This window comes from Lycium barbarum, chromosome 9 (genome assembly GCF_019175385.1).
Source record: "Lycium barbarum isolate Lr01 chromosome 9, ASM1917538v2, whole genome shotgun sequence".
In the NCBI taxonomy this organism is placed as follows: domain Eukaryota; kingdom Viridiplantae; phylum Streptophyta; class Magnoliopsida; order Solanales; family Solanaceae; genus Lycium; species Lycium barbarum.
The window spans coordinates 106,824,203-106,896,291 of NC_083345.1; the positions used below are offsets into that span (position 1 = coordinate 106,824,203).

At 37.0% G+C, this 72,089-nt stretch overlaps 2 protein-coding genes and 1 non-coding gene across 5 annotated transcripts; 1 reads left to right on the plus strand and 2 right to left on the minus strand.

Annotated features, from left to right (window-relative positions):
• Positions 1–186: 186 nt before the first annotated feature.
• LOC132612125 (uncharacterized protein At2g29880-like) lies at positions 187–1,365 on the minus strand. Its single transcript, XM_060326460.1, has 4 exons — positions 1,361–1,365; positions 849–1,167; positions 546–789; positions 187–488 (listed from the first exon to the last, which is right to left on the minus strand). Exons 1-4 carry the CDS (start codon positions 1,363–1,365, stop codon positions 187–189), a joined length of 870 nt encoding a protein of 289 aa, XP_060182443.1.
• A 30,404-nt stretch (positions 1,366–31,769) lies between these two features.
• LOC132609286 (uncharacterized) lies at positions 31,770–59,396 on the plus strand. 3 transcript variants are annotated; one of them, XM_060323178.1, is made up of 18 exons: positions 31,770–31,944; positions 34,463–34,616; positions 38,471–38,710; positions 39,911–40,057; positions 42,507–42,585; positions 46,230–46,413; positions 47,882–47,947; positions 52,200–52,430; positions 53,264–53,470; positions 53,612–53,915; positions 54,553–54,712; positions 54,821–54,929; positions 55,583–55,718; positions 56,196–56,251; positions 56,330–56,629; positions 56,719–56,841; positions 57,100–57,789; positions 58,865–59,396. In XM_060323178.1, exons 2-18 carry the CDS (start codon positions 34,487–34,489, stop codon positions 59,036–59,038), a joined length of 3,336 nt encoding a protein of 1,111 aa, XP_060179161.1. In that variant the 5' UTR covers positions 31,770–31,944; positions 34,463–34,486; the 3' UTR covers positions 59,039–59,396. The 3 variants fall into 3 exon arrangements, with proteins under 3 accessions (XP_060179161.1, XP_060179162.1, XP_060179163.1); XM_060323179.1 differs by lacking the exon at positions 31,770–31,944 and adding an exon at positions 32,543–32,693; XM_060323180.1 differs by lacking the exons at positions 31,770–31,944; positions 34,463–34,616 and having other exon boundaries at positions 38,530–38,710; positions 39,928–40,057.
• Positions 59,397–71,433: 12,037 nt separating this feature from the next.
• On the minus strand, positions 71,434–71,539 carry LOC132612475 (small nucleolar RNA R71). The gene has a single exon (XR_009571833.1). It is a non-coding gene; the product is annotated as a small nucleolar RNA R71 (small nucleolar RNA).
• Between the last annotated feature and the right edge of the window lie 550 nt (positions 71,540–72,089).

A 72,089-nucleotide genomic window follows, 5' to 3' on the forward strand; every position in this document is an offset into this window, starting at 1 on the left:
ATGTCAACTTGAAACAAAATGTAGCATAAATTCAAAACAAAAAAGAGATAACATAATATTTTCATGTCAAACTTCAACAAAACATATGATAAGTTTCCAGCAAAACTCTAGGAATATATAATCTAAAAGAGAACAAGATACTAGCCCATAACATCACTCAAACAACAAAACATGCTTTTAACGACATCACTCAAATAAAACAAGTTTGCTCATAGCCCATTTCTTCCGAAGTTCTGGAGCCATAGCACCAAAAAATTCAGCATTTCTCTCATTTGTTAGGAGGTCAATAATTTGTATATTCCATTCATCACACAAGCCTAGTTCCAATATCAAAGGCATTAATTTCTCCGCAGACGTGTTTTTTGGTTCATGTTGTAGCCTTATTTGTTCCTCAGCTATTGATGTCCATCTATCAACAGATTTAGCCAAGCTGCTTCCAATATAGTTTCTAATTCTTTTTGGACGTGATGTCAAAGTTGGTTGCTCAGCTAAACGTCATTTTCCTGCTCTCTTATCTTGACTAGATGATTGAGTTACTTCATTACTCGTAAAGTTTATATTCTGATCAAAACATCCATGGTCATTGTCCACAAATTGCACATCTTCAGAAGCAGGTGTAGTAACTTTTTCAGTAGTTATATCATCATCGGAAAACTCATTTTGAAAATCCTCAACATCATTAATTTCACACCCACTCCTACCATCAGCGACGGTATGTCCAAAAATCAAAGCCAAAGTACTATAATCTGGCAACTTTTTCGTTCTATATTGAGCATCTTTTGGGTGAGCCTATTATATAATCAATAGTCTTAAATCATAAAAATGAATAACTTAAATTCAAACTCTACCCAGACATCATCTTCAGCATCAACTTTTCGAGTTTCTTCATTCCACCCAAATCCACTATGTTGTATCATTCTCTTCATAGTAGCACGTGTTTTCTTCAATGTCCTCATCCTATTTTTCATTTTAGTCTTATCTAACTTGTCCCCGTATAGCTTATTCATTTCTCTTTCTACACCATCCCATCCTTCGGTCGTTAATCCTCCTTGTTGCGTTCTTCCTAACTTAACTTGTTCAGCAATAAAATAAATGAAATGTTCGTCTTGAACTTCACTCCATTTGGCGTATGGTTTTCCAACCTTAGGTGGTTGTCTAATTGTCATCCTACATAAATGAAATTATAAAGGAAAGTTACCTAATTTATTTGTTACCCATTGCACAAATACAGACAATATTTAAACAAGTTCCCCTTTGCACTCTAGCTTAACTAACCTATTTGACATTTGCACCATCAAGACTCACTGTTTAGAAGCTAATAATTTAAAATACAAAGAATGCCATTCAACCAAAAGCTCACCTCATTGTAGTCAATTAAAACTGAATCAAGTTTTCCCCTAATATCATCCAACGTCATATAGCATCGTAAAAACCGTGAGGATCTTGCTAATTTTAGAGCTAAAGAATGTTTGTAGAGCATACCTATGCTAAAAGAAAAAAAAAAGAAAAAAAGAATGTACATAGGTCGTACTGAGATATCTCATCAACATATTTTTTATCAAATAATAATCTACCTGAGACTAGGCCTAGGTAAATAAATTTTAATATTTCAAAAAAAATATTTCTTATATTTTTTTTTTTTTTGAGAAGGTAACATGTATTTCTTATATTATTATCAGAAATTAGAGAATATATTAGTTCTTGTATTCTATTCTTCAGGAAGATGTAGGAGAAAATACAAAGATTAGATACATAAATTAGCTACCAAGAAATCAAACATATGAAATAAAAAAGGGGAAAGAAAAGATCTTACCTCGGGGTTGAAGTGAAGAGCACCGTTGCTGCTTGTTGGAAAGAAATGATATGTCCTTCTGTTTTCCAGATGATTTGACCAAAAAAAGATAGAATCTGAAAAGTTAGGCATGTAATTACAGGGTGTAATTACACCCAATTCTCAACCCCCCCCCCCCCCCCCCTCCCCCCGAGAATTGGAGAGTGTAATTACACCCTTCCAATTACACCCAATTCCCTTCTAAAATTGGGTTAGGACAATGAGCGTAAAAAATACATTCGACCAAAAGGGTCAACAAAGCAAATGAATGGCCAAGAAGTATTCCACCAACAGGGTCATACAAAGAATGAACTACAAAGACCTATCTGACCACAAGGGCCACACAAAGAACGAATGAGCATGAAGACATATTCGGCCAAAAGGGTTACGACAAAAATGAAAGGGCATGTCCAACCATGAGGGTCACAGCCCACGCTACGAACGAAAGAAAGATTATCCAACCAAAAGGGCCATATTTTTCACTCCATCACATTTTTACTTTCCTGTTGCCGAGAGGGCCATTGCAGGTTTACTTTCCTGCTACCGAGAGGGTCATTCATGCATACTGCCAAGAGGGCCATTGCACGTTTACTTTCCTGTTGCCGAGAGGGCCATTCATACAAACTTCCAAGAGGGCCATTCCACATTTACTTTCCTGCTGCCGAGAGGGCCATTCATACATACTGCCGAGAGGTCCATTCATTCATAAATATTGTCGAGAGGGTCATTCATTTATACATACTGCCAAGAGGGTCATTCATTCATACAAACTGCCAAAAAGGCCATTCATTCATATAAACTGACGAGAGGGCCATTCAAGCAAATATCATAAAGACATCTGCAATATTGGCGAATTTCAAAAGCAGGTGCACAACCTCCAAAAAAGAGCCAGCTTGCTGAACCAGATCCGGTCGAATTGCGAAGCAAACGTGGAACTTTTCTTACTCAACCGGTCAAGATAGGGTGCCCATGAGAGTCAAACTCTCCGGCCAGGACTTGGAAGCTATCCGATAGCAGACTCAGCCACAATCTGCCTATTTTACAAACAAACAAACAAAAAAGCAACCGATCGGATACACACCGGTAAAATTCAAAATTATTCCCGAAAAAAAGAGGGATACTCTTCTCCAGCAAGTTGAACTACATATGGACTAATTCCCAGAGGCCAAGGATATGTAGGTGGACTCAAAACCCGAGAGTCGACCATACTCTAACCGCCGTCTAGGGAAACCCCCATCACAACACTGAGGGCCGCAAGACTTTCCTGCTAAATCACTTAAAGTCTCTATTCGAGTCGAACTACAGGTGGCCTGAATTCTCATACATCCCAAGATATGTAGGAAACCCGGAAGCTAGGGTCCGACCACATATTTGAATTGCTTGAAATTGAAGGACAAGATGATTTGGGTCCATCAAAAATTAGGGTTAGTCAAATTTCGTTGCTCAGGGATGGTCCCGCCATCCCCGAACACCGAAGGGGCAATTGTTAACACCTAATTTTTGACCTCCCGTAATTTATTTTAAGTACTCGGAGTCCTTGGACAATAAGTAAAATCAACTGCGCACCCTAAAAGGTCTGAATAATTTCTATGAAAATTATTTGGGATAATGTTTCACCCCTTTAAATTGATAATGAGATTTTTCAGGATATTTTGAATTGTGTGGAAATTAATTGGGGGTTTATGACATTTAGGGAATGTCTTATTGAAATTAATCAAAGGAAAAATAATTTTTAATAATTATTTATTTAATTGATTAAATCAAGGAAAATCAGATTGATGGGTGATTTATTCTATTTATTGTCCAAGGTAATTTGAGTAATTAAAAGAATTAACCATTTTGCCCGTCAAACTTTAAATTCATTGTGTTTGCATAGTTGTTTAATTAATAAGTTATCTTGATAATTAATTGGGTAAATTATTGGGACCATTGTCTGCAAATTAATTTTTAATAAATCATGTTTTAAAATTAATTAAGTCCTTATAGGCTAATAATCATTTTTTTTATTTTTGAATATTTATCGTCGACCCTCCATACATATATATACACACCATGTATATACAACTATACATTGTGTATATATATATATGTATATTATATACAAGGCCCATCGATTTTTTAAAAGAAAAAGGACCAGGCCCAGTCCATAATGGACCAGAACCGGCCCACTAACGATTAAAGAGGGGGAATAATATACTCCTCCCCCCCCCCCCCCTCCATTTTATTTCAAACCCTAGGGGTCTCTTATGCAAAGAGGAAAAGAAGGAGGCGGCTAAGGGTATAACCCTAGCGCCGCCCCACTACCATGCTCCCCCCCTCCCCCCTCCCCCCCCCCCCCCCCCCGATTTTTGGTCATGTCCCATCGCGTATTTGAATGTATAACGTGGGAGAGGATGAAGCATTAATGTCTTCGTCCTTCTCTGCACGAAATCTGGCCAAACAGCCCCCTAAAGGTACAATTCCCTCTTTTCCTTACAATTCCCGCCGATTGTAGTACTGTTGAAGTGATTTGAGCCATTGATTTCATTTTTACTTTAAATCTGGGTCGTGTATTGAAGTTTTCAAGTGAAGACTTGTGTAAATCCACAAGTCCCACATCGGGGTTTTGAGTCCTAAGATGAGTTCTGAGGTTCTATAAATAGAACCCCATTTTTCAAAAAAAAAAAGGAAGTTGGAACAGAAAAAGGCTTGAAACTACAATTTTTTCAAAGTTTAAAGTTCCATCAGTCATTTTTAAACTTTAGCCAAAAGGTTTAAGTTTTCTTTAGTTCTAAAAAAAATTATATTTTTATTTGGTTGTGGTTTTTGGTGGCTGAGTCTGGCGTTGGAACCATAGAAAGCATCCAAGTCCATTGCTTTCCTCGGTTGCACTCGCAAAAGGTAAATACTTATTATTTTATCGCTTTCCATTTATATTTCTGTCTATATTAGTGTAGTTTAATGTGATTAAGTGTCTTATGTGTGGTTTAGAATGTAGTTCAAACTAATATGCTTGTTTGATGTGTGCGTAATGAGTATTGTGTTTTGAATTATGATTAAGGGGTCTATTATGTATAATTCTTGGCTTAATCCTGTGTGTTCCATGTAACAGTGCTTGGTTTAGAGGTTGGCTTAAGGTTATAGGGTCATTAAGTGATGTATTTGGCTTAAATTCTAGTCTATTCTATTTAGAAATGCGTTTGGCTCAAAGGCTAATCCAAGGTTTAAAGGTATGTTAAGTAAGGTGTTTGGTTGGAGTTCTGAGTGTTCTATTTGGTAACGCACTTGGCTTAGAGATTGTTCAAAAAAATAGAAGGCTTGTTAGATGTTGTGCTTGACCTGACTCTGCTTGTTTCACTTAGGTAATAGGTTTGGTACAGTTCTTGGTTGCTCTATTTAGTAGTATGCTTTGTTTCAAAGATTGGTCCAAAGGCTGAAGATTTGTTAGGTGTATGGACTCGGTATGATTCTACTTGTCCTACTTAATAGTATGTTCGTGTTTGAAGGTTGAGGATTTGTTGTGTGCTCTGTCTGATTCTGCTTGTCCTACTTGATAATATGTTTGGCTTTAAGGGTGTTTAGTGGCTATAGGTGGGTTAAGTAAGATGTTGGCCTGATTTTTGTTTGTTCCATTTAATAATATATTTGGTTGAAAGATTGGTCTGAAGGTTTAAAACTTGGTATTTTATTTCACATTAGTAATATGTTGAGATAGAGGCTTTAAATAATGGTTCTGGAGGAAGGGGTTTGAACTTGATCAAAAAAGTATTCACTTAGCTTGCATTTATCTAATTGCTTTTGCTTGTAGCAAGCATTGGAACTTGTTGAATCAACCTCTGAGTAGAGTCTGTAGAATATGTATGTGCTTAGGATGATTTAAAAGGTCTTTGACACTGCTATAATAAACTGAATTCAGGGCAGCCTTGAGATGGTCTTTGCTTGGTCCAAAATGGCCAATCAATTAGTTAAATAGGTTTGTTAAGGAGATAATTGTCATGCTTTTCTTTAACCTAGTAATGAGATGTATTTATTCTGAAAATGGCATCAAAAAGAAAATAGCTTTAAGGGTTGGTAGCTGGGCAGGAAATATGTTTGTATGTGTAAGTCTGTTTTGGTCCATTATGTGTAGAAATGTCCATGAATGTGTTGTGTGTAGAAAAATCTTATAAGACTGATCACCTAATTTATGATAACTATAAAGATAAGAGACAAAACGGGGGAGGGGCAATGGGAAACCTTGATACAAGTCTGCCCATCTTGTCTTTGTGAAGCTGTCTTGGATCCTCTTCTTTCTTCTTTGTTTTTTGTCTTGCTCCTTTTCTTTCTCTCTAAATGTTGTGGATTGAGCACTTTAAAGGAATAAGTAACTAAGGCTAAGAAAGGGTTAAGGATAATGTCTCAAAATTTGGCTAAGGCTGGAGTAATGGTGATTTGAGTCTGTTTCTGCTTCTCTCAGTATGAATTGGTGCCAATAGAAGGAAAATGTGTTTTTCTTTTGAGATATAAATGTGGTATTAAGAGCAAAGGTCCTTTCATAATTATAATCTTGGTATGAAGTTTCTTATGAACATTAGCCTGTTATTATTGTTAAAATGTTTATGGTGGGTTTGTTCCTAGTGCTCATGTTTGAAACTTGGCAACAAAAGTCTTTAAAAGGTTGGACATATTTTTATGAGTCAATTATGGAAGTTGTGATAGAGTAGGGTTGTTTTGAACCTGCCTATGGCCTTTAGTGTTGTCACTGGAAAATTAGGACGAGGCCATAGGATGGGGGAAGAGTCTTAGGAGAGGAAAAGGTGAGCCTGGACATGAATTGGAGGTAGTGACCAGTGGAGCCCAAGATCCCTTTTTGCTGAAAAGAGACTCAGGAAAAGGAGATGGGGAGGTGATGACCCTACCCTGTCCTGTTTCCCTTTCAGGAGCCTGAGACTATTTTCTCATCCTTTTGACCTTCTCCTCATGATCTTGGGACACACAAGGGTCTCAGGGGGATCAGAAAAACGTAACTATATCAAAGAAAAAGGGGGATACACCAAGAGCTAAATGAACTGCTGTCAACATTTGGAAAGTCTAAGTGTTGTATGATTTTCACCATGTCTCCTGAAAGCTTGTTTTCCTTTTCATCTGGGTTTGGCCTGTTTGAGTCCTTATTGTTTGAACTGGTTTTATGTAGAGAGGTGGGACTGATAAGTGTATTGTACTGGTCTGAGTCCATATCATAAGAAACTAAGTGGCAACTTTATTGCTTACCATTTGTGACCATGTGTCTTTTATCTACCTTTCCTTAGCTTGTTCATCCATGAATTATATCTAGGAATATGCCCCTTTGGTTTTTTGTTGTAAAATATGTATTCGTTTTAGAAATCAGAATGATTTTATAAAATGTGCAGATAATATTTTACCCTTATTATTTGGCAAAATAATTTCTAGAATAAACCATTTGGAAATTAATTTACAACAATTATGATGCATTTTACTAAATTCAATCAAGGAAATAGTTTAAAATAACTATTTATTTAATTGTTCCAATTATCAGAAATTAGCAAATATTTTACTCCATTTAATTTAAGGAAATTGATTAATTAGAATAAATGGCCATTTTTACCCCTCAACTTTAATTTCTGTATAATCAAATATTATTTTATAATTTTCAAATTAATCATAATTGATTTAAATAGTTAATTATGGCTATATATGTAAATTTGCAAAATTGACCGTGTCTTAAATTAATTGTCTAATTCATTTTAATTTGGTTACAATTTAATTGCTTTAATTGACCCTTTCAATCTCTCCCAATTTGCAAATTTTATCCATTTTATATATATATATATATATATATATATATATATATATATATATATATATATATATATATATATATATATATATATATATATATATATATATATATATATATATATATATATATATATATACGAAAATGGGCTTCTTTTAAAAAAAAGAATGGACTGAGTCGGCCCAAATGGCCCGACCCGGCCCAAGTCATCTTCTAAAGGGGCAACTCCCCACTTCTCTTTTCGGTTTGGAACCAAACAACCCTTAAGAGATGAGAAAGGGTTCCCTTGAGGGAAACCCTAGCCGTGGGACCACCATCTCTCTCTTATCATCATCTCGCCATTTTTGGCAAAGATTCAAAGGTGTAAGGCCTTAACAGGCCTGGTAGGAATGATTTAGGGCAATGCATTTATTGTCTCCTCCAATTTTCACCAAACTTTGTCCAAACAGGGTGTTATCTCGTCCCTTTTACCATTTTTTTCTTTATTTTTCTGAGTCTCAAACGGTAATACTCTGCTATCCCTTAATTATTTTTGGTTGTTTGTGGATTTGAATCAATGAATCTCATTGGTTCATGAAGAACCAAACGGATCGACTCGTTAAGGGTGAAATCTGACCCTTTGTTCGTTTTTGCATTTAATCCTAACCCTACAACATGGATGTGAGGAGGAAACCCCTAAAATGGGGAGTTATCCCACATCGACTAAAGGAGGGTTTGGTGGTTTTGAGGTTTTCTATTTAAGGGACCCTATTTCTTTTTGTAAAACAAGTTTTAAAAAAGATTGAAATTCAGCATATTCAAAAACTCGAAATACTCAAGTTCTTTTAGGCATTTTGCTTTTGAAACTTTAATCATTTAAGTTAAGTTAAAAAATTTAAAATTATTTTCTGTTCTTGTGTGGGTTCTGTGTGATTCTGAGCATTTGGGGGAACAACTAAGTCTCCAAGTTCAAATCTTTTCGCGGCTACACATAAGTAAGGTAATCCCTTTTTCTTTTCTTCTTTCCTGCATTTTCCTTTATTATGTCTTAGTTTAGTTTTTTGTTTTGTATAATTTGGCATGTTTCTGTGTTAGTTCAGTTAATTAAATGATGTTCTTGTCTTATTTTAGTGAATAGTTAAATTTGTTTGGTGTGCTTAGATTAGTTTTAGCTTAGTTTAGTGGATTATTATTGAATCGTGTTTATCTTAGATAAGTTCAGAATATGATTATGATGTTTTGACAGCCTAATGTGATATTTTCACAGCCTTATTATATGGATAAATCTCTGCTTAGGCTTGTTTAGATTAGTTTGGCTAGGTCTAGGTTAAGATGATTGTTGTGCTTATAATCAATGTATTCTTCAGTCAAACTCATGTTAGTTCAACTTATGTGGCTTGACATCTATGTTTATATGTGTTAACTGCTTTGTAGCCAACCTACCTATGTTTAGATTACCTGAGCTCCCTGTTACCTGACCTACCTTGACATCTATGTTTATATGTGTTAACTGCTTTGTATCCAACCTACCTATGTTTAGATTACCTGAGCTCCCTGTTAGCAATATGAAATGAAGTATGAGGAAGAATACACATGTTGTATAGACTTACCTGATTATGGTTAGTCTGTACCCTTGCCTATTTGAATCTGTGTAAGCTAATGTCCCTGCAAGTTTGATAATCTGAGCCTATGTGATCACTCCACATGTTTAACTCTTAATAAAAGTCTAAAATGACAAGAAATTGGTTTATACGGATGTTGTTTACCTTGAATGGATTCTATGTTCAGTTGGTATTCTCATTTGCAAATAATAGAATGCTAATAGGTTGTATCCTGCCATATGATCAGTTGTGTGTTCAGTACAGATAGAAAAGCTTGTTAATCATATTTGTATGCCTACACTAACTTATGATATGCCTACTTGAGCTTAGATCACCTAAAGTCTATTAACAATATGGAATTTGAAGATCTAAAACTATGTGGTTGCTCTATATATTTGGTTCTGACCCTAATCAATTGGGGTATGTGGTCTCTTTATACCCAAATGATATAACTAAGGCTTCTATGTTAATGTCTAGCTGTTGTGGCTATTACCAAACCTAATATATGTTTTTCTACTAAATAATCTTGTTGTTAGACAAATGATTGGTTAAAAAAAGGGCTATCATGTGGTTAAGTATGGATCTGTGGTCTGTGTCTAAAAAGAATTATTTTATTTAGTCACTCATATGTCTTACCCTAATCAGTCTCATCTTAAGCTGGGTCTGTTTCTTTCAATATGACCTTCTATATGTCTCATATTGTTTATTCCCATATCCGTGTTGCCTATTTATCAAATTGCTTTGCTGGTCTAAGTCAATGATGTGTTTCACAATATGCTATTAATAGTGTTAGGATTTTTGTGCCTACTATGTTTAGACTATGCCTAGCTAAGGCTCATGAGGTGGTCAATCCTACTTAACATATTGTTTGCTCTTGTTTCAAAGGTCACTGCATCAGGTCTTTATTTCATCAGTGTCAAAATATGCATGTGTGTCCTAAGCTACATAGTTATCATGAGGTCTCTCTTGTTTATCTTTTACTCAAAGTTGGAACCTCTTGCTGCTAAACCTGCAAAATTGCAATATGGTCTAACATGAGTCTCACAGTGTATGTTCTTATTTGTGTTTTCCCTAAATATCATGTTCTTTTTTTCCTTTTTGTGAAAAGTAGCCTGCATGTTTTTTTAGAGATAAGGGTATAGCAGGATATTTGAATTTGAGACTTGCTTGTTTGTATGGTCTCTTTAATGTTTTATGTCTAAATATAGGATGATATACTCAGATATACCTGAAGTATACAGCCCTGGTAGTGCCCACCTTGGGTACACTGGGACCTACCTATATATCCAAGGTATACTTGAGGTATGCCATTTCTAGGATGCCTTCCAGATTGTCTCTATGCTCCTCTTAGATATCTTGTGTCTCTGTTGAATCTTTTTGTGAACTTACATAATGATCTGACTGAGTATAAGTAGTGTGTATGGAAAGGGTACCTAGAATATACTAAGTAAATTCAGAAACTCTACATACCTTAGGTGTATACAAGTTTGTATGTTGGGTAGATATGAGGTATATCCCCCTTTTTTTTTACTGACCTATGGCCCATATTTGTTTAAGTGCTAAACATGAATATGTATCTTTATTGGACCTAGATGTTTTGGACTTGTCACTTGTATTCCTTGCCTGCTCCCCTTTCTTAATGCCATTAGGCTTTTGCTTCTTTTTATTTCTTTCGACTGGGCCCATTTGGACCATTTGTGTTCTGGACCAGACCTTTGTGCTATATTAGTTTAATCAATTAAGTACGGGATGGATAATCATAGCTAGTTTCTTATTGTTAGTCTAGCATACAAATCTTGAACACTCTCTCTCCTATATACTATGAGTTTAGCACATAAATAGAGAGGCAAAATAACACTTGGGGATTAAGATTAAGCCCTCCTTGGTGTCTGCCATGCCTGGGGTTCCTGGAAACCCCTTGGATCTTGTGCGGCATCAGGAACAAGAGGGTGAAAGTTTTCCTTTTTGGGTTGTTTTAGTATCTCTATGGGTGTATATATAAATGATATATTGGTTGATAGTTGTGTATATTTGTTTGTGTGGCATTGCCTATTTTGTTTAAGAAAATGATCTTGTGGGTTTTTTTTTCCTTTTTCTTTATTTCGATGTTGGGCCTATTTCTGTGATGTTTAATTTATGTAGGCTTTAAAAGTTATAAGCCTACAGTTATTGACATTCTGGGCCTGTTTCTTTGCTGTTTTCAGTCTATATGAGTGTGTATGTCTAGTCGAGTTCCTATTTCATGGAATGATGTATATTTTAGAATTACATGACTTAAATATATTTATTACGCAAAGTTTTTTTTTAATTAAGTCTCGGATTAGACATGTCCTAATCCATATCTCCTTTCCTTTTTGTTTGCATGAAACATCATTTTTCGGTCGTTTCCATTGCATAAACCCATTGGGCCAAGAGCCCAATCACCCCTCTTGATCAAGTCCGTTGGAAAAAATGGAAAGGGAAGCTAATATTGTCTTGAAGGCCCAGCTATGGGTAAAAATAGCAAAATGGTGGGCTTAGGTAGGCCCACCAGTCTAAATTCTTCCTTTTATATTCATATTCATGTGAAAATGTATTTGTGAATACTTGATAATTATTGAAACCCATGTGAATTTTAGAATTTAGGAAACGCATAGTATTTTAGAGAAGTCACCTCCAACATCTTTAAACTCGATTCTTCTTTTTCTTATGAGACTTGAATCACTTATTTTAAAATGGTTAAGTTTTAAACTAGTTTGATGATAGAGTTAAAAGATCTTCAAAAGGAATTGATTGAGTAATAAATTTTGGCCTTTCGCCCTTTTATTGAAATTTGATAAAAACTCTATTTTTTGGGCCTTAATCCCGTGATTAAACGGAACTGCCCAAATCAGTCTTCAAAAACTGAGCCCTAGTTAGCACACAAAATGATTTCAAAATGCATTGTAAAAACGATGGGAGATGATTTTAAGATCTGGATCAATCAAGCTTTGGACCTAATTGGGTTTTGATAGCCTAACAAGTTGGACTTGGAATATGATTTTGAAAAAAAGGAAAGTCGTTTGGGGCTGGAAGCCCAACACTAAACTTGGACCGAAAAATTGACTTATTGGACCAAACTTGAGGTATGATTGACTTTGGACTCAGAATACTGTTGACCTTATGGGCTTCAAAATGATACAATTTGGACTTAAATAAAACTCTCTTTTTCTTACATATACATATGTATAGGAGAATACTCCATATTTTCTTACATAAAAAGTAAAAACCTGTAAGAATTGAACTCATCTTATTAGGACTAGAATAGTAGCGACTCTATTCGGAAGAAATCCCGGATGTATCCTAGTCCGGCAATAAAGTGAGTTGAACACTTGTGTGGATTTTCAAACCTAAAAACCCCTTTCATAAGGGGATTTTTTGCCAAATTTTTTAAATTATGATATGAACAAAAAATGACATTTTGCGGAAAGTTAAACACTTTTAAAAAAATAAATACAGTTAAATTACACATTAAAACTCGTAGGTCAACCGCATTCTATGGATCTTTAATAGTAGGGTGTGTAAAACCTTCCCTAGGGGATCACCAGAACTCTCTCGAACTTTGGTCCAAAAAGATTTTTACTTATTTTGAAAAAAAAATTAAACCCCCTTTTCCTAGTTTTTCATAATAAATTAGGTGGCGATTCTAAAAAATACTAAAATCCAATTAGAGCACCAACAACCTCATAGTAACTTTTATGTCTTAACCCGCGTAAAAGCGAACCGTAACAGTAGGCATTTTAATAGGAAAAGTTCAACACCTCTTATCAGCATGTACTTATTTATACCAAGTGTTTACCCTCAATAAATAATTTTAATTTTAGTAACCAAAACTTAAGGTAAAAATACATATCACATAATCATGATTGAATGATAAATTTGTGAATGAAAGACACGTGTCTTGCATTCATTGGTAGGGTAAACACCGAACAAGTTTTTTTTTTTTTTTTACCAAATATATCAATAACTTATTTTCAACTTTAGCGCTTCTTTCTAAATACTTGCTGCTTATTTATAAAAAAAGCTAATGCACATACATTTTAAGAAAAAAAAAAAACCAAAATTGATCATTATCTTTGGACTTTTGCTCAAAATGATCCTATTTCTTTCACAAGAAGCACAAATAATCCACATTCTTTAATAAAATGTGGCTCGAAGTGATCGTTCAGTGGGTGTTGCATCTATGAGTTTCGTCCTCTTCCTCTTATTTTGTTCGTTAAATAACTATGAGATGCCATGTCAAGGAACTAGAGTTTAACTGTAAAAATCCTTAATTTTTTTTAATCAAGAATTCCATTGATGTATATTATACAATATAGCCCTTTACGACCTTAATTAATTCTGTGTCATGATTATATACACTACTCCCTCTAGTTCAAAATAAGTATCTGCTTAGCTTTTAGCACACCAAAATATCAACTCCTCCAAAAAAATAGATATTTTAATTAAACTAGTCTTAATTAAAATTTGGATATTACTATTAACTTGACACATTAGGATCTGCTCACTTAGCACTAAATAAGGACAAATCTGAAAAAATAAAATTAATTTCGTTTTAATTATGTAAGTGGACACTTATTTCGAAAATAAAAAAATTAAGTAAACACTTATTATGAACCGGAGTGAGTATAGCAAATCTTGGAGATGGTTGTCACAAATTATCCATTAATGTACTATCATATCCCTTCCCCTTCTTGTGACACCTACTAGAAAGTTGTAACTTGTAAGTTGGAAGTACTATCCTGTCAAGTTTATATTTTAGTGGATATTTTGTTTGTGGTCCTTCTTAGAAATTTTCTTCTTATTTATCATCTTCAAAAGATAACAAGAATCGGATAATAATGACATACTTATTGGATCCATTTCCAAACATCAAATAAGATAAGTGACAAGAAGTCAAGAAGATTTATCGGTTATGTTGAACAGATAGTTAATATCAACCATCTGATATTAGCAAAAGGTTTGATTGGGTTATTTTTTCTACTATTTAGAAGAGTGAGTTTTACTCACTCTTCGTCGTCGGTCGTGGCCCTCCATAAATAGAAATAAAAATTGCCCCCCCCCCCCCCCCTTGCAATAAATTAAAAAAAAAAAATTGGAACCCCCCCCCCCAATATTAAACAGGCCCACAAAAATAAAAAATAAAATTGTAAAAAAAATAAAAAATTTGGGCCCCCCATAAGAAGTGGAACCCATCACATCCAAATTCACGAGAAAAAAAGTGGATCTCATATTAACAAAATCAAGCAATATTAAAAAAAAAGTGAATCTCGTATTAAAAAAATAAACAATGTTAAAAAAAATTGTGGGCCCCATATTAAACACCATGCGTATCCGTAACAAACACTAATATAATAAAGTTTTAAATACGGAGCAAAAACTACAATGTTATATTAATCGTGTTTTGAACATAGTATCTCATATTGACAAAATCAAGCAATATATAAAAAAAAAAAAGTTAATCCCATATTAAAAAAATAAACAATGTCAAAAAAAAAAAATCAGACTTTGTATTCTTAGCAAACACTAATATAATAAAGTTTTAGATACGGAGTACAAATTACAATGTTATATCAATCGTGTTTTGAACATATATATATATATATATATATATATATATATATATATATATAGATAGATAGATAGATATATTATGCATAAAAATAGTGCAAACTAATAATGTTCAAAAGAGTGGGCCACATACTAAAGAACACCAAGCAATATAAAAAATAAAAATAAAAAAAAAGAATAAACTATATAAAGCATGGGTTTAGACCCATGTTTCATATCGTCTTTTGTCCCTTCAAAAAAAAAAAGGGTGGGCTCCATACTAAATAACACCGAGCAATAAAAAAAAAAAGTAGAACTCACCACATCCAAACTCACGGGAAAAAAAAAAGTGGACTCCATATTAATAGAATCTAGCAATATTAAAAAAAAATGGGGGGGAATCCAATAATAAAAAAAAAACTATATAAAGCATGGGTTTAGACCCATGCTTCATCGTCCGTTGTCCCTTCAAAAAAAAGGGTGGGCCCCATACTAAATAACATCGAGCAATAAAAAAAAGGAAGAAAATAAAGTGGAACTCACCACATCCAAACTCACGGGAAAAAAAAGTGGACCCCATATTAATAGAATCAAGCAATATTAAAAAAAAAAAAGTGAATCCCATATTAATAAAACAAACAATGTTAAAAAAACAAATGCTTAGAAAATCAAACAATTAAATCAATAATGATGGACTCATTGCCACATGCGTATCAACCCATTAGTTGAAGCAAATGAAATTATTGTACAGCAATATACTTAAAATACTTATATATTAAAATAAGATAGAATTTAATTACTTTTTCATTTTTTCCTTACTCTAATAAATGTGAAAAGAGATTAATGTCATAAAAGAAAAAATAATATTAAATGGAGATCAAATTTTAATAAGCTAAATTAGTGAAATTATAAAACTAATTGACGTTTCCTTAAAAACCGTGTAAAAAACAACATGACAAGTAAAATGAGTTAAACAAAAAATATTTACTAAAAATTAAAAAATAGAAGTTCTTCATGGCCCCATATTAAACACCAACCAGTATTAAAAAAATAAAAAATAAAAAGTGGAACCCACCACATCCAAACTCTTGGGAAAAAATGTGGGCCCCATATATATTAAACAACAACTAATATTAAAAAAAATGAATCGCATATTAAAAAAACAAACAATGTTAAAAAAAAGTGCTTAGAAAATCAAACAATTAAATCAATAATGATGGATTCATTGCCACATACGTATCAACCCATTAGTGCGAGCACATGAAATTATTGTACAGCAACATACTTAAAATACTTATATATTAAAATAAGATAAAATTTAATTACTTTTTCTTTTTTTCCTTACTCTAATAAATGTGAAAAGAGATTAATGTCATAAAAGAAAAAATAATAGTAAATAGAGATCAAATAATTAATCAGGTAAATTAGTGAAATTATAATTCTAATTGACGTTTCCTTAAAAAACATGTAAAAAACAACATGACAAGTAAAATGAGTTAAACAAAAAATATTTACTAAAAATTAAAAAATAGAAGTTCTTCATTTAAATAGAAAATCAAATTTCTATTTCGTTTCATCTTAAACATATAAAATTAGTATAATAATTTGAATTAGAATTATCCAAATCAAATTTTGACAAAAAAAAATTATATGTATTACTTTACTATTACTACTATATAGAAGAGTCAGTTTATAGAGGCAACATCGTCGTCCATGTTCGGTCCTATTTTTTTATTTAAAAGTAAAAAAATCCTTTGTGGTCCCACCCACTTTTTTATTTAAGGCAAAAAAAATGACGTTTTATACTTTATATTACTAACTTTTCTAAAAAGTAGATAGAAATACTTTATTATATTTCTATTTTTCTACTATATAGAAGCATCGGTTTACCCATGCTTCGTCGACATTCACTCTTAAAAAAAAAAAAAAAAAAAAACTGGACCCCACCCTCCCCAAACTCATGTAAAAAAAATGGATCCCATCCTCTTCAAACTCACGAAAAAAAATGGACCCCATATTTAAAAAAAAAAAAAGGCAACGTTAAAAAAAAAAAAAAGTACATCCCATATACTAAAAAATCAAACAATATTCATATAATTCTCAAAGTATCCCCATCAAGTCAATAATAGTGGATTCATTGCCACATGCATATTAACCCATTAGTGAGAACAAATGAAATTATTGCACAGCAAAAAACATGGACCTCATATTATTACTTTTCTTCAAAATATTTAATTGCTGTATTTTCTATTCCGCCATGTCATTTATTTATTATGTTTACTAAAATAAGTATACTTAAAATATATATATTTAAAAAATAACATACAATTTAATTACTTTTTTATTTTTATTCTTACTCTAATAAATGTGAAAAGAGATTAATATCAAATGAAGATCAAATAATGAATAAGATAAATTAGTCAAATTATAATTTTAATTCGCGTTTCCTTAAAAAATCATGCAAAAGACAACATGACAAGTAAAATGAGTTAAACCGAGAATATTTACCACAAATTAAAAATTAGCATTTCTTCGTTTAAATAGAAAATTAATTTCTACTTTGTTTCGTTTTAAACATGTAAAATTAATTTAATAATTTGAATTAGAATTATCCAAATCAAAATTTGATAAAAAATAATAAGTATTTTACACTTTTAAATTAATCGAATTAAAATTGAAAGTATCAACTAATGTTTAAATATTGCTATTATTTTATCTCAAAGAGAAGAAAATAGTTTTCTTTTAAACAAATCTTCTCTTTTAAAAAGTATTAAGAAATTTTCGTAGCAAACACGAATAAAATAAAGTTTTAGATACGGAGCACAAACTACAATGTTATATTAATCGTATTTTGAACATAGTATGTGTGTGTATATATATATATATATATATATATATATATATATATTATCATTATCTAAACACAACTACATATACATAGATACACTATAATCCGAAATGTTGGGCCCGTGCGCAGCACGGGCATAGGCCATCTAGTCTTAACAAAATGAGTAGTAATCAAACCGACGGAAGTTGGGATTAAAACTAAAAGTATACTCCCTCAATTTCAACTGTTTTAATTTGATTGTTTTACTTCTTTTTTTTAGATAATGACAAAAAACAAACATGAAGTATCACTTTTTTGCGAGTTTTCTATCTGAACAATCAGGTATCTGTATTTTCTACCTAAACTATCACCGAATATTTATCAAAACACACTTCGACTAGTACTTGATGGTGCATGATGTACACTCTCTTTTTTTGTTTAAAAGCCAAATGGCACTCCATGCGGAATTAAAGAAATCAATTGAAAAAAATTAAGAGATAATGGTCAAAAACACACATGAAGTACCACTTTTTTGCGAGTTTCCTACTTGAACTACCAGATGTTTGCCTTCCCTACCTGAATTATCACCAACTATTTATTAAAATACACTTGAAAAGTTTACATCTTTAGTTTAAGATTGCAAGATTCAAAAGTATTCTTTTTTCTTTCTTAAATTCCGTGTCAAATCAAACTAAGACAAACGAATTAAAACAAAGGGAATACCATTAAAAATGTGGACTATTTATGCTCGATGTGAAAGAAACAGGATTAATTTGAGCCAAAATCCAAAGATAATGGATTAGTTTGGACTTTTGTTTACCCCGAATTTGGATAATCAATTTAATTTGTGAGTAGGTATAGGATATGTGGTTCAGCCTCAATCTATTTGATGGAGAAAAGAGATATATGAATATATTATGAGGAAGCAGCTAATAATTGGTGGTCTGCTATGCACTTGTATGTTTGTTAATATACGAGTGTTATTTGATTGAAGAAACGTAAGAGATAAGCACAACAAATATGGACCGAATCTGATGTTTGAGAGGGAGATTTTATATATATTTTGCTACTACAAGGGTTCTTGATATGAAGGAGCCAACCCTTTAAGAGGAGGACAATGCCCCTTATTTATAGTACTGCCCCCATGGGCTTCATACAACATGAACAATAAAATAATAATAAAAAAGCTCTGAGTTGGGTTAGGTTGGATTAGGTTGACCGTACGATCTGACACCCGTACGATTGGCAGTTGAACATGGTAGGACGTTATCGACGCGTGGCAACCGTGCAACGGATCTCCCGGACCACCGGCCACGATCAAACGGACTAACGACCTCGACCAAACGGACCAATGGCAACGATCAACCCGGTCATGGGGGAACCGGACCAAATGATGCCCTTCCTTTGCTTCGGTCCAAACATTCCTCCGGTTCAGAACGGGAGCCTTCGTGCACGTTCTTGTTCCTTTCTTCCTTTGGTCTTTGGTCTCACCAGTTTAACATATATCCGATTTTTACCGTATACAGATAGTCCACACACTTCCCGGATCGTAGATTTGTCGGAGTGACGGGGAGTGGATGAATCACGAAACCAGTGACTTCATTTGCCTGTTGTTATCTTTTCATTTTTGGCGGGAACAGTTGCGCCATGTTCTTCTGCCATCGACCACGTGTCTTATCCTGGATGGTCCGCTCTGACAACCGCCACACGCACGTCGTTTCAAGTCATTCCTCATTAATTATGGGGACACGTGGCGCCCCCCGGTTGGCCGAAAACCGTAACCGCCTGAAGCCCACACCTATAAAACGTCTTCAACTTCTTCATTCTCCCATTTTTACGACTCATTTCTTTTCATTTCCACTCTCTACTGCATTTCTTCACCTTCACCACATCTGGTTATCCTCTATATCAAGTTTGTTGCTGATTCATCGTTTATACCGCGTGAAAGAAAACAACTTTTCCAACATCTTCACTAGCTGCTCTTGTTTGAGTGTTGCTGCTTCTCATTCTGTAATTTCTTGAACCATCTGTTCTCCTACTCCATTTGTTAACTTTCCTTTCGAATTTTGCCAAATCCTTCTTCGTAATCTCAAAATGTTTGAAACCACTTCCCATGATATTCCCTCGGTTTCATCTCAGGAACCGAACCTGCTTCTCCAACTAAAGCAAAGAGCAGCCTCGAGCCCACTGCCTTGGACATTATACCGGCCAAGCCTAACTTCAACAAAGATTTGGAGGTCGAAAAACCTTCCTCGGTATCCGACAGAGGGTATGACGTGAGACGATATCCCTCCTCCATTACCGAGGATAAACTTGACCTGGTCCGGTCTGACTGTGGATGGGACAATCGCTCAGTCCAAGTTTTTGCCCCCGGGCCGGACAAGTCAGTCACCAACCATCGGGAGGGCTTCTTGTATGTCTATACGTACCCTTTCACTCTCAAGCTCGACCCTCCGGTCGATCCGGTCATCTTGGACATGTGTCGGACCTATGACGTGACCTTGGCACATATTGGTCCGATCGTTTGGAGGGTCATGGCATGCCTCCAGTTGCTGGCCAACAATGCCGGGAAGGAGCTCACACTGGCCCACCTGATACGCTTATATTCCCCGAGGTTGTTCCAAGGTGGCGTAATAAAACCCACAAAGCGTAGCCGGAATCCATTTTTCTCAAAAATGGATGAAGACAGAGACCGGGGCTGGTTGGAGCGATACGTTTGGGTGCGGACCTCAGACATCATTCCGAACTATTACATGCCTTTTCCGGAAACGTGGAACAACAAGTGTAAGCCTGAAATCTTAAGTAATTGCTTTTGTATGTTTTGTCAAACTTTGGTCCCACTTTCTCACCGCGTTTCTTATTTATATCAGCCAATGGATGGATTCCTCCGGTCGTCTGAAACCTGAACGAATGGGTTACTGCACTCCTTAGCCAGCATGTCCATGACAACCGGATGTAGGGCCACCTGTCACGCGGCCGATGGGTCGCCCAGAACCATGGTAATACTTTGCTTCTACCCGTGTTCACTGCATCTTTTACTACCCGTATTCATTGTGTCTTTGATTTTCAGGTTTGCCCAAGGGCTCGGTAGATCCCAGGCCGGAGACGGCAGCCGAACCTACAACGTCGGCACCCGAGTTCGATTCAGCAGGTGCATCTCGCATCCTTGCTGCTGCTGCTGCCAAAAGGAAAAGGCCCTCAGACAAAGGGTAGAAAGCAAAGAAAAGGGCGAGGAGCGTCGTTAAGACTCTACGGGACAAAGCAGAGCCCGAGCTTCTCGTCCGGAGTATCGGTGCGGCCCCTGCCGTGGCTCCTGTTCCGGAGGAGGATATCACCGCTTCACCACTTCCTTCAGCCGGTGAAGGTCCTTTGGTCCCGGCGTTACCCACAGGTGTGGAAGAAGTTCTTCACCCGGCTCCTCTAAGGTCGATTGATTTCGTTGACATTTCAGGTGAAGCTTCCTCCGAAGAGACCCCCCCCCCTGCAAAGGGCAAGTAGATCTGGGGGGGCGGCTACTGCCGAAGCTGATCAAAGAACCAAGCTGGCCCCCGAGAGTGAAGCTCCACCGGTCACTGGCCTATTGCTCGACTATGAGGCTGCTGCAACTACGGAGCCCCCTGTCTTTGCTGAAGCTGCTGGGGTCGCTCCAAGTTCTCCAACTCTGGCTCCGAAGCCTGACAAATTTGAGGATATGTTCTCGGGGACTCCTTCCGCTACCGGTGAAGCTGCAGGATTCGGGCATCTCCCGATCCCTCAGGCCACGAGGTCGGCCAGCCGGACCTCCGAATCTGGCGCCAGGGACAGCTTGGTGCGTATCTTTCCGGCCCCAAGCGTGGAGCCGAGGAGAACAAGATCGGTTACGGTCACCGTCCCCGAGGACTGTAGCTTTCTTTCTCGCCCGGTGGGCGTGGCGAGCTATCTGAGGCCTCTTGTCTCGGATTCGGACAAGCGAAAGATGACCGGGGTCTCTTGGCAGTGCCTCATTAACGACCGGGTAAGATTTTTAGCCGTCCTTGCATACCTTCACTGAGAATTTTAGCCTTGTTTTGTTCAAGTTTTTAACTTGCTTCATTTGCAGAGTGTGGTGCTCGTCAACGAAGCCTTCGTCCGCGCCCAGCAAAAGATGGACGATCTTAAGGGCCAACTGGATGCCCAGGGTCGGGAAACGGAGAAATATATGCACCTTATTCGGGAGAAGGAGGAGGAGTTGAACCGAGCAGTCGCTCTTTCCAACCTCCGACCCGAGCTTGACGCAGCAAAGGCCGAAAATCGTCAGTTAAAGAGTGAGCTGGCCGTGATGGCCGAATACAATCGGAGTCTTGAAGCTGACAAGATCGGCCTTAGCCGAGACAACGCTCAAATTTCCTCGAGGCTTGGTGAGCTTGAAACCACCTTCTCCCAACTCCGGAGGGAGCTGGATTTGGTGAAATTAGATGCTGCGAGCTTGGTCGAGAGGAATCGGTTGGTCGAATCTGAGAGTGCCCGATTCAAAGAGCGTGCGGGGGTGTTCGAGGAGAAGAGGGCCCAGATGTGTGATAATCTAAAGAACGAGCTTAAGGAGACGGCCGATGCTAATGACACTCTCCAGGCCGAGCTTGAATCGGCCATCCAAATGCAGAATGTTCTTGGAGAGGCTCGGGATGCTCTAGCGGCGAAGTTAGCCCAAACCGAGGCTGATTTGGACCAAGCTTTGAAGAGCGTCGAGGCCACCGAGGCTCATGCCACCATTGCCGCTGAATATGAAAAATAGAAGTCTCGGAGGATCACCCTTGAGCAAGCTGAGCACGGCTTCACGGATCTTCCGACCCTTATTCTCGAGGCTAAAAGAATCGAGGAAGAGGAAAAGGGTGCCCTCGGGACCGACTCTGATGACTCCGAGCGAACAATGTCCGAGCACTCCGGCTCCAGCCATTCCAGATAAAATAGGGCCTGTACTTAGCCTTTTGATATATATGTTTTTTTTCTTTTTTTGCCTTTGTAGGAGTTTTCAATGTAAAAAATCCTTTGTATAATTAGAACATGTATTTTCCTTGACTCTTTACTTCGCTTGAATGTTTGTTATGGTTTCCGCCCGAATTGTCGGTTTCGTTTTTAAAGAGTCATTATTTCTGACTGTGCCTGCATATCGGCTTTTTACCTCATCCGGTACATTTTGTCCGAGAATTTTATTGAGTTTTTGCCCGTGGGACTCATCTTATGCTTTGTGAATTCGGACGTCTCCGAATCATGCCGGGCATTTTTAAGGCCGAGATTTTTCGGCTATTTTTATCTTTTAGGGTCGGAGTTTTTTGGACACCCGAATCTCATCCTTGGCTGAACTTTTGATGTAAAGAGTCCCCATTCATGGGATTAATGATTTTGGCTCGGATCACTATGACCTTGCTGCCTTTTGTCGAATTTCGATCGTAGCGCCCGGTATCGGGTATATGAATGAAGTAGTGCCGAAATACGACAGTAACCATCGGGGTAACGTGCTTTACCAGTAAGACATATCGAGATAATGTTATTCAAACTTTTGATAATTTTTGCATTGCAAGTATTTATATACATGAGAGTGAACTTGAACCTTTTCCTCCTGCCTTTGCCGTAGTAAATACTAAAAGGACACGATTCATTCTGATCGTTTGGCCCTTACATCAGAACCTAATGCAGAAGGTCCGGTTCTTTGTTTTGCCATAACAAATATTGCGTGGACACGATTCATTTTGATCGGTTGGTCCTTACATCGGAACCTAATATTTTAGGTCCGGTTTTGTTTGTTGAGGGCGGCCTCCGGTTTCAGCTAACCGGGTCAAACTCCGGAGTGGGTATGGTAGTCCCCTAGCTCTTATCCGAGCTGCAAGATCAGGTGAGTGCTATTAAGCCCCCCTTCGTTGGGTGTGGCCCCGAGCATCCGGACATTTGTCCTTTATCTTCGTCAAGTAACACGTTGTACTTGTTGCCTCATTAAAAACCTTGTCGGAAAACCCATTTCGGGATAAAACCGTACTGAGGAAAAGAGTGCAACACATGTTTTCAGATTTAGATTCTTTTCTTGCCTGGTACTCAACTTCCTGCAAAAAAGAGAGGTCAAAATAGAAAAACATGGGGAGTTCGTACCTTAGCAGTAGTATCTTTTCAGATGAGCTACATTCTAATTATTGCGCAACCGTTGCCCGTCCATGGACTCCAGCTGGTACGATCCTTTACCCGTTACCTCAGTTATCTTGTACGGTCCTTCCCAGTTCAGACCCAGTTTTCCTTCGTTGGGATTCTTGGTGTTCAAGGTTACTTTTCGAAGCACCAAGTCCCCAACTTGGAAATGATGAAAATTGGCTCTCCGATTGTAGTACCTTTCCACCCTCTGTTTCTGGGCTGCGATACGGACCATCGCGTTTTCACGAAGTTCATCCGTGAGGTCGAGTTTTACGGCCATGGCCTCCTCGTTTGACTCCTCGGTTGTATATCGGAACCGGAAGGTCGGTTCACCGACTTCCACGGGAATAAGAGCTTCAGCCTGTAGACCAACGAGAAAGGAGTTTCCCCCGTGCTTGATTTCAATGTGGTTCTGTAAGCCCATAATACCTCCGGTAATATTTCTCTCCAATGATGCTTTGATGCTTCAAGTCTTTTCCTCAGATTTTGGATTCCGCCTGTCCGTTCGCACACGGGTGATACGGAGTTGATACAATTTTCTTGATCTACAACCCTTCGAGGAAATTGTTGACTTTGCCACCCACGAACTGGGGCCCGTTATCACAAGTTATCTCAGCAGGGATGCCGAAACGACAGATGATGTGATCCCATATGAAGTCAATGACTTCCTTTTCTCTGATTTTTTCAAAGGCCTGCGCTTCAACCCATTTGGAGAAATAATCAGTCATAAACAAAATAAAACGGGCTTTACCTGGTGCCCATGGTAATGGACCAACGATGTCCATTCCCCACTTCATAAAAGGCCAGGGTGACACCACCAAATGCAACAACTCCCCGGGCTGATGAATCATCGGAGCATGTCTCTGACACCCATCACATTTATGGACAAAATTCTTTGAGTCTTCCTCCATCCGGTTCCAATAATAACCGGCCCTGATAATCTTTCGGACCAGAGCATCGGCGCCGGAGTGATTGCCACAGATTCCTTCATGCACCTCTCTCATCACATACTCCGTCTCTCCGGGACCCAAACACTTAGCCAGGGGACCGAAGAAAGATCGTCGATACAATTGGCCGTCTACCAGGCAGAAACGCGCAGCTTTGGTCCTTAAAGACCGTGATTCTTTTGGGTCATTCGGGAGCTTCCCATCACGCAAGTAGTCGATGTACTTGTTGCGCCAATACCAAGTTAAACCCATTGTGTTTATTTCGGCATGTCCGTTTTCGATCTCCGTGTTCAACAAGTGCACCGTAGTCCCGGGGTTGATTTCCTCCCCTTCGACCGAGGATCCCAAATTTGCTAATGCATCGGCTTCGCTGTTCTGCTCCCTCGGTATGTGTTGCATGGTCCATTCTTTAAATCGATGTAGTATCACTTGGATATTTTCAAGATACCTCTACATCCGTTCGTCCTTGACCTCGAAGACGCTGTTCACCTGGTTTACGACCAAAAGCGAATCGCACTTTGCCTCGATTATTTCGGCCCCCATACTTCGGGCCAATTCCAAACCTGCAATCATAGCCTCATACTCGGCTTCATTGCTAGTCAATTTAGCAGTTCTAATAGACTGTCGAACGGCATCCCCGGCCGGGGTTTTAGGGACGATTCCTAGCCCGGAACCTTTGAGGTTCGAGGCCCCGTCCGTATGTAGCGACCAATTACTCGAGGCTTTCCCTGAGGTCAGCAGAAGTTCTTTCTCGACCTCGGGGACCATAGCCGGGGTGAAATCTGCCACGAAGTTGGCCAAAATCTGGGACTTGATGGCCGTTCGAGGTTTGTACTCGATATTATACCCGCTAATTTCGACGGCCCACTTAGTTAGCCTACCCGATAATTCCGGTTTATGCATGATGTTTTTCAGGGGGTAAGTAGTTACTACACATATTGGATGGCATTGAAAATAGGGCTTGAGCTTTCTAGAAGCACTTACCAGTGCCAATGCCAATGCCAATTTTTCCAAGTGGGGATAACGGGTCTCCGCATCCCCCAAAGTTCTACTTACATAAAAGCTAGGGAATTGCGTACCTGATTCTTCTCGGACCAAAACGCCGCTTACCGCTACCTCGGAGACAGCAAGGTAGAGAAAAAGCAGCTCGTCCGCCTTCGGTGTGTGCAACAGCGGGGGCTAGACAAGTATTTCTTCAATTCTTGTAAAGCTCTTTGGCATTCCGGTGTCCAAACGAAGTCGTTCTTCTTCCTTAGTAAGGAGAAGAAACGATGACTCTTGTCTGAGGACCTCGATATGAAGCGACTCAATGCCACTATCCTTCCGGTGAGCCTCTGTACTCCTTGACGCTATTCACCACCTCGATATCCTCGATGGCCTTGATCTTGTCCGGGTTGATTTCGATCCCTCGGTTTGACACCATGAAACCCATAAATTTACCGGACCTTACCCCGAAGGCGCATTTTTTCGGGTTGAGCTTCATGTTATACTTGCGGAGCACGTCGAAGGTTTCCTGCAAATATTTTAAATGGTCCTCTGTTTCCAGGGACTTGACTACCATGTCGTCAACATAAACTTCTATCATTTTCCCTATTTGTTCTTCGAACATCTCATTAACTAGGTGTTGATAAGTGCACCGACATTTTTTAATCCAAAAGGCATGACATTATAACAGTAAGTCCCATACCGGGTAATGAAGGATGTTTTCTCTTGATCCTCTGGGTGCATCCGAATTTGGTTACACCCAGAGTAAGCATCGAGAAAACTTAACATCTCATGCCCGGCCGTTGCATCGATCATTCTATAGATGTGAGACAACGGAAATGAATCCTTCGGGCATGATTTATTTAAATCCTTGTAATCAACACACATTCGAAATTTATCACCTTTCTTGGGCACTACTACCACGTTAGCTAGCCAATTCGGGTACTTTACCTCCCGGATAAAACCTATTTTTAAAAGCTTTGTTACCTCGTCTTTTACGAAGGCGTGTTTTGCTTCCGCCATGGGCCTTCTCTTCTGCTTCACCGGGGGAAACTTCCCGTCCAAGCTAAGCTTGTGAGTTGCTACTTCTGGTGATATACCTGTCATATCTATATGGGACCATGCGAAAAAATCTGCGTTAGCTCGAAGAAATTCAATTAACTTGTTCTTGAGCTCCGGGGTTAGCCCCGTGCCCAGGTATACCTTTCTGTCCGGTAGGTACTCGAACAAGATGATCTGCTCCAGCTCCTCTACAGTCGACTTGGTTGCATCCGAGTCATCCGGCATGACAAATGATCTGGGTACATCGAAACCATCCTCTTCATACCCCGGATCTGACTCGGTGTGCTTTGATTGCTATTTGGTGTCCGCTCCTCCGGTTAGATCTTCTTCCTTGTGAACCGATTCTTTGGGCCGAGGCGTCGCTTCCTTGACCGCGAACATCTCCCTTGCAGCGGGTTGTTCACCTCAGATGGTTTTTATCCCTTCCAGGGTTGGGAATTTCAGCAGCTGATGCAATGTTGAGGGCACGACCCTCATGCAATGTATCCAAGGTCTACCCATCAATGCATTATACTCTTCATGTGCCCTTCAATTACATAGAACACCGTTTGCTGGATAGTGCCATCGATGTTTACAGGCAACGAGATCTCCCCCTTTGTGGTTTCGCTCGCCATGTTGAACCCGTTGAGTACCCGGGATACCGGTACGATCTGATCGAGCAGCCCTAGCTGTTCGACCACTCCACCGGATGATGTTGGCCGAGCTACTTGGGTCAATCAAAATACGTTTAACCTGAGTTTTAAAGATAAGTACAAAAATTACCAATGCATCATTGTGCGGTTGAATGATGCCCTCTGCATCCTCATTGCTGAAAGAGATAGAACTCTCGGGTAAATAATCCGGGTTGCGCTTTTTGCGAACAACAGAAACCTTGTCCCGTTTCATCACCGACCCTCGAGGGGCATCGGTACCCCCAACTATCATATTGATTATATGCTGGGGTTCTACTGGCTCGGCCCCTCGATGAGCCTCCCTTTCCTTGTAGTGACTTTTGGCTCGTTCACTCAGCAATTCTCGGAGGTGACCGTTCTTCAGTAATCGGGATACCTCCTCTCTTAGCTGGCGATAATCCTCGGTTCTGTGACCGTGGGTTCCATGGTATTCACACAGCACGCTCGGGTCCCGTTGGCCCGGATCTAACCTTAGAGGTCTTGGCCATCTTACATCCGGGACACGACCAATAGCTGAGACGAGGCCCGAGGTACTGACGTCGAAGTTATACTCTGATATCTTTGGTAAGTCCTTGTGGCCGGCAGAGCTTCCGGCATCGCTCCTGAATGAGAGACCCCGACTGTTCGACGAGTGCTCGACCATTTATTACCCCGACCGGAGAAACGGCTTGGGTTAACCCTTGATTTCTCCGACCTAAAGCTTTGCTTCTCCGAATGGGAGTATGGCCGATACTTTTCCCTCGACGATTCGGCCTTTGTTTCGTAACCCTTCCTTGGTCTCTCAAAACTTTTATTCACATTTATCGGCCCCGGGGAAAGCTCGAATTGATCATCCTCCACCCGAATCTTCGACTCGTATCGGTTATGGACATCAGCCCATGTCACAACCTCGTACTCCAACAAGCTTTCCTTTAATTTGAACGAAGCTGTTGAGCTCTGAACATTGAGCCCCTTTGTGAAAGCTTGTGCAACCCATTCTTCTGGAACCCGGGGGAGTTCCATCCATTCCCTTTGGAATCGGTTGACGAATTCACGCAGTAACTCATCGTCTCTTTGGGTTATACGGAAAATGTCAGCCTTACGGGCCTGCACCTTTTTGGCACCAGCGTGAGCTTTGATGAAGGCATCGGCGAGCATTTCGAAAGAGGTGATCGAATGCTCGGGTAGATGGTCATACCATTTCAATGCTCCTTTTGACAAAGTTTCCTCGAACTTATTCAGCAATACCGATTCAATTTCATCCTCCTCCATATCATTGCCCTTTATGGCGCATGTGTATGAGGTCACGTGTTCGTGTGGGTCCGTTGTGCCGTCATACTTCTGGATATCCGACATCTTGAATCTCTTCGGGATTAGTTTCGGAGCTGCACTCGGAGGAAATGGCCTTTGGATGTACCTTTTCGAATCTGGCCCTTTCAGTAAAGGCGGAGCCCCCGGGATTTGATCCACCCGAGAGTTGTATGTTTCGACCCTCTTTTCGGTCGAGTCTACCCGTTTTGCCAAAGTTTCGAGCATTTTTAGAACCTCGGTGGAGGAACCAGCTCCGGACCCATTGCTCTCAATGACCCGTGCCTCATCCCTTCTGGGTTTAGCAACACCGCTCGTCTTCTCCGGGGTCGTTGTATCCCTTCGAGTTTGAAACTGGGCAATTGCGATTCCTTGTTCGGCAATCGCTGCTCTCTGTTCCTGCAACATTTCAAAGATTAAACGTAAGTCAATATTGTCATTAGGTGTGCCCGGTTTTCTCCGGCCCTGCGCCGGGGACAAAGTAACAGAATTGTGGGTATTTAGAGTATCAGTGGCCGGTAAGGTGGCATTCTCCTGGTCCACGGTGTTTTGACGGCTGAGGCCCTCCCTTGAATTAACGGGGTTAGGGTCAGCAGGGTTTGGCAATCCTCGTGGCCCGCTGCCTTCATTTTCGGCCACGATCTCGTTGTTGTTGACGTGACCAGATTGCCCACTGTCAGCCATTTAGTCCGTTTTTTCAGAGACGAACAGAAGGTGTTTTTTATTTTGATGGGTAATGGTAGAGATCAAGATAAAAGACCACTATTATCCTAGCCCCACGGTGGGCGCCAAACTGTTTACCCCGAATTTGGATAATCAATTTAATTTGTGAGTAGGTATAGGATATGTGGTTAAGCCTCAATCTATTTGATGGAGAAAAGAGATATATGAATATATTATGAGGAAGCAGCTAATAACTGGTGGTCTGCTATGCACTTGTATGTTTGTTAATATACGAGTGTTATTTGATTGAAGAAACATAAGAGATAAGCACAACAAATATGGAACGAATCTGATGTTTGAGAGGGAGATTTTATATATATTTTGCTATTACAAGGGTTCTTGATATGAAGGAGCCAACCCTTTAAGAGGAGGACAATGCCCCTTATTTATAGTACTGCCCCCATGGGCTTCATACAACATGAACAGTAAAATAATAATGAAAAAGCTCTGAGTTGGGTTAGGTTGGATTAGGTTGACCGTACGATCTGACACCCGTACGATTGGCAGTTGAACATGGCAGGACGTTATCGACGCGTGGCAACCGCGCAACGGATCTCCCGGACCACCGGCCACGATCAAACGGACTAACGACCTCGACCAAACGGACCAATGGCAACGATCAACCTGGTCATGGGGGAACCGGACCAAATGATGCCCTTCCTTTGCTTCGGTCCAAACATTCCTCCGGCAGAATGGGAGCCTTCGTGCACGTTCTTGTTCCTTTCTTCCTTTGGTCTTTGGTCTCATCGGTTTAACATATATCCGATTTTTACCGTATATAACTTTATCTCTACTTTCTAACACTCGGGCTTATATACCCTTGTATTATCAACAAAAATAAGGCCCAAAGTGGAGGGAATCGGTCGGGATGAGTTATTTGTTTACCAGTTCGCTACGCGTTCATCTATTAAAAATAAGAGTAAATCAATGTAAAAGTATAATGGAATGGTATACTTAGACCGAAAGTATAATGAAAAATATATATTTCGACTGAAAATATAAGGAAAAATTACTTGACATAGCTACCTCTAAGAGGTATTTATTGATAATAACTACTATTTAATTTATTTATATTTCGTAGTACAGTGATTTTCTAATTTACATATCGTATTTATATTAAATATATAGAGTTATTCCACTGTATCAAGCTTCTCTCTCACCTCTCTCTCCTTTCCCTCTCTCTTTAGCCCCATCCTCCTCTTTATCATCCTCTCTCTCCACCGAAATCCTACCTCACAAATGAGATAATCCTAATTTCCAGTCTTTCTCCTCTCTACCTCAATAGTCACCATGGCTAAGAAGCGAAAAACCAGAGCTTCCCAATCCACACAACAACAAGTTGAAGAACCACAAGACATAAACAAGAACCCGATGTTGAACAAGAAGAATATGAAAACAATGTCGTAGAACAAGAAATAGTACATGAGGAAGATGAAGAAGAACCAGATCTCGAAGACGAGAACCGTAAAGCGGCGGCGATGAGATCCGCCACCACCACCGTCGAGTCACCGACATAAATTCTTCCACCGGTGAGCAAATCTTTGAGGGATTGGATCTGAGGCTTGTATTCGTGTTTGAGGAATGGAGACAATCTCAAATTGAGCAAATACACCTGCTCGTCATTCTCCTTGTATCTCATATCTGAGTATATATAAGTGTATTCCATAACTTCGTCTCCTTCTTGTATCTCAAATCTGAGTGTATTCGTCATTTTTAGTGTAAATATAAGTTTAATGTATTTGGCTGATTGTATTTTTGGGCAAACTAGATGTATTTGACTGTATGTGTTGTTTGAATGACCCATATACATATGTTTGTATATAATTTTTCCGAGTAAATACAGTGTATCTGAAAATTTTATCTGAATTTTCTTGTTTGTATACAAATTTACCCGTCATTGTTGGATACATCCGAATACACTCTATAGCAGTAAAATACAACTGGTGATAGCTCAAATACATTAAAATACAGTCGAATACATACATCCAACTTTTGCGACCTCCAACGATGCCCTTGCTGATCGGAGCACGAATACATTCAAATACAGTAAAAACAATGATACATCAATATATAACTACACTGGAATACACAGCTCTTTCGTGTATTTAAATAAATTGGAATACAATCATTTTGAATCTATATGTATTCAAAGAAATTAATGTTGCATGTACTTAAATACACGGGACATCAAATAAGGTTGGAAGCAACTCAAAAATATATTCAAATACACTCAAATACAATGAATTGCCCTAAACTAACTATGAAATGTAAATACATAAAATGTAGCTATGGATTGTTAAAAGCTCTCAAAGGTAGTGATTCACGTAAATTGCCCCGAAATATAACGGGAGATGTATATTTGCACGGAAACTCAAACAGTGGGTATATTTCACCCTTTTCCGTAATTTAAACGTGCTCTCAGTGGTAGCGGTAAGTGTCGAACATTTCTCATCCCACTTTCCCACACTCCATCCCACTCTGCCTGATCCATCTCTCCATTTTTCTTTCCCCATCCAACAAAGTCCTCTCAGTTTTTGCTAATCTCAATTTTGGGTAAGAATCTTAAATATTCAGCACTCTTCATCCGAATATTTTATTCTGTATATTCATTGAAACTGTTGTTTGATTCTTTTTAATTTATGAGGACTATGGTCAATTTAGATGGTCTATAAGTACTTTCATCACGTTGCAATTTCCTTATTCAGTGCTGCAACTTATAGACGAAGTATATATATATATATATATATATATATATATATATATATATATATATATATAGATCATAATCTCCCTTTTTTTTTTAAATGAAAAGAGATTTTTTTGTAATCATTTTCTCCATTTAAACTGTTCTTTTATTCTTTTTAATTTATGAGGACTATAAACAATTTAAATGATCTATAAAGGGTTGTTTCGTTCGCTGACTAAATTATCTGGGGATTAATTTTGAAATTATAATCCTTGGACTAATTTATAATCCCAAGTTTGATGAGGTAAGGCGGATATAAGGGGTTGTTTGGTTCGCGAATTAAATTATCTTCTTGGACTAATTTATCTAAAATAATCCCAAATTTGATGGAATAAGGTGGGATATGCAGGATTAAGTTTGATATTAAATACTGTGTTTGACAGTCAACCAAACACAGTATAAATTTAATCCCAAACTTAATCCTGGATATGCCACCTTATTCCGCTTACCAAACCACCCCTAAGAACTTTCATGGCATTCCTGTATATTGAGACACAAGCAATTTTTCCTGTTCACTGCTGCAACTTATACAAGAAGTATATATCCCATATCATTGGTATTCTTTTTCTCTCTTTCTCTCATCCTTCCATTTATCCACATCCTTTTTGTCTATTTTGCTTTACAACTTAGAATCATATATTTTTTTTTTGTTATGCAAAAGATTTCAGTTGCTACAAAGATATGACCTATATATCATATCTTGACTGGTTCTTTAGATCCAGATAATGCGAAGTGATGGGTTGGTTATTAGTTCTATAGTTTTTAGTTCATACTATGTGGGCTGGTCTTTGTTAATCCTAACCCTAAAAAAACCAACGAGTCACACACTAAGCATAGCAATTATATCAAATGGTCAATCGAATTTTTATTCAACCTTATAGAATTAAGAATTAGAAATGTTCCCCTTGATTGATTAGAAAAAGAATGAATTTGTCTTTTTTTGTTCGATCATTGGATAGAAGGGAAAGACAAGTAGTAAAATTATTCCTCGTCTAGAAATATCCAAATTTTGATGCCCAAGACTCCATAGATAGTTCGAACTGTATAAGAGCAATAATCAATTTTAGCTCGAATCGTTTGTAGGGGAACCCTACCTTCTCTGATCCATTCGACACGTGCAATTTCTTTTCCGTCGATACGCCCCGCAATTTGTATTTGAATTCCTTTTGTATCTGCTTGTTCTGTTAATTCAATAGCCTTTTTCATTGCTTTTCGAAATGAAACTCTATTCTTTAACTGTCCAGCTATAAATTCTGCAAGAATATTAGGGTTTCCGTAAGGTTTTGCAATTCTTGTGACAACAATGTTCAGTTTTCGGTTTACACAATTAAATTCTTTTTGTAAGGTCGTTTGTATCCTTTAAGAAAAAGATGTTGTTTTAATAACCATATTTTGTGTGGGTGTGTCTGTATTGGTCTAATACTACGTGTATATGGAGATTAATGTAATGATATTTTTCCCATTTGAAGATGTGTTTATTGGGTATTGGGAATTGAGTACTGGTGGATGTACTCCCTTGAATGGGTATATTGCTAGTATAATATGCAGCACTTGTTTTACCATCTCTTTAGGAAAAAAAAAAAGAATGGAGTGAGGCTGTGTTTGGTATGAAGGAAAATGTTTCCCCGGAAAGTAAGTGATTTTTCTACTCATTTTCTTGTGTTTGGTACATAGGCAAAAAATGTTGTCCCAAAAGCATTAGTATATAATCTAGGCAAACATTATGGGGGTGGGGGGTGAGGGTAACGTGTGAGGGTGGCGGGGGTGGGGTGGGTGGGGATGGGGTGTGTTGGAGGTTGAGAGGAGACAATTGGTGTGGAATGCCACTTGTGGAACTTATTTTCGTCATCTTTGAGGAACTTATTTTTCTAGAGAAAACGTTTTCCAAAAATTTTGACTAACTAAACATGAGAAAATTGGAAAAATGTTTTCCTTCATACCACCAAAATGGTCATGTGTAAAAGATGGCCTAAAAGGAGAAGAAGACATTTAATTGGGTCTGACAGAATGTTGTATTTGGCCTTTGATATTTTTTATGACGGTGCTGTCCGGCCGAGCTTACGGCGCAGCTTGACTATTCCACCTGGTACCTACTCTACCAACTCAGGTATCAAGTAACTCTACCCACCAAGGCCTAGGCAGATAGGAAAATGTTTTTGCCTTCGCTGGGATTTGAACTTGACACCTCGTGGTTCTCGTTTCTCCTCCCTTTTCATTGAAAAATAGGCCACACCCTTGGATGCGCCTTGATATTAAATCCTGAGATTCTTGCGTATTTGTTTTATTCATGATTTCGAGGCTAAAGACATAAATCTATATTCGCAGGAGGTGTGACTCTAAATAAAAGTGATGTCTTCTTTAATCAGTCAAATGGTTCTTCCATCAAATAATGGTTACAAGGCATGGGAAGATCCTTATTTTTTCAAGTGGAGGAAAAGAGATTCTCATGTCCCACTCCATTGCCATGAATCAGTTGAAGGTAATGCTCAATTGCATCTATACAATACTACTAACAATGACCATGCTAAGGGATCGTTCTTGATAGAGTTTTCCTCTTATGCCTATCAATAGTTTGGTTTAAAGATATGAGTAGATGAAGCTTACAATGTTATTGTGACAAATAATTAGTTCTACTGTTCATTCTTATTTTCTGGTACCTTTTTTCTGCAGTTCACATTCCTTAATGTTCTGAAGTTATATGTTAATTATAGAGAAGTAGCTGAGAGATGTATTATTATTATTATTATTATTTTTTTTTTTTTGAAATCGCAAGATTTTATTAAAAAAACTAATCAGCAATTCAGCACTAAGATAGTGCTGTACTATATGTAGTGAACTGGAATGACCCCCAAAAGGCAAAAACCTCCCTACCAGTGTTATTAAAAGCGAAAAGCGCAAAAAATCCCTAAGGTCAGCTGGGGCTTTAAGCGCAAAGCGCAAATAAAGCGTCGGTTTTAATGAAAAAAGGCGCAATGGTGAAAAAATACAAATATATATATATATATATATATATATATAGTCCAAGACTATTAATAATAAGCAGGAACAACAAATATATGGACAAAGAAATTGTAAAAACATTACGATAAAGTGAAATATCAATTATGTAGCGTCACCTCTTCAAGAGAGGCTCATTGTCAAGTAAAGTATGTCGTAGAGCCTTGTTGATGACACTGAAGCGCAAATAAAGCGAGGCGAAGCGCTCAACATGTTTTGAGCCTCGCTTTAGGGCTTAAGCGCGCCTTTGACAACACTACTTCCTACCTATCCTTGGAGGAAATCCATGAATTTTAAAACAGATTGGCCTTCATTTACAGTTCCTGTTTACACCAAAAATAAAGCAAAACTATACAGTTAAATCTTATCTTCTCAACTGAATTGGCCTTGTCTTCTTAAGCTTCAAATTTCTCTCATTTCCAAACTGTTCACCATATGCAAGCAGGGATGGCATTCCATATTTTGGTGCATGCCCTGGTTAAGGCCTGTTCTATTACAGCATCTGAGTAGTCTTGCACAGTTTTAGGCATTACCAACAGTACACCAGGATGTTAACGAAAAAGCTGCCAAAATCTGAAGTGTAACACGACGAATCAAAAAGATAGACTGGGTTTTTGTCAAACAAGAAACATATGCTGCTTGCCTCTTTTCTGAAGGTTCTCGTCTGTTAGACATATTTCCTTACCACCAACCAAGTAAAACAAGCTATCTTATAAGGAACCTTTTTCCCTCCATAATTGTTTCCAAAGCCATACATTAGTTTCTGTTGTTGATAGAAGCATGATTTTACAAAGAAGCATCCTTACCTGTCCCCTTTCCAAATAGGATTTATCTAAATACCTTTTTTGTAGATTTAAGGAACTTCTCTTCAGGTTTGTTTAGTGTTGAGAGAAGCTGAAATTTATTTTGAGACATTATCAAGAGAATAATTTGGATACTGAATGAGCTCAAATCAATACATTACACTAATGGAACCATATTGTATTCAATTTGTCTTATGAGAACCCCATGTTAACCTATTGGCTCATAAACTCCCTCAAAGTTACTTCCCGTCCTAAATTTTCCCCTGCATCTGACGGTCTTCCACAGTGGCTTGGGGAGATTTTTACTTTAAAGGTGAAAAGGCAAATTTACCGGTGAACTATGCAAAATGCTCTAGCTTTACCCCTGTTATTAGTTGGGGTCAAATGAGCCCCTGCCGTTAGCAGAAGAGCTCAAATCCGCCCTTATTTGCTAATCACCGAAGCTTTTAGACTAATTTAGTCTAATCTTGATGTTTAACACTGGAGTTGCCACATAGCATCATTTCAATCCCACACTTTAATTTAAATTTTTCTTTCTCTTTCTCTATCCTCTTCTCTCTCTACCACGATTCCACACTTCCTCTTCCACTTCTCTTTTCCCACTATCCTGCCACTACCTCCATCACCACATCCACTCCTTACCCTTCTTCCAAAATCCCCAAATACCATACCCAAACTTATATAATAGCCGAGTTGCCAAAAAATGCGGATACTGTTTTGTGTATGCCATTGGGTGATAGGAGGGTGGGATTTTGAGTTGGTTTGTGGGGGAGGTTGGTGGGGTGGGGTAGGGGGAAAGGTTGTCAATTTGTTTTCAGACTAGGTCTCTACCACTACCTTCTTGGCTTCGCATTGGTGAGAATTATAATCCTAGTCTTTCTTTAAGCGGTTTTTATATTTTTCCCGTGGATTACTTTTCTAGAGTACCTTTCTGGCGGTTTTTACCTTTAAGACGGAGGTAGTAGCTGCCGATGATGTTCTCTGTCCGGCCAAGAATTCTCCGGTGGGGCTCCAATTATAAACATTAAGATTAAAATTAATTAATCCAAAAGCTTTGGCCGTTAGCAAATAATGGTGTATTTGAGCTTTTTGCCAAGGGAAGGTGCTCATTTAACCAACTATTAATGGAGGGAAAAGCTATACCATATTGCATAGTTTAGGGGTAAATTTGTACCTTTCCCTTTAATTAAAAGCCTCAGCCACTGTGGAAGATTTTCAGAGGCAGGGAAAATAGAGGACGAAAGTAACTGTGAGAGCTTTTATGAGCCAATAGGTTAACGGAGGGTATTCATAAGACCAATTGAATGCAATAGGGCCATTTTTGGACGTTTTCCCCTACACTAACGATCAATTGAAGTTGCTTGACTTCAAATTTTCTTGTCCTTTTGTTTCTTCACATATATTGATGAATCAGAACTTTTGGTAGTCATTAAAATTCTAATGTGAGTGCTGGTTTCTTTTCCTTGTAATTCTTGAGATCTGATACATGAAACAAGAACATGGGCGCCATAGTGTGTCAATCGACTCACTTGGCATAACTAAGTATAAGGGTAGCTTTGTAAATACACGGGTGAGTTTTCACCCTTGGTCCCTTTTGATTGCCCGAAACTGTATTAGTCTCCATTCAATGGCTTCAAGCTGTCTTGATAGCTTAAATGGTTATTTCTTATCCTCTTGAAAGGTCGTTAGGTTGAATAGCGAGTTTGTTTGCTGCAACCTGCTTATACTCATATAATCCATGAGTAACAGATAAGTAGTCTTTCACTAGAAGCTATGAAGATCAATTAGATGCTGCGCACATCCAAAGCCTTTTCATTTGTCAAGCATCGGTTTTGCTCTTGACTGATAAGAGTGAACGATCACACAACATGCTATACTTACCTAAGATATCGGGGTCTCTGGTGCTTCCAGAGTCCTTGTACTTTGAGTCTTATGTTTGTCCATCTTCATTGTCTTTGTAGAAATATTCTGTTCTTGATAGTATTCTTCATGCTGATTGTGCACTGTCATAGTGCCTACAACTCCCTCTCCTTTTTATGTCAAGCAGGACCTTAATGCAATCCTGGGATTATTACTAGGAAATTAGATAAAGCCTGATATTGACGTTGGCTCGCAGAAGTTTGGTAGTTGAAGAAGTTTAAACACCATAAATTTTGTGTCACCTTTTGACTGTATACTGATAGACTTGATTGTCATTTTTAAAAGTTACTTCATTGAATTATTATTATTAGTATTATTATATATATATATTTTTTTAAACAACCGTGTTGTTCGGGCAGCTTGCGCGCACCTCAACTAATTCTACGGGGTACCTGCTATTCTCACCAGGTACTAGATAACTCTGTCCACCAAGGCTTGGACAGATGGGAAGAAATCACCTATTGTTTTTGCCTCGGCTGAATTTTGAACTTGAGATCTCATGGTTCTCAACCCACTTCATTGACTACTGGGCCACATCCTTGGGTGCTCATTGAATTAGTTGTTTCTAATGCTTGTACTTCGTAACTTTTATTGACACTCTGGTGCTATTTAGGATCTCTGAGATATTGGAATGAGCGCAACAAAGTGGATCTATTGTTATCAAAATCAGCAGTTTGGGATGATGATGCTGTTTCTAGAGCTCTTGATTGTGCTGCTTACTGGGTTAACGGTTTACCTTTCGTTAAATCTTTGTCTGGCTTATGGAAATTCTGGCTGGCTCCTGGCCCTAGCAACGTTCCAATGAATTTTTATGATAGCTCATTTCAAGATTCTTCATGGGAGAAAATACCAGGTATGGATTATGATAGAGTCTGCTCACTTTTTAAAAATAATTGTACCTGGCTCAGCTCATAGTCCTTCACTGATCTTTACTCTTTTGAATGCATGAATTTTCTGATCACTTATTTCTCCATTACTAGTTGTACCTCTATTGATTGTGGACAGACCTCTATATGTCTTCCCATATTAGGATGTCTTTCACAATAGTAGATATATTATCTTTTGGAGATGTAAATTGTTGGATAACGTAATGTCAACTGTTCAAGGTTTTCATCACCTTGCTTCAAGTAAAACAAGTAGTCACTGTTGTTTCTGATCTACTGTTGGATTTCCTTGAAGAAAATGATGGTAGAGTTGCAAATGTACTTTTACTGTTTTACGGATTATGTGGCTTCCTGTTAGCTTCTGTTTTGCACTGTCCTTCTCTGTTTCTCGTTCTGCAGTCCTCCTAACTTTTGAGGATTATACAAAATTAAAAGGGGAATTTTCAATTTTTTTCAAAAAATAAGAAAATTGTAATACGTATGTGGCATCCACTGTGGCATGTTGATAGCTGGGTCACATCGAGCACTGTTAAAAATAGGCATATATTTGAATACTTTCTGATGTAGGGGTATATATGTCCCAAAAGTATATCGGAGGTTAAATGTAGACAATATTTGAAAGTAGAAGGGTAATCTAACCCTTTTCCCTTTTAAATTTGTTTGGACTCATCTTATGATCATTGTTATTTCTTCTTGCATCTATGGATTTATTATTTACCCAATTTATCAGTACCTACATCTTTAACATTTCCACAGAGGGGAAACAGGATTGTATTATATTCGAAACTTAAAGTGCCCCTTCTGTAAACTAATATCAGAATTCTCTCTTTCAGCCCCTCGCTGTAACTAAAGTCATTATTTCGATCTATCAATGCATAGGTTTTGTTTTTTATTTTAGACCCTTCTGCTATCACCATGTTTGGATATGCATCCAGAAACTAATATTTGCAAATACATAAAGCTGTAAAACCACTTCTCCTCATAACGCTATCCTTTTTTTCCTCAAGATGTTTATTTAAATGGTTTCTTGCTCATTTATGATATAAATTCATGTTTATGCTGGAAACTACCGACTGGTAGACTTATCTGTCTTTAGCAGGTCATTTTTCTCTCTCTACTTTTTTAATCAGTTTCTCTTTCTGACTTTTGTGCTCTTCTAATCAATACAGTTCCTTCAAATTGGCAGATGCATGGATACGACCGGCCTATTTACACAAATACTATATATCCATTTGCTTTCAATCCACCTAAAGTTCCAGATGATAATCCTACTGGCTGCTACAGAACTTTTTTCTTCCTTCCTGAAGAATGGGAAGGTGAGGTTTTATGTTTTTCCAGTTTGTGTCACCCTAAATTTACTGATTGGTTCCTGTTCCATACTCATCTTTCTTATAGCTTCACCTATTTTATATCATGTATATAATATATTTGAGGGAGTGACATAATTTGTTGGTTGAATATCAGGCTGTTTGGCAAAATTTATCTCCCATTCTTTTTTTAAAAGGTATGATTTTATTAAAGAATTAATCAACTCTGAGAGAGTGTTATGATATATACAATGTAGAGGAATGACCCAAAAAAGAAGAGAACTCCGTATCTATCCTTGGAGGAATCTATAAATTCTAAAATAGATTCTGATTATTTGCAATTTCCTGTTTACACTGAAAGAAATCAAAACTATACAGTTAAAACTTTATCTTCTGAACTGAGTTGGCTTTGTCGTCAAATTTAAAAACACTTCAAATTTCTCTCTTTCCGTATTATCCACTAGATACAAGCAGGGTTGGTATTCCATATTTTGTGCATACCGGGGTTAAGGCATCTTCAATTCCAGCATTTGAGTAAGTCCGGTGTAGATTTAGGCATTACCCAACAGAATCCCAGGATGTTAAAAAAAAAAGCTGCTAAAGCTGAAATGAGACAAGATATGCATAAATAAATGACTGATACTTCCTGTTTGTATAGAGGATTAGTGTCGTTTGGAGAGAACCATATTTTGTAGGTTTCTCCTTTTTTAGTATATCTCTTGTATACGAAAAAAAAAAAAGACTGATGCTTCCTGAGTTTTTTTTTTTTTTTTTTCACACAAGAACCTTTCTTTTTTTGATCAAGTAAAGCATTTCATTCATAATAAGAAGGCCATTATAGCCATATACCAGTGTCATCAAAAGCAAAAAGCGCAAAAAAGCTCTAAGGTCAGGTGGGGCTTTAAGCGCAAAGGCGCAAATAAAGTGTGGGCTTTAATGAAAAAAGGCGCAATGGTGCAAGAAAACAAATATATATATATGTTTAGTCCAAGAGTAATAATAATAAGCATGAATAACAAATATATGGACAAAGAAATTGTAAAAACATTACGATAAAGTGAAATATCAATTATCTAGTGTCACCTCTTCAAGAGAGGCTCATTGGAAGGAAAAGTATGTCTTAGCCTTGATGATGACACTGAAGCGCACATAAAGCGAGGCGAAGCGCTCAACATGTTTTGAGCCTCGCTTCAGGGCTTAAGTGCGCCTTTGACAACATTGCCGTATACAAGAGGTATACTAAAAGAGGAGAAACCTACAAAATATGGTTCTCTCCAAAAGACACCCAATCCTCTATATAAACAGGAACTACAGGGTGCACCAAAAGAAAATAAGGGATCGGAGACTACTTCTCAATTGAGCAAAGCTCAAAAACTCTTCTATTTCTCTCTTTCCAAATGAGGAGTAACATTCCACGCCTTGTGCCTTCTTCGTAGCTCCGCTTTTCCAGCTGAACATCAACTCTTCACACAGGAAACATCTACTGGACAACTTCTAGCCTTCTTTTCGGAATGAGAATCGTTAGACATGCTTTCTTAGCCACTAACCAAGAAAAACAATCTACCTTATAAGGAACCTTTGTCTTCGATAATTCTCTACAAAACCATAAATTAGTTTGATTTTCTACTGATAGAAACTTGCAGCATGATCTAATATTGAAGCATCTTTTACTGTCCCCTTTTCAATTGATTTTGTCTTTGTTGTTTGAGTTGAGAATCCTTGAAAGACCCTCAATGTACTGCAAAATTCAGCAACTCTCAAGTTTGAAGGTAACACTATACACTGAATTTTGTACTCCCTCTATTTCAATTTATGTGAACCTGTTTCCTTTTTTGTCCGTGCCAAAATGAATGACCCCTTTCCTAATTTGGAAACAAATTCACTTTATGAAATGATTTACAGCCACACAAATATTCAAGACTTATTTTGAACCACAAGTTTCAAAAGTCTTCACTCTTTCTTAAATGTCGTGCCCAGTCAAATGGGTTCACATAAATTGAAATGGAGGGAGTATGTTGTTGTACTATAACGCTGAATTGGCAATGCTAACCTCACCATGATATTTTCTTGCTCCATGGCGAAAGAATAACAAGACAAGAATAAGCCAAACTGAGAATGAACATTCTCTCTTTAATCACATGCCTACTTTCCAGACATGGGATTGGGTTATTTTCCAATCGAATGTCCCTTTTCATCAATAAACCTAAGCCCCCAAGGGTTAAAGTTGTCCAAGGTGGGATAATTGAAGACTAAAACTATCTGGTCCCTTTTTTATGGTACTTATTATTGACTAGTCCTTGGTCTGGTCATTATACTTTGTCCTTATTACATTCGCTACGACAAACTTATGTGTACATTTGCATTTTCATTATCCTTTTTAATGTAAAATGTATTGCATTTTCATTATCTTCATTTGGCTGTCAATAATGTTATGTGATCTTCAACTACTTTTTGACAGGTCGCAGGCTATTTTTACATTTTGAAGCGGTTGATTCAGCTTTCTACGCTTGGGTGAATGGAGTTCCTGTTGGATATAGGTTTGTGTTCCGTTTTGATATCTCCATGCTCTTTTTCTCTTTTCCAATTGAATACTTTATTAAGATCCCTATTTTATGTTCTGTTATTTTCGTAGTGGTCTTGTTTTTGAACATTATTATCATGGGTATTACTACGTTGAGGTGAGTCATGTATCTATTTGCTTGCCTTTTTTGGCTTGTAATTTCCGTTATCAAAATCATGCATTAGTTTATCATTTTCCTTCATTATGGAGGAATCCTACGAGAGAACCAATACCACACATTCCTGAGCACGAGATTTTGCGCCTATTCCAGCCAGGTCCTTGATCTCGTGACAATGGTTATTTCTTCCAAACTTATTTTTATGTGGCATCGTAATGACACGGTTGAGTTCAAATGGAGAAACACAGTCGAAGAGGATTCATATAGCCAATCCTTACTTGTTAGGGGTTGAGGCGTAGTAGTAGTTGTTTTCAAAATAATATGATCTTAGAGGTCATAAGCTAATCTTTTTAGCCTTTTCTCTGGAGCGACTTATGAAGGGATTAAAAACGACAAATGTCTTGAAGATAATAAATATAAATTGTCTTAATGTCGTGAGTATTTATCCTTCAAATTTTTTTTTTTTTGGGGGGGGGGGGGGGGGGGGGGGAGCGCTTCTATGCTTATTGCTGCATGTTTGTGGTGAATGTAGCGAGTTCTAAACATAGATCTTTGAAGGAGAAAATTCGGGGGGGGGGGGGGGGGGGCGCTTCTATGCTTATTGCTGCATGTTTGTGGTGAATGTAGCGAGTTCTAAACATAGATCTTTGAAGGAGAGAATTTGAACTCAACCGAACTATCTAACAACATCAGAGTTTCGGCATCACAACAACCTCGGAGCATTGGTGCATGCAAGACTGCAACTTAAGCCCAACCAACCCCAACGCCTATTGGCCACCTACAGTCCATCACACATCGAGAAGAGAATTTCGATGAGTGTACTACAAGTGCGAGCATGTGCATTGGATTCTCTCGACTCTCCAATGAGGTACTTACTGTTTGCGGGTAGGCTCCTATATGGATTGGCCCATCTGGGCATCACCAGTATCTGCCCGCTGTAAAACGGGTAGACTCAAAACTTAGTGAAAATGGATAAAAAGTATGATTTTTCCCCTTTAGTGTCTCACAAACTCAAGCCATATACATTATACTACGATGCTTTAACATGTCTAGTGCTAGACTTGGACGGAAGTCATAGAAGATTGGAAAAAGAACCTGTTTTCTGTGTGTGTCATATTTACGCACAGAAGAGAAAAGTTCTTTTAGAACTTGCTTGGTTGGAGCAGTGTTGTTAAAGGCGAGCGCCTTCTCGCCTTTGGCGAGAGGCGTGGCGAGGTGAGGCTCCATCGCCTTTTATGGCCATAGCGAGCAGGCCTTCAAAAGGCGAGAAAGGCGCTAATGGCGCCATGGCGAGGCGCCCAGTTATGGCGAGGCGAGCAGACCTTTTTTAAAAAAAAAAACAATTAAAAGAAGTGGAGGACTTAAATAAAAATAGCAGCTAGGGTTTTTTGTTTGCCTCCTCCTCTCTTCTCCTTCAAGGTTTCAGGTACGTCTCTTTCTCCTTCTTCTTTTTCTTCAGTTCTTCTTCTTTCTTATTTTCGACTTCTGCTTCTTCTTCTGTTCTTCTTCTTTTTTCCGGCGACAACTGCCCTATTTCCGGCCACCTCTGTTTTTTTTTTTTTCCTTCTTCTATTCTCTTCTTCTTTTTCTGTTTTTTCTCCTCTGTTTTTTTACCCTCTGTTTTTTTTCTCCTCTGTTGTTTGCTCTGTTTTTTTCTCCTCTGTTTTCTTTTTTCTCTGTTTGGACCAGTGAGGCAGTGGTTGTTTTGCTCCTATTTTGTCTGTTCAATAATTGTTTAAATTTTGTTATACAGTTATAAACAGTAGGTTCAAATTCAATGGACTTTTAGTATTGCACTATTGCTTTAATTTTAGTGTTGCTTGTCTTGTCACTTATGAATTATTGAGTCATTGACTCATTCAAGTTCTAGACTTTTAGTATCTACTATCTACTTTTAATTTTTGAATTGAAATATTTGCTAATATGTTATTGCTAGTGAGATTTTGATTATTTACATATGCAATTAAATATTTTAATTTTTTGGTATTTATTGGCGAGCGCCTCGCCGCGCGCCGCGCCTTAAGGAGAGGCAAGTTTAGGTATCGAGTCTCTCTTCTGAGTTCTTTTGTTCTTCTTAATAAAATAAGGTTTAGGTATCGAGTCTCTCTTCTGAATCGAATTTCCACTTATCAGCATTTGGGTATTAAGTCTCTCTGATGTACTTAACGTTACCATTCTTTAAAAAAAAAAAAAAAAGTCTCACTGATGTATTCAATTTATGGCATTGCTCCAATGTGGTAGTGAAGTTTGGGTATTAAGTTTTTTCTCTTAATATTGAATTTCCTGTCATGTGGGCAACTTTCTTGGTTACTTTTTAGCCGCCAATTTAAACTATGTTAAAGATTCACGTCATTATACCTGTTGTGGATGAATCTTCAACAAAACATTTTCCGGCATACTTGACTTTCAGTATCAATTTGCAAGCTCAAGTACAGTTATATGTTAGAATGTTCTAGACGAGTCAATGTTATATGTAGAATGTTCGAATCAATGCGTTTAGCTCTATAGTAGATAACATTCTTCTTAAAATAATTACTCCCTCCGTCCCAATTTATGTGATATAGTTTGACTAGGCACGGAATTTAAGAAAGAAAGGAAGACTTTTGAAACTTATGTCTAAAACAAGATATTGATATTTGTGTGGCTGAAATTCATTTCATTAAGGGTAAAAGGGGAAGTTTTAAGTTAAATTATTTCTAAACATAGAAATGTATCATTCTTTTTGGGACAGAATAAAAAGGAAAGTGTATCACATAAATTGGGACAGAGGGAGTAGGAAATCCCTCCATTTATGTTATTTTTTTAATTTAATAACTTCCCTTATATCATGTAGTCTATACTTTCATTGTTTTTTGTGTCGTAAACTCCTTTTAGATAGAGTTCTTGTATTCTGTTACGATCTATTCAAGATAATTCTAGTTTTTTCCCCTCTATTTTCATTGTTGTGTATTAAACACCTAAGTCAGTGACTTACATCTATAAATAGTCCTTGCAATGAGTTTGGTAGAATATATTCTAATGATTTTGAGGATTCTAGCAAGGGTAAGACAGGATAATCCAACATGTGGAGGGAGCAAAGCTATAAAGAACTATCTTGTCACTTTCATATTTCTAGTTAGTGCTGTCACCCATTGTTGTCTCAATTTCGTTAAATGGCGTTTCTGCAATTATGTAGAAAAGCTGCTGCAAGTGTTTAAATAAGTTCAGAAGTTCTTTACCTTGTATTTGTATTCTTGTTGATAGCTCACTCTCTTGGATTTGGACTCCTAACACATCCAATTAAATGCATCGTTTCTGGGATTCTTCATTATGCTTTCAATACTTTTTCATATCTCAGCTTATGGTGTTTTCTACTTGTTTTTATTTGATTTCAAACATGGTATACCAGTTATGATGTTTTCACATGCTGGACTGAGAGGCTTGAAGCTAAAGTACAGACGAAAGTCTCAGTTATATGGATCTTTGTAATGGATGATTGATCTAATTTTTATTGAATGGTTCAGTCAGGATAGCAGACTCCCTGCCGAATTTGAGATCACAGGTTTTTGCCATCCATGTGGGTCAAAGGAAGGAAATTGTTTGGCTGTTCAAGTGATGAGATGGAGTGATGGTTCCTATCTTGAAGATCAGGATCATTGGTGGTTGTCGGGGATACACCGCGATGTGCATCTTCTTGCAAAGCCTAAGGTGTGAACTTTTCTTTTATATGAGTTCCGTATTTCCTTTTTCTCTGGAACTATTTTTGAAATCTGGAAACTGGTGATGAAAAGAAAATTAACTTACTAGCAAGGTATTTTTTCATGCCTGTCTTATTTTTCTCTCAATATTAACGATAGAAATACAACAAAAACTACTTTACACCCTTTGGCTAAAGATTTACCTCCCATCCCTTGCCTCCAGCTACTCTATCCTTCTTATCTTACTTGCCTTCTGTATGATCACCTTCTCTCTGTTCACCAGTGTTAGTTTGGGTGCATCTTAACAACTCAAGAGGGGGGTGAATTGGGTCGTACCTAATTAACGACTCAAGAGGGGGTGAACTGGGTTGTACCTAATTCTCGTTTCCTATTAAATTTTGTCCAACACACTATAAGACCTGGTTCTGAAGAGAAAGCTTCTCTTGATGCAAATAAATGCATTTAATTGGTATTTGATCCATGATACACTAACATCAGTAACTTTTTAAAGGCAGTAGTCCATATAGATCCCCTATCAGCAAATGGTGAATTATGTGCTAGAGGACTTACAGGAGACGACAAGAAATTTGTTGCATATTATTCGGCTTAGTAGAAAATATTCCTTTTTGTCTCTAGTCTTTACTTGATGACTTTTAGCTGTGACTTTGGTTGTAGCAAGAATGGAGATCCTTTCGTGAATCAGTTTCCTGTTTTACTGTGGCACAATTAAATAGGTGGATATGCGATGACTGCTACTTTTTGGTTTTTAAAGAAAGCAAAAGTTATGGGAAATTTACATTATAGTAAGAGTTGATTCCCCAATAGTTTTTTGAAGTTATAAAAGGTGTAGAGACTTTTCCTTTAGAGAAAATGGACTTTATCAGGAAACCGTCCAGATAAAGATCGATATTGAATTTGGGATAAGGGGAGTAGGATTCTAGTAATGAGATGCTTTCTTGGCTATAGCATGTTGCATTTTTTAAGGTGTAATACGAGAAGTGTGAAGATTGACTTTTCCCCCTAGAATCAAGTGTCGGAAGGTTTTGCTATCTCTATCTATTGCTATGATGCAGTTCTTTTTATTCCACTCTATGTTCTAGGGTTTATTGTAGTAATTTTAGCTTGAGAACCAGTCAACAACAACATACCCAGTGTAATCCAACAAGTGGGGCCCGGGGAGGGTAGGATGCATGCAGGGTGTACCAGTCACAGTCTTTTAAACCATATTTATCTGTCTGACATATGGAAGTTTTCCCACTTTTTCATTACACTCTTGGCAAGTCTGTAGGATTCTTGGGAAGTCTGGTTTGTTAAGGCTTTATGCAGTGTTTTGGTTGAGAACAACTCATCTCCTTTTTACCATTCTTTATATCATTATGACTGACTTGTGGCTCTTACTGTTCTCTGTCTTTTACTATTAGTATTTCTCTGTTTTGGCTAGGTCATTGCTGACTTATTACCCAACTTTTCTGATGCAGACATTTATTGCTGACTATTTCTTTAGAACAAACATGGCCGAGGATTTTTCTTATGCAGACGTAGAGGTAATCATCAAGCCCGAATGGCTTTCTTATATCCTTTTTCTTTTTTGCTATCCTACTTGTGCAGTGTATCATACAAATGTGTACAGTTCTTCTACCACCAAAATATGGAAAAATTTGCTGGAATATACAAGCCATCGTCACCCTATTAGATGTGGAGAAGGCAGAGAGCAGGTGGCCGGGTGAGAGAATGGCTTGAGTTCTGGACTTTTGCTAATAAATGTTAAGCCTGATAATAGAACCTTTGGATTTTACCGTGTTCTTTTGAAGACCTAGATATCCCCGAGGATAAGTGGTGCGCAGTTCAAAACAAAGTGGATCATGGGCCTGTTCCCCTACCCTTCTCCACTTAAATACTAGGCTTTTGTCTGGGATAGCATTCGAATCTTCGACATGCGCTGAATCCACATATCACAAGCTGCGGTTTTACCACTAGATCAATGTTTCTTTTAGTGTTGTTTTTGTCTGCCAATATATCTTGTCAATCTTTATTTGCACCTCGGGTTAAGAATCTCCTCAATGTTTCACTAACTTTGGTTGGTCTCTCATTTCCTGGTTGATCTTTTTTTTTTTTTTTTTTTTTTTTTTTGTGTGTGTGTGTGGATATTAAGACTTTGTTTTTTTGACTTAGAAGAAGAATGTCAGTTAATCCATATAGGAAGTGATTATAAAGATAATTTTTGCCATGTCTTTATGTCCATGTTGTGTCAGACAGCAGACAACCAATTTTTTCCCTCATATTGTTTGAACTATACAAAGTATGAGGATTAAGGTGTTGTGCTTCTCTTTTGTTATCTTACCCTCTTTCCATTTACGTTCATTTCTTTTTGTGCTAATTTTATTTTCTTTTGTTTTTTGTGCGGCAGAGGTAAGCAAAGGTTAGCCCTTTTTGGTTGGCTTTGTTTTTTTTCCTATTCAGTTGGTTGCTAACAAAATAAGTAACTAAATTCTCTTGCTTATGTTGGTATCCTGCTAGTCAACAGATATCTGAAGACATATTTAGAAATTGGATCTCTATAGTCAACAACAACTACGTTATGATCTCAAGCAAGTTGGTGTCAGCTATATGAATCCTCACTATCCATATAGCTCCATTTAAGCTTATCACAGTACAATATAATACAAAATAAAAGTAAAAATTAAATATAAAGCGCTAGAAGTTCTTTATATTTTCTACTTGTTGAGTTCCCATATTAGATGGGATGTGGAACTTTGGTCTTCTTATATTCACTTTGACAATCTTCACCTCCATGAGCTAGCTTTTGGGGTTTAGTTAGGTCCAATGTCCATTACTTTACACTCTAGTGGTACCTGGAAACTTGTTCCTTTACCTTCAGGTAAGCCTATCGTTAGTTGTCATGGGGTCTATACGCTGAAGGTTGGCCTTGATGGACTGGTTGTTCAGCTAAAAGGTGCGATTAGTTGCCAAGGGATATATGCATATTTTTTATGGTGATACCTTTTCTCCCATGGCTAAGATTGCTTCATTCTCTTTCTTTTTATGTTGTTTGTCGTTGGACTCTTTATCAGTTGGATATTAAAATGTCTTTTTTCATGGGGAACTCGAAGAAGAGGTATGTTTAGAGCAATCACCGAGTTTTGTTGCTCAGTAGGAGTCTAGTAACATAGTGTACAGACTACGACAATCACTTTCTGGCCTGAAGCTATCTCTTCAAGCATGGCTCGATAAATTCAGCACAATTGTTGTTCAGTAACTTAACATAATTTGCAGTGAAGCAGATCATTATGTGTTTTATGGTCACTCAGCTTCAGATTTATGCATGTATTCAGTGGTTTATGTTGTTGATGTAGTTATCACTAATAATGATGAAGAAGGAATTATCAAATTCAAACATCACATCTTTTACCACTTTCAGACTAAGGATCTTATTCGATTGAGGTTGCTCAATCCAAATTAGAAATTGCTACTTCTCAGAGGAAGTATGCTCTTGATATTGTGGATGGCAGACTGTAGGCCTATTGATACTCCGATGGAACCCAATGCTAAGCTTCCATCAGGTCAGAGGGAGCCCCTTAGTGATCATGGAAGATATAGGAGGTTGGTGCGCAATTAAATTACCTCACTGTGACTCGACTTGACATTGCATTCCCGGTTAGAATTGTAAGTCAGTTCTTGGATTTTCATTATGACGGCCAATGAAATGCAGTTGTTTGTATCCTTCAATACATAAAATTTGCTCCAGTAAAAGGATACTTTGAAAGACCGAGGACATGAGCAAATTATTGGTTATACAAAGGCATATTGGGCGTGGTCACCCTCTAAAGGACGATCTACCTCTCGATAGTGTTCTAGTTGGAGATTCAGTCGCTTGGAAAAGTAAGAATCAAAATGTAGTTGTGCGGTCGAGTGCAAGAGCAGAATTTCGGGTTATGGCAGTGCCTACAAGTGTACTCATATGGATCAAGCAACTACTGAAAGAATTGAAATCTGGAGAGATTGGTAAAATGGAACTTGTATGTGATAATGAAGTTGCACTCATATTGCTCCAATCAGTGTTTCACTAGAGGACCAAATGTGTAGAAATTGATTGTTATTTCGTCCAATAAAAGATATTCTCAGGAGACGTCCTCACAAAGTTTGTTGCGGTCAAATGATCAGCTTGTATATATTCATCAAGTTTCTCGCCGGTCCCAGAATATGTTATATATGTAGCAAACTTGGTATATATAATTTGTATGCACCATCTTGAAGGGGGTGTTAGAATCCCGTAAATATTCCAGAATAAGTGTAAATATAGTAGATAGCTTGATTTGCTCTTTGTAATTATATGTTGTCATTATGTATTGATTTCCTTTCCTTTCTAGGACATGTAAACTCAATTATTTAAACATCAATAGCTTTAAGAAAGGCATAATACATAAACCGGCACCAAATTTGGCCTCAGGCAACGAAACACTTCAATTTTGAGAATGCACATCTAGACACCTTAACTCCTCTCCACCGTGTTGGTTGAACATTCCAACTTACAAAATGATCATTTAGACACCTCTAAAATTTATGTGCCACGTCAGCATCGGGTGTCCATGAGACACGGTGGGGACAAGTTGAGGGGTCTATATATGCACTCGCAAAGTTGGAGTGCACACTTGCCAGCTGCGGCCAAGTTTGAGTGCTTGTTTATGTATTACGCCTTTAGGAAACAATCAAGTTGTGTTAGCTCCACCTGCTCTGTTTCTCACATGGTATTAGAGGAGACAGGGTTCGAGTATCACCGCACCCATTATCAAAAAGAAATTTCATGTGTTCAGCTCATGGAAAATAATCAGGCCCGCACGTGAGGGAACACGTTGAGACATAATATAATGAAGTAATAAAAAGTGTGTTCTCTCTACTAGCTTTAGTTTTAGATTAGCTGACCACACATTTCAATTATATGGAGCTTTGGTCATCTTATATGGTTTTGGACAATCCTCACCTCATGAGTTAGCTTTTTGATTGAGTTGGGCGCAATGTCCATCTCTTTCATGATATCAGAGTCCGATTCATCCCAATTCTCATGGTTTATCTGATGTTGGGTTTCTCAAAAAAAAAAAAAATCTCATGGTTTATCTGATGTTTATATTACCACTCTCCAGATGTCCAGTTCTTGGCGTCTCGGGGGGAAGGGTTGAGTTTCCACATCGGGTGGGATTTGGAACTTTGATGATCTCCTTATATAGTCTTGGACGATCCTCACCTCATGAGCTAATTAGGTTTTAGGGTTGAGCTAGGCCCACTGTCCATTTCTTTGGTTGTTCACAAGCATATAAATCTCTCTGTTTATTCATGAATTTGAATTTCTAATTAGAGTTGCAACCCATCATTTGTTTTAATTTCCCATTTCCCTTCATCCTATTATTTAGAGCTACTTTGACTGGCACGGACTATAATCCTGTAGGAAAAGAAATATTTGAACAGATTGTTTTGTTTTTTTTTTTTTTTTTAACTTTTGATGAAGTAAAAAAATGTTTGAGTAGATTGTTATATTGACCTGGGTGGAGAAGTTTAGGAAGAAAGGTTATGAATCTGAAAAGTAAAATAGCTGGAAGGATGGCTTTTCTGATTCAAATAAATAACAAGTCACAGCAGTTTATACTTGTTTGATCATTACAGGGAGAAACTTTGGTCACTTCACACAATCGGTCGATCGGGACGACTAAAAAATTTTAGCATGTTAATTTTATGGGAAGGAGGGATTATTAAATGCTGATGACATAATTTTGCTGCTTTTACCTTATTCTGTCCATAATGCAGGTGGAAGTGAAAATTGATAGTTCATTTGACAATAATGACATTGCTGACTTCACTATTGAAGCTTCACTCTATGACAGTGGAGATTGGCTTAGCCGCTCTGAGCATATTGATTTGCTTTCTGCTAACATTGCTCATCTGGAGTTAGTTCTGTCTTCTGATCCTTGTCTTGGATTTAAAGGCTACATGCTTGTGGGAAAGGTGCAAGCACCTAAACTATGGTCTGCAGAGCAAGTAAGTGATTTTTCTTAACTTTAACAGAGAAATTTTCTTATTGTCAAAAAATTTTCGGAAATCTAAACCATGATAATGTTTTACAATGCTGCTATCCTTGTTCTATTATTTCCTAAAGGGCATATTTTTTGCTTCTATTTTTTCCCCCTAAACTCAATTATTGCATCTCATTAGATGCCACACTTAAAACTTGTTTGATGTAGGGTTCGGGTTTAGCACTAATGCTATGTTCCATTACATTTTAGTAGCACTGGTACAATATTAATCATTCTTTATAATCTGGTTGTCTGCTATTTCTCCTGCACTCCCTTGCAGGGAAGCTTAGAGTGCAAGGGATCTTTCTGCTGTATTAAGTTGGGAAATATTGTATGCTTTATCATGACACTCGACTTCTACATCTTTAATCACCCTGCCTTATATGGAATTCCAAATCTTTAGCTAAGATTTGCATGACTTTATTTCCAGTTATAACTAGGAAAAGATGGAAGACTTTTTTCCCTGTGTATAAACTTCATCCTGACTTTCTTAGGTCCCCTTAGCAAATGGATGTACACCGTGATACTGAGTGCATCGCCATCTCCGTGATTGTATCAAACTCTCATTTGAAAGATTAATATTGTATTAGGAAGTCAGCTTTGTAGTGTTGCTTAGGCAGGACAAGATTTGCCCTATAGTTGCTTTATAATTTCTTTTTATCGATTGAGCTCAGTCTTTCATTTTAGCAGGACTGAATTTCCAATGGTCTTCTCTGACCTCCGATAGATGTAATTTACTTTAATGCTCTCACTGCAACTTTGAAGAAATTCCTTAGTCATCTCTCCTTCTGTTAACAGCCAAATCTCTACACTCTTGTTATCACCCTTAAAGATGCATCAGGAAACTTGGTTGACTGTGAATCATGCCAAGTTGGTATGAGAAAAATATCAAAAGCCCCAAAACAGCTGCTAGTGAATGGGCGTCCAGTAGTAATTAGAGGGGTGAACAGGCATGAGCACCATCCACGTCTTGGAAAGACAAACTTGGAGTCCTGCATGGTCAAGGTTTGTTTGTTAAATCTTTTTTCTTTTTTTTTGTTTAAACATTTGATGTATTTCTCTCACTGTAAAATTGCAGGCATGCTTATTGCAAAATCTTCATATTTTCCGTTGAAGACAAATCATATATCCTGTTACTTCTTGTAGGATTTGGTTTTGATGAAACAAAACAATATTAATGCTGTCAGGAACAGCCATTATCCTCAGCATCAACGCTGGTATGAGTTGTGTGATCTGTTTGGCATGTACATGATCGATGAGGCCAATATCGAGACACATGGTTTTTTTGATTATCCAAATTACAAGCATCCTGCCCAGGAATCTTGTTGGGCTGCTTCCATGCTGGATCGTGTGGTTGGCATGGTTGAACGCGACAAAAATCATGCCTGTATTATGATATGGTCCATAGGGAATGAGGCATGCTATGGACCGAATCATGCAGCACTCTCTGGTATATACTTTTTCGTTGTTTTCACTTTCCATTTTCTGTTTTGTTTACTCTTTATTCTTAAGTGAAGTGCTGAGCTTTCTAAGGGATGTAAGGACACTGCCTCATGGGTATATACATGTGGCCACAACTTCAGAAACAGATGCTACTCACTCTTCAGTTTCCCCATTCGAGCTATAGGTCTCTTACTGGTAGAGGAACAGTAGTTTAAGCACAAAGCTAGCCCTGAAGGGACTGCCTTCAATATACTTTGGCCAAAAAGCTAGCCATGAAGGAATTTTTAGTATACTTGCCTAACATTGCTAAGGCATGTTTTATGTATTGGTTGCATCCATAACCCCTAGGTAGATTTGGTTATAGATTATAGATCAGAACAGTGTCTGAATGACTAAAGTGTTTGCAAATACCCTATAGATAGCCAAGTTATCAAGGATCAGAAGCTAAGTGCATAATATACTTTATTATCCTGCATGTGATATTTTTGATTCTCTAGGTGGTCAAAAAACATTAGGTACATCATACTTCTTCGTGATGTGTCAGGTTCAGAAAAGGCTAGCTTTTAGATCTGTCCATGCAAGCTTTGCAACTAACCCCCCCTCCTTAGTTGTCACGTTCACCAACCAAATTAGACTCTTTCCAGGCTGGGTACGAGAAAAAGATGCGTCAAGACTGTTGCACTATGAAGGTGGTGGATCGAGGACATCTTCAACAGATATTGTATGCCCCATGTACGCACGTGTGTCCAAAATAGTTGAAATAGCAAAAGATCCAACTGAACAACGGCCTTTGATATTATGCGAGTATGATCTTCCATTATCCACTTCTTTTTCTTGATCAATTTAACTGCTCTTAATTTTTCATAATAAGTGATGACTTCACGTTGCAAATTTTGGTGCAAAACTGCTCAGATATTCACATGCCATGGGGAACAGCAACGGGAATCTCCATAAATACTGGGAAGCAATAGATAGTACATTTGGTCTGCAAGGAGGCTTTATATGGGATTGGGTTGATCAGGTTTGTTCATGATTTAGGATTGGTCCTGTCATTATAGACATTATGTAGTCGCTAAAATAGAGTTGCTTTGCAGTTTTTTCCCTTAAACGTATTTCAGAGTTGGTTTCGGAAAACATTATCATGACTCTGTTTTTATGACTTCAGGCTGCCTCTTGAGTTAAAAACAAATGAATGTTTATTGACCTAAGACATTTTAAAGATGCAGACCCTATGCAGGATAGATTCCTATCAGGATAAATAGTTGAATTTAAGTTCAAATACTAGGACTAAGGCCTGCTCTATTTGGATGAAAGAGAACTTGGTGGCTGTCTCTCTAGTCGACGTGCATAGTTCAAAAATCAGAATTGGTTTGTATAATACTTAATTTTGTTTAGAAGGCACAAGCTTTCTGATTTTCGATCTAGCATTAGGTGCTGCAACTGTGATTTTTGATTTGAAAGGCATGTCCTTGCTATTTGCAACATCGTCACATGGAGAAACAAGCTAAAACCATTTGACCGCATAATTGTTGCTTGACATTCTGAAGCCTACACAATTACAAAAAAGATTCAACTCACGCACGGAAAGTAGTAGTCATAGAGATGTTATATCTTTCTGTTATTTTAGTTGTGCTTCCTTTTTAACTGAACACTATCACTTGGCACTTTTTATAGGGATTGTTAAAGGAAGGTTCACATGGAAAAATGCACTGGGCATATGGAGGTGATTTTGGGGACACTCCTAATGATTTAAACTTCTGCCTGAATGGTCTCATATGGCCTGATCGAAGTCCTCATCCTGCATTACATGGTGAGTAGACAGTTCTCTTGTTCAACAATTTGTTTTGTCCTGTCTTATAAAAAGCTTTGCAAGACTAATAGACAATAAGTCACGTCAGCCAACCTTTTTTCAAAAACTGTAGGGTGTGGAAGCATGGAACCTTAAGCAATGCTGAATAAGTAATTTATTATTTTAATTTTTGGGTACTTTTAGCGGTGAAGCTTTTCATTTTCACTCATATCTTATCTGTCATTTGATTGAATTTGCCTTCGGTGACCAGAATGTTTAGCAAAAATGTCACCAAGATATTTTTAGCATTGCAAGTTTTTCCTGTTGTGTCTGGAAATTTATGGGGCAGGGGACGGAGGGGGGACAATTGGGAAGTATGCACAGAGCATGTATGCCTGAACATGTTATCTGCGTTGGACGATGTAACCTGAATTTTACAAAATTACTGGTGCTTGCTAAACTTGAACATGCTTAACTGTATAACATGTTTGTTGTCAGAGGTCAAGTTTCTTTACCAGCCAATCAAGGTCTTATTTAAAGAAGGAATTATTAAGGTACTCTTGTATACCGCTTAAATTTTCTGTTCACTTACATCAGTATCTCTTAAATGACAATTAGGCGTTTCTTTTCAGATAGCAAACATGCATTTCTTTGATACTACCCAAGCGTTGGAGTTTAACTGGGTACTTCATGGTGATGGGTGTGAACTTGGGTCTGGGATCCTCCCTCTACCTGTCATAGAACCCCAGAGAAGCCATGAAACAAAATGGGAATCTGGCCCATGGTTTTCTGCGTGGACTTCATCTAGTGCAGCAGAAATTTATTTAACAATTACAGCAAAGCTTTTGCACTCTACTCGGTGGGCTGATTCTGGTCACGTCACTTCGTCCTCGCAAGTTCTGTTGCCTAACAGACGGAAAGTTGTCCCTCATGTATGTCGCTCTTACTTTACATTTATTTTTAAGTCTAGTAGTCCTTTTTCAGACATCACTGACTATTTTAAGAATTGTTTTTGCTTTAGATCATTAAAAGCACCGAAGCCACTTTACTTTGTGAAGTTCTTGATGACATAATAAAGGTTGGCCAGAAGGACTGGTGGGAGCTGAAATTTAACAAACAAACTGGTGGTATAGAGAGCTGGAAGGTAAATACTTTATGTTTCAATAAATTGAGAGTTGGAACAATATCGTATGGAAGCTATATAATTTTGGTTATTGTAAAGAAAATGGACACTCAGCCTAACTCCCAAAGGCTAACTCATGAGGTAAGGTTTGCACGTGATCATATATGGAAATAATGCATTCCCTCATCCATTGTGGGACAACTTAACAGTTATGATGTGGCATATGATAAAGATGAGTTATTTCTAAACTTCACTTTCTGTTCCACTCAATGATTGCAGGTTAATGGAGTTTCAATAATGAATAAAGGCATCTATCCATGCATTTGGAGAGCACCAACAGATAATGACAAAGGGGGAGGGCCACTGAGTTACTTGTCTAGGTGGAAGGCTGCTAATCTTGACAAGCTAGTCTTTGTGAACGAAAGCTGCTCCGTTGAAAGTATGAATGATCACGAAGTGAAAATATCAGCTACTTATCATGGCATGGCAAAAGCAGAGGAGAAAACTCCCTCAGATTTGGAAACTTCTAGTGTTCTCTTTAAGGTTGACATGACACTTTTGATATATGGCTCAGGAGATGTTGTGCTAGAGTGCAACATAAAGCCGTGTCCTGATCTTCCACCTTTGCCACGGGTCGGGGTTGAATTTCAATTGGATTCAACTATAAACCGGGTTAAATGGTATGGAAGGGGGCCATTTGAATGTTATCCAGACCGGAAATCTGCTGCTCATTTAAGCATTTATGAGCTACCCGTAGGCGAAATGCATGTGCCATATACTGTTCCTGGGGAATGCTCAGGTAGAGCAGATGTTAGATGGGTGACATTTGAAAATAAAGATGGAGTAGGACTTTATGCTACCACGTATGGAGGGTCTCCACCCATGCAAATGAATGCAAGCTATTACAGCACCGCTGAGCTCGAGAGAACGACACACGATGAGGATCTTAGGAAAAGTGAAAACATCGAGGTACTTCATTTCCTGTGTTATGCACGCGTTGTTGTAATTCAACTTTCACATACTTGCACACTTTCTCCGGGCTATCACTCGCTAGCTTTTCATCTCCCTTAAAACGATTTAATTTGAGGCTTTTAGTGCTAGTCGAGCAACAAAACCAACTTCTTGGACCATTTAATGAGAATCTCTCTCTTTAGTCTCCAACACATGAATTGCGATATCCATCAATTGGTTGTGGATCAATTGGATTCGAGGGTCAGGAAAGTACTAATTTAGATAAGCACAGTAAACCGTGGCTGAGAAAATCTTAATCTGGCCGACTTACCACGCTTAGCTTCAGTTAATTCTACTTGGTCTCTAGTTTCCTCTCAAAAAAAGAAAATACTGTGTATCTATTATTGCATAAGCTCATCTGCCATGGGTGAGCTAGGTTTTATTTTTTCAAGAAGGAAAAAATAATTTTTTGCATCATTATTCTGATTTAGTTCTTGATTGAATGACACTTGTTCTGTTCATGTGGTATGCCTCTTTTGGTGAAGGATGCCATTCTGAGTTAAGTTGTGCATTAATAGCACAGTATAATTGTAATCATAATGGGAAAAAGGAATAGCAAAATGTATGTGTTTCTTTAGGGTGCCTGGGAGGGCGATGGGGTGGACGTTAGCTCCCTTGTTCCAGTGCTGCTGCTGCTACTTTTACAATCGATATATTGTTTCAAAGGCTCCATTTTGGTAATACGTTTCCTTTTCTGTTTTTGGTTGTCTTAAATGTGTTTCGTGAAGGAAATATTTAACGTCAACAACTTCTATTACATCCTCCTATAAGGTTGTTAACATTTGCGTTGCAGCTCTCATTATCCACTCCATGCTACTTTCTCTCTCCATCTTGTAAATATTATTTTCGTTCTTTGTTACCCACCGGTATACATGCCATTTACTTGTATATCCAATCAAATATCGAAAAAGGATTCAAAGAAGTATCCTTTTTTTTTTCCCCCTTTTTATATGAAAAACATTTTGAGCTGCAACAAATGGAATCTTGAAATTATGTAGTAATAGCATTTTGACATTGATTTTCTGTATTGCAGGTGCATCTTGACCATAAGCACATGGGTTTGGGCGGGGACGATAGCTGGTCCCCTTGTGTTCATGATGAATACCTTGTTCCTGCCGTGCCATACTCTTTCTCCATTAGGTTTTTTCCAAAAACTGCAGCAACCACTGGGTCTGATATCTACAAGTCCCAACTTTCGGAAGAGTGATTATTGATAACTTCTGTAGTTATCGTCTACATTGTTCACTTCAAGCACATGGAGTTCTTCAAATTTGAAACTTTGATTAAAATAAAACAAGTGACTTAAGTGAAAAGCCCTTTTAGGGTGCAGATCCTTTTTACTCGAAGAGCTTAGTTTTCTCATTTAAATAAGTTAAACTCTTCTTTGCTCATGTAAACTTCATCTTTTGCTTTTTCTTCAATTTTTAGTGTATTAAAGTAAGTTATAGATTGTTGAGCATTGTGCTTGAGAAACTACAGCAAAATGTCTCTATATTGATAGTGCGGTATGGGAGGTGAAACCTTCAATATAATTGTATGCAGAAGAAAATATTTTCTGAAAACAATTCTTTGTGCGGATTGTCCTTCATACGGACTGGTCTTTAATTTTGCCTTTGCTTTAACATTTAATGAAAATTTGTGGGTCATAGTACCCTTATTTGCTGGTCTATGAAATCAAAGATTCGGGGTTCAATCCCAAGCAGAGTCGGAGAAAAAAAATTCGCAAGAAACTTTGCTTTTTCGGGCGAAGTTACATAGAAACTTTGTCTTATCTGACATAAGTTATGTAGAAATAAAGTTATCCGGCATAAGTTGTGTAGTAACTATTTTGCTCGGCATAAGTTTATAGAAACTTTGCTTGGTCCAGCATAAATTTTGTAGCAATGAAGTTATGCCGGATAACTTAATTACTACAGAATTTATGCTAGACAAGACAAAGTTTCTTGTGAATTTTTTTCCTTGACTCTGTTGGAAATCGAGCCCAGAATCTCTGCTTTCGTAGAACAGTGAATAAGGGTACTTCGACCCATAAATTTTCATTAAAAGTAAAGTAGGGCCAAATGTTAAAGACTAGCGATCCGAGGGGAAAATTAAAGACCACCCCAACAGAAGAGCATTTGGCGAATTGTCCAACAACAAGCCCAGTGTAATCCCACCATGTGGGGTCTAGGGAGGGCAGAGTGTACGCAGACCTAACTCCCACTTTGAAAGGTAGGACGGCTGTTTCCGAAAGATCCTCGGCGAATTGTCCCTCTGGAATATATATATATATATATATATATATTTTTTTTTTATTATTATTATTATATTTTTTTTACGCGGATTGCCCTTCATTTAGGGTGTTCTTTAACTTTTGCCCTCTGCTTTTGCAAAATTTGCAAAAGCAGAGGGCAAACGTTAAAGACCACCAATTTGAGGGACAAAAATTAAAGACCACCCCCAGCAAAGGGCAATCCTACAAATTCTTATTTGGTTAGTCAAAATATTTTAAAAAATATTCTCCAAAAAACAAATGCCTTAAAAATAAGGAAATAACTTTACTAAGGGGAATAGGAAAAACAAGTTAAGTAAGTGGTCTTGCAAGCTCATTGTCTCCTACCCACCTTTCAACTCCCATCCCGCCACCCCTGGAACTTTTAATCCCCACCCCGTCCCACCTTATAGTGTTTTTTTAGATTAGATATTAATGCTTTCGGAATAATACTGTTTTGCCTTCGTACCAATATTTAAAATAAGAACTCACTTAATTTTCAAAAAAGTATATTGCATGACAACATTTTCGTTGATACCAAACACACTTTAAATGTCGAATTTTAATCTGCACCTTGTTCAACAGAATATGTTTGGTTGATATCACCTGGAGGTGAACTTGATAGCTAATAATTCAGAGGAAAAATAAACACCGCATAATTAAATAAGATTCTATATTATTAAACCTATTAAGTTTTTCCCCTTATTTATCAAGCATAACAAGATTTTACAATTTGTAGCAGATTTGGTAAAAAGGTGTGCATGTGTGTATCTCTTTTTATAGTATCCTCCTTCACAATCTCCTTCATATTTTTCTTCCCGATACAATTTTTTTGGATGTTTCTTAACCGATAGCCCTCTTCCATTTGTATTGCGATTTTTCCGTTCTCTTCTTAGGTTCTCCTAGATTAGCTTTAGTAGGATTTCTTTCGAAAGGGTCTGCAATTTTCCGATCGAAATCTCCCTAGATTTGTTTCAGTCGAGCTGAAATTTCAAAATGATACACTTGTTTTCAATAAGATTCTCAAACACCCAATGTTTATATAGCACCCAAGGTTTTATACGTACTTTTATCAGATTTTACACAATTTATATGTACTTTATCAGAATCACAATATACATTACAATTTATATACAGATTTTATACGTAAAACTTACATGTATTTTTTCAAAAATCTAATATGAACTTTATAAAAAATTAATACAGATGTCATATATGAAGTTGCATAGAAATCTTACATGTACTTCATAAAGAAGGCACGTGAGTGAGAAAAAGAGAGAAAGAGAGTGGGGACCATGATTTTTTTTTTTTAAAAAAAGATTAATATATTAAAATTACTTTAGCAGGTAATAAACTTAGTTAAGTAGCACGACCGGCAATGGGCTGTAATTATCTTCTTTTTTGCGCATAAACTGGAAATAAAAGTGGGCTTCAAAATGACCAAGAATATATCTTTTCTATTCCAGTTGAATAGAATTATTGCTCCAAAGTCCAAACACCAATGTCCCTCTTTCTTCCCTGTCAAAGGAAAAAGGCTTGACACGAAGGTTGAAAAAGTCTTTATCCAGCAAAATATGTATACATACTCCTTTTTTTTTTCTATCATTCTTTCAATCGGTTTTTGCACCATCTTCTAAAAAAATCAACAGTAGTATCAGAGCCTCATCTTATGGTATATGTAAGTTCTGCCTAAAAAATTACCTTTAAATCATTATTAACTAATAAGAATATTTAACCTTACTTTTCACCCATGAAAAGTGTCTTTTTACCCATTAATTAGAGAACAATTTCCAACACCCATTTCATTTGCTAAATCCCGAATTCCCATAGTACTCCCTCTTTACCCATTAATTAGAGAACAATTTTCAACACCCATTTCATTTGCTAAATCTCGAATTCCCATAGTACTCCCTCTAAAATGAGCTTTTAAGGTTTTAGTATGTCTATTAAGAAAATATCATGTATGAAGTATAATCTTATGACTTATCCTTATTTTATATTTTTACTATTAAGTATTGCTATTAATAACAAGTGTAAAATTGGAAGGAAAAAAAAATTGTCATGATTATTTAAAAGACAGTTATTTTGAATTTAAAAGAAAATAAGACAACAATAAAAATGAAATTGAGAGAATATTTACTTAACAATATTCCTTAAATTCATGTTTTTTTAAAACATTTTCTACCAACATATGGTGGACTTTACTCAACTCTATATAAATGTTCAGTATCCAAGTTCCCGACTTCATAATACTAAGCTAAATTCTGAATTTTAGTTCATAATCTTTTTCCACTGTGAAAATAACTCAAAAGGTCAAAACCTAGGCTAAATTTGGCATACAAAAAATTTAATTTTCTCAGAGACTGCAAATATGAGATAGATTGAGCAATAGGAGTAGATATAAATTATGAAAGATTAACACTTCTGCAAATAATGTGTTGTTTCGCTCATATCTACAGTTTCAAATTCATTAACAACTCAACTCTAATTTTTACATGATATTTTTCTCTATCAAATTAACTCTACAGGCTCTGTGAACTGAGTTACTTGTAACATACAATATACTCGTCGAATAAGGACTTTAAGATCTATACAAAATCAAATTACCACTCAATCTTTGTTATATATTTTGGGGCAAAATAGTTTTTTTGGATGAGTTAGAGGTAAAATACCTTTTTTTGGGTGGAATGGGATGACGCCTGAAATTACTTTTTCAATTTATCGTTCCATGTAACTTTTTAAAATATAATAGCATTAAGATCCATCTGAAAAGCCTCCTTGTAGACAGAAGTCGAGGTACCTATAGCTAGCTTATTTATTTTCTTTAACCACGCGTCCACGCTCAATCAAGAAAAATCAATAGTGCTCTCATAACTTTTTAAGCTTGCTTTTCAAGCATGGTATTAGTCAAATGGTTTGTCACATACCACTTCATTTCATTCTCGAAAACTATTTGGCAAAGTTTAAGGGACTAATGGCAATTCGAATTACTATTACTAATATTTACTCCTTCTGTTTCAATTTATGTGAATCCATTTAACTGGACACGACATTTAAGAAAGAGTGAAGACTTTTGAAACTTGTGGTTCAAAATAAGTTTTGAATATTTGTGTGGCTGTAAATCACTTCATAAAGTGAATTTGTTTTCAAATTAAGAAAGAAGTCATTCATTTTGGCATGGACTAGAAAGGAAATAAGTTCACATAAATTGAAACAGAGGGAGTATATTTGATCAAGATTGCAGTGTTGGCTAATAGTTGGACTTGGGGCTCAATTGTTTGTACCTTCGCTTTGCTCTTCCTAGTCTACTGTATATATTTCACATACGAGTACCAAATAGAGAAAATTAGCAAATTTACATCCAAAATTAAAGAGCTACTTAACTTATGTTATGAAAATGGTCACGGTGGAGGACCCATTGTGGAGTTTGGCTACGTTTGGGACCCTGGTTAAAAAGAGCATGTGAGATGACTATAAATAGAAGATGAATTAGGGCTATGCTAAGAGTTGTGTTATTTTATTTTCATTAGCTATTTTGTAATAGCAGTCTAACCTTTCTTTTCTATTTCCATTTTGTTGATGAACACTTTGATTGTGAGTTCTTTTCATTATCAATACCGTTTGTTACAACTAATTTATCTTCTAAATGCATAATTTTCCAGAAAAATTATAATCTCTTTCACCTTCTCAGTCCTTTGATGTTGATGAGACTTTCAATCAATTTGATAAATGACTGTATCCTTCTAGCTTTTGTCAGAAAGATGAAAAATTAAAGGATGCTAGAGATCTTGGGAAAAAGAATTAGAAAACTACGGGTTATTTGCAATAAATTTCCAACATGAGTTTTTCTGGGAACTATTTACAAATGACCATTACTTCATTAAGCTTTTACTGTTTCGGGTGCCACATTACTTTAAACATAGACGCCACTATCATACAATCACTAACTTCCCAGGAATGTCGGAATTTAACTCGTCGGTAAGGGATTTTCGATGAAAAGTCTATCGAAAACGTTACCAGCGAGCCAAATTTCGACGGACCTCGTTGAAAGTTTCTGTCAAAAATTGACACTTTTCTGATAGTATACGTCTACGTTCGAAGCAGTGTGACACATCGAACCTCCAAAAAGGGCAAACACTTGGTCGGTTTGGTCAACTTTAAACTTCCATTTGGTTATACATCTTTTCAGTTTGTATAGATAAATCAGTCAAATGAAAAAAATGTAACAATTATAATTACTTGGCACAATAAAAGTTTTATCCAACTTGTGAATGAGAATGAGAATAAACATACGTTTTCAGTTCCATTATTAAGAGTTTATGGCATCAAACCGAGCATCATCACCAAAGGGAGAGATGAACTTTTAAGTTTCAGGAAGAAAGAATCTTCAATTTTATTTTATACTTAATTAAAGTCTTTAACAAAGATGAGACAAGAAGTCACGAATAGTTGGTCAAAAGGGAAAATAAACCATAGATAATAGAATACATGGAGTATATGTTATTTGTATATATCAGTACTGTTTAGCAAGCAAAAAATGACTCTAGTTAGCAGGGGAATCGAACTCCTACCACTTGGGAGAAACTTTAAAACTTTTGCCAATGGAACCTTTGCCTCACTTGGTATTGCAGGTGACACTTGATCTATTTATACTTACATATATATACATACACATACAAAGTTTTAACTGAAGCTTGCGGGTGGCATGACACCCCCTTGGTCCTTAATAGACTGTCCCTGAGTACAAGCCCAGGAAGCTACAAAGAAAAAGAAGGGTAACGTCTGAGCAATTTCTTTGTCAGGGTTGACTTCATCCATTCATTGAGATTGAAGATAACGACCTATCAAAAGCAGTACTATGATCCTATTTTGATGGAAAGTGAAAATAAAAGTGAGTCCATACCTTATAACTCTCTTCCGAAAGGATATTGTGTATTCTTCTACCAAAATTCCCAATGTGGTGCGACTTGCAATGTTTGTCATTCCATGAAATGATTTGAAAATTGATCTCTATTCTCAATTTTCCCCTCTTTTTGGGAAGAAGTGGGTTGAATACTACAGGTCTTGGCCTCTGCCGCTGATCACAGTCTATTTTGTTTACCTATATTCCTTAATCATGTTGAAATCTTTAAAGGGACACTTCAGAATGTAAGATTACTTCTATTTTATGAGTTTGCTAAACATATATTACTTTTATTCCTATATTTCTGGGGAAAGCATCCTAAAATCTCGATAAGCTTATGGTCTAATTTATTTTGTAGTTGCTAATCTCCATTAAATACGCTTCATAAAGTATGTTCAGATTTTACTATTTATACTATTTTGCTTGATACCATACCTATATATACATTAATGATGATAGTAATCAAAAGGAAGAAAGTGCAAATTAATAAACCTAAGACGAAATTGCAAAAAACAATTTAACAGGATTTTTTTTTTTCAAAATAAAAAAACTGAATACAAATAGCACACAGTCAAACCAAAATAACTAAATACACACCCTATTTTCTTATATATGAAATAACAATAACTGCGCCTCAGTCCCAATCAAGTTAAGGTCGCTATATGAACTCTGATAAGCGAGGTGATTCTCAGATGCGAAATATTAAAAAATATACGTATATAGCAAGACATGAAGAACTACAATTTAAAAATTCTTAACTAAGAGTTCTTGGTTACAACGTAACGTACAAGTATGGAAGGACAGAAACACTAACAAGAAAAGATAGAAAAAATGAGTGTATGATGATTCACAAGTTAGGAGGGGAGTCAATACCCCAAACACATTTGGTTAAAAGGAAATATATCAGTTAACTAAACGAAACAAAAATTACTTCTTACTCTAAAAGCATCATTTAACTGAAAGAGACAGAGCTCCTATTAAAAAATTTGAGTAAAGGAAATAATGACATGGAGTAATCAACCATAAACTGTCAAGAGAAATAATGCCTGAAACACTTAATTGCATCAATATATGTCACCAATCCACTTAACTGACAAGGAATATCCCTACAAGATATGTGCATCTTGACCAAAATACATCTTAATCAATACTCCATCCGTCTCAAATTATTTGTCGTGGTTACTAAAAATAGTTGTCTCAAATTATTTGTCGTTTCAAACCTTCAAGACAAATTAAATAATTTTTCCCATTTTACCCATAGTAGAATTTTGTCATTAATGGAGATAACATATATAAATAGAGTAAACATTTCATTAAGAGAGATTTTAAACTTAGACATAAATAAGAGTTAAGTAATCAAAATTCCTCCTAATTAATATTTCTTAAGGAGCGTGAAAAACAAAAAAACGATAAATAATTTGAGACTGAGGAAGTATCACAATTTCAACTAAAAAATAAGTAGCTACAAAAACTCCTATAGAAGAAGAGAAGAGCTAAGTCACTAGGGATGACAAATGGGACGATGCGGGTTGAACCTGGCCCCGCATAGCAATTTTGTATGTTTTCAACCCGCTCCACCCTGCCTCACATGGACCAGCCCCGCCTTGTGTAAGTTTTCCTTCTTTTTCCACTTTGTTACACATTCAAAAATTAATAAATTTGCATAAATCACAAGTTGTACATTGTGATATTTTTCCGTGAATCAATACGAATAATCTGTTATAGCTAATTTGACGAATTTACTTTAGTGAGAGAGCCTATTATTAATCTTATAGTTTTTTCACTGGAAAAACATATATTAAAGGCTGAATAATTTGACCCATTTGAATATGAAATATCCAAACAAAAATGTGAATTTTTTTCATTCAACAACTAGTCAAGACAGATTAATTTTAATAACTATTAAACTTGACTCAAGTTTAATAGTAGTAGTTACTTGACTAATAACTTGCAGAGAACTAACTTCCAAAAAAAAAAGAGAGGACCAAAGCTTTTCACAAATATAAGATTTTGCTCCTGAAGTTTGGTGGAAAACGGACTGCATTAATAAAATTAATCTAAATAAAACGGATAAAATGAAATCATCACATGTCAAGTTTAATTTTTAGCTAAGATAAAAACACTAAGTAATTTATTTTTATTTGTCTAAGTCTTGATGGACAGAGTTACCCGATACCTATGTTGGTGGAAGGTAGCAGACACACATGAAATTAATCGAGGTGCGTGCAAGATAGATCAGATGTCACAGTCCTAAAAAAAAAGGATAAAATTGATACTTTATTCAACAAATATGTGAGCATGTATACCTGAAACTGCAAAAATAAGTTAATGGCTAAATCCTAAAAGTAAGGAAATATTGATAGAATTAAGCTTTGATACCACTATTATGATTCTTTTGAGAGAGATGCAAATAGCAAAATACAAATATGAATGAAAATCTATCTTTCTAAATAGCCAAATAAACAAAATAGTCGACTCCCACTACAACTAAAGGATTACTCTTATTACAACTAAGAAATAGAATATTCTAGTAAATCAGATATTAGATTTTCCCTCAATTAAATAATTAATTTATTTAAAAATTATAGCAGTAACAGTTGCAACATCCAACAATAATAATCACTCAAAAGCACTACGCTTTATTTTGCACATTACATATATTTTGTACATAAACTGAAACTAAAAGTGGGCTTAGAAATAACAAGGAATGTGTCTTTGGTGTCCCAGTTTAACAGAGTTATTGCTCCAAGTCCAAACATCAACGTCCCTCTTACTTCTTTGTCAAATCAAAAAGGCCTCATACTGAGGTTGAAGAAGTCTTCATCCAGCAACATATATTTGTGTCTTTTTTCTTTTCTATTTCAAATTTATAATGGTGATGTCGCCATCACATTATCACATCCTATCAGCATATATACTGGGTAATTCTGCTCACCATGATTTTAGCAAAATGAAATTAATTACCTAATTGTTTTGCCTCCGGTATAATTTGAACTGAAATCCCATATCCACTTTATTGACCATACGACCCCACCTTTGCATCAAAATAGTTTTCAATCGAAAACTTACTAAATTAAGCATTGAATAATTTAAATAAGACGGACAAAATGAAACCATGAGATCTCAAGTTCAATTTTCAGCGGAGTAAAACACTAGATCCTTTTTTTTCTTCATTTGTCTAAGCCTTGGTGGACAGACTCGATACCTATGGTGGTGGAAGGTAGCTGGCATCTCCATGAAATTAGTCGATGTGCGCGAAAGCTGGCCTAGACGCCACAGTTATGAAAAGGGGTTAAATGAAACTTTATTCAACAAAATTGTGAGTTTGTATATTGAAACTGCAGAATATGTTACTCCCTTTATCCCAAATTATATGATACTCTCTATTTTTTAATCAGTTTCAAGAAGAATGACATTTTTCTATATTTAGTAACAATTCAATTTTAAATTTACCCTTAATGAAATGATTTCTAGCCACACATATTTCTATGGTTTGTTTTAGACTACAAGTTTCAAAAGTCTTCTTTTATTTCTTAAATTTCGTGCCAAGTCAAACACCTTCATATAAAATGGGACGGAGGAAGTAATAGCTAAAGCCTGAAAGTTAGGAAATATTAATAGGATTAAGCTTTGATACCACTGTTATGACTTTTTTTGAGAGAGATAGAAGCAAAAATATAGAAAAATCTGAATGAAAATGTGTCTCTTGTTGTAAATTTAGATCAATTAAAATAATATAATACAAAATATATAGAAGAAATGTAGTGAGGAAGAGAAGACTTTCTTATTTCAAGTGTATTTAAGTGTGTTATCCATAAAGATGAAGAATACCCTTTTACAAAGATACAAATCTTAAGTGATACATTAACAAGGTACATGTATTCTAACGAGGTCATTGAATAAAACATCCACACGATTAATTCATAACGCTCCCCCTTGAATGTTCATAGATAACGCGCATCGTTAAAACCTATTGAAGTAAAAGGAGTACATAAATCTTATAATATGCTCTGAGTGCTGCATTATCAAAACCTTAACAGGAAAACTCAATTGAGACAAAAAATTAATTAAGAAAAAAAAGAGTGCAACAGGTATTTTACTCTTCCAAATAAGAGCAACATTTAGTATCTCGAAATCTCTTTTCATAATCGCGGAACACTGTCTGCTATCTCGGACCATTAAAGACTAAAGACCTTCGCGACTACGGCCAATCCTTTTAAGAAAACTCCTTCTCTTTTCTACAACTATTATCTTATAATTGGCCGAAGCACAACCAAATTCATTAATTACTTGATAAATTGGAATATAACGAGCAATTTTTCTTTCTTACGTAAATTTTGTGAAAGTCAACACTTTCAACGGCAGTGGATTCAAATGAAACTCCAATATTTGGGCAAGAATCTAGAGTTTGATGGAAAATAATGTTATTCAAAATCTCATAAAACTCTAAACAATATTCTACAACTCTCCACTACAAGAAAATATGTAATAGTACCTTGATGTGCCGTGAGATTTTGGCACATTCGATACCTTTTTACGACAAATTTTACTTGTTTTTAAGCAAGTACGTGTCGTTTTGATGTGTTTTGTTGTGTTTTAGGTAAATCGAGGAGTTAAAGGACAAAAGCACAGAAATTACAAGGTTTGGCACTGATATGAAGTTATACTGGCCGCATATTGTTATACGGATCGTAATCCTGACCGTGAAATATGGAAAAGAGAAGCAGAATGTTGAAGTTGGAGGATGCTATCATATGAACAACTTTCACGGATCGTATTATACTATACGGGCCATGTAGTTGGTTGTATTTAGTTGAATTTATTTGAGACAGAATGTTGAGTTTGAAGATGAAGTTATATGACTCGAGTTTCATGGACCGTATAAGGCGATCGTATTCTTAAACTGAAGACTTGAAGAAATCCTGGTCGTATAACATGATACAGTCCGTATTTTATTATACGGACCGTACAATATATCGTCAGGGACTTAAGTGCAAATTTGTAATTTTATGTTTTTAGAACCTTATAAATAGTTCCTTGTAGGGTTTTAATTATTATCAGTTGTCAGTTTTAGACAATTATTTGCTTAGCATTTAATGCTCATAGTGTTTGCAGCTTTTTTGGATTACTAACAATTGCAATTATTTTCTCTTCAATTCCAATCAATAATTCGTAAGCATTATGATTTCAATTATCTATTTTTGTTCTTCTTTCTCTATGAGTAGCTAAATTCCCTACTAAGGTTGTGGACCCAAGGATGGGTGTTTTGCGAAGGTGTTTCTAGTTGTGATATATGCATAATGGGTTGTTAGGGTTTGCTAGTTCTTCAATATTCATTGTTAGTTGATGGTTGCAAACATTAGCGTATGCCATGAATCTTGATTTATTTGGAAAAATAATTAGGGTTGGGTAAGAACTAATAACGAGAACTCAAGGCTTTAAACCTTGTTTAATAAATGCACCTACGAATAATAGGAATTTACTTGGCATAATTAATCGTTCTTCATATAAACTCTTTTGTATTTGGGAAAATCATAAAGAAATATTGTTCTTAATTATTGGGAAATACTAGGAACTCCATTAGAGATTAAGTGCACTCATACAAAGACCCATTAGAAGTATATCATATTAGAACCCTAAGCATTGCATTTATCTGGAGGGGACACAACCTTGGTTTCTTTTACCGTATATTACAACCCAAAGCAAAATTAGTCATAAACAACCAACTTTCTACAAATTCATCGGAATAAGACTTTAGACCTAAATAAAGTATTCTACGATTTTAGTAACCTTTTCACACTATATTTCATGTGGGATTCACCTCAATCTTGTTGGGTTACTATATTTGACATCGTCCGCTTTATGCTAATAAAAGGTGTAATTTGAGCGTATCAAATTTTGACGCCGTTGCCGGAGAATACGTTTTGAAATTACTAACTAGTGATTACTTTGCTTGAGTCTCTTTCTTATTCCATCACACCTTGTTTGCTATTCCTTGTGAACCAAGTGACCATGAATCGTAATCAATGAGGAGAAAATGGTAACCAGGGTGGTCAACAAAACCCTCTGGTTATAGCAGAGAACGAGAATATATTTGCTGATTCGATAGACGAGGAGGACTATTCATCTGCTATTGTTCATCATTGGGTTGGAGCTACAAGTGTCAAGATTGATTCCTCTCTATACCAGTTGCTCAAACTTGAGGACTATTTTTGAAATTCCGCTAACAATGATCCTCATTAACACTTGTAGAAGTTTGTGGATGTATGTGCTAATCACATCCAAAATAATGTTTCGCAAGATGCTATTTGGCTGAGGCTCTTCAATTATTCTTTAGCTAGAGATGCCAAAGTGTGGTTTGAAAAGCTTCCCCGGAATTCTATTACTTCATTGGCAGAAATGGTTTTGGTTTTTCTCAAGAAGTGGTATCCCCCAAGCAAGAAGGCTGAAATTCGTGACATGATTTATGAATTCAAACAACGCCAGGGGGAGCAACTATATGAAGCTTGGGAGAGATTTAAAGAGTATTTGCAGAAGTCTCCAAATCATGATATTTCGGAGAATATATTGATGGAGAAATTCCATACAGGGGTGGATCCTATAACGCAATCAGTCACGAACAATGCAGCTGGTGGGTGTTTCATGGACAAAACATATACCTGAACCTCTGATATGCTTGACAGATTGACTACACACAGTCAAGCATGACACTCGGGTAATGTTGATAGTCTACTGTATGGGGGTGTAATAATCCACAATATAGTGAAAGAGAACCATGATACACAGCAGATGTTGGCTCAACTTGCAACGAATATTTCCTTGCTGACCGAGAGGTTTGATAAGAAGGAGTCTAAAAAAGTGAATATCTATGAAGAAGCTCAAGGAATGCCTAAGGGGATGTACCAAGTCCAAGAGGGTCCATATCAAGAGGGACCTCCTATGCAGGTTGAAGTGCTAACTATGTGAACAACTCTCAAGGGGGTTATCAAAGGCAAAATTACCAAGGGGGTTACCAGAATCAAAATCAATGGAAACCTCAGCAACGACAAAGTACTTACAATAACAGCCAGGGGAACTACAATAATAATTATAGTGGCACGAACT

Coding starts and splice junctions, on each gene's coding strand:
- LOC132612125 (XM_060326460.1), bottom strand. Junction 790..848: donor ATGCTGAAGATGATGTCTGG/GTAGAGTTTGAA, acceptor ATTATATAATAG/GCTCACCCAAAAGATGCTCA. Junction 489..545: donor TCAGAATATAAACTTTACGA/GTAATGAAGTAA, acceptor AATGACGTTTAG/CTGAGCAACCAACTTTGACA.
- LOC132609286 (XM_060323178.1), top strand. CDS start 34,487: ATGTCTTCTTTAATCAGTCAAATGGTTCTTCCATCAAATAATGGTTAC. Junction 42,586..46,229: donor GGAGTTCCTGTTGGATATAG/GTTTGTGTTCCG, acceptor TGAATGGTTCAG/TCAGGATAGCAGACTCCCTG. Junction 57,790..58,864: donor GGAAAAGTGAAAACATCGAG/GTACTTCATTTC, acceptor TCTGTATTGCAG/GTGCATCTTGACCATAAGCA.